Source organism: Gossypium arboreum, chromosome 11 (assembly GCF_025698485.1).
Source record: "Gossypium arboreum isolate Shixiya-1 chromosome 11, ASM2569848v2, whole genome shotgun sequence".
Lineage (NCBI taxonomy): Eukaryota > Viridiplantae > Streptophyta > Magnoliopsida > Malvales > Malvaceae > Gossypium > Gossypium arboreum.
The window spans coordinates 13678443-13738652 of NC_069080.1; the positions used below are offsets into that span (position 1 = coordinate 13678443).

The 60210-nt window shown below is 33.2% G+C and overlaps 3 protein-coding genes across 3 annotated transcripts; 1 reads left to right on the plus strand and 2 right to left on the minus strand.

The window, feature by feature from the left end:
• Positions 1-6882: 6882 nt before the first annotated feature.
• Positions 6883-12256, plus strand: LOC108473678 (transcription factor BHLH42-like). Its single transcript, XM_053021169.1, has 8 exons — positions 6883-7957; positions 8049-8303; positions 9389-9485; positions 9754-9768; positions 9879-9935; positions 10026-10512; positions 11067-11920; positions 12024-12256. The coding sequence occupies exons 1-8, from the start codon at positions 7854-7856 to the stop codon at positions 12102-12104; spliced, it is 1950 nt and encodes a 649-aa protein (XP_052877129.1). The 5' UTR covers positions 6883-7853; the 3' UTR covers positions 12105-12256.
• On the minus strand, positions 12179-18243 carry LOC108473677 (general transcription and DNA repair factor IIH helicase subunit XPD). The gene is made up of 12 exons (XM_017775377.2): positions 17101-18243; positions 16503-16783; positions 16146-16228; positions 15646-16049; positions 15008-15201; positions 14707-14887; positions 14362-14486; positions 14007-14096; positions 13768-13846; positions 13592-13668; positions 13029-13137; positions 12179-12677 (listed from the first exon to the last, which is right to left on the minus strand). Exons 1-12 carry the CDS (start codon positions 17632-17634, stop codon positions 12558-12560), a joined length of 2277 nt encoding a protein of 758 aa, XP_017630866.1. The 5' UTR covers positions 17635-18243; the 3' UTR covers positions 12179-12557.
• A 19914-nt stretch (positions 18244-38157) lies between these two features.
• Positions 38158-39539, minus strand: LOC108473087 (protein FANTASTIC FOUR 1-like). Its single transcript, XM_017774649.2, has one exon. The coding sequence runs from the start codon at positions 39267-39269 to the stop codon at positions 38394-38396; it is 876 nt and encodes a 291-aa protein (XP_017630138.1). The 5' UTR covers positions 39270-39539; the 3' UTR covers positions 38158-38393.
• Between the last annotated feature and the right edge of the window lie 20671 nt (positions 39540-60210).

Here is a 60210-nt window from a genome sequence, read left to right on the forward strand (position 1 = left end):
ATATGGTTGAATTTGAAAAGATTATCTGTATTCGACTTGCTCATTATTAGCCAAACAATCTCCATTTTTTTTTTTTTGTCATCCAACAAATCATCAAGTGGGGCAAAACCTTGGAAACAAAGAACACATTCAAACAATGTCCAATGGCAAGGAAAGCCTACCCATTTGTTGGGCCAATGCCACAACGACGAAACGAATCTAAGAGTTACTCATTTAATTGCTTAGTGGGGTGGCCTTCTATATTCTAGACATTACCTACGAACATATCCACCCTACTGACCCAGCCAGAAAGGCCGAAGCCATCATGAAGAAATTAAAAATCTTGGGCTGGCACTGGCGGCAACCAATTTATAAGAAGGTTAGGCGAAGATGGCAGATGCCCCAGCATCACCATCTAACATTCTTAATTTAAAATGCATGAAAATTGCTCATGGAGCTCTTTTTCAGTCACGTCCCATTTATAGTCGCATCGGCTGCGAAGAGATGCAAACTCCAAATGCACACAATGTTGGAGAAGGGTATCACTAATTCATGTCTTCCCAAATATATTTTTAGGCTGAGGCCTTGGCATCATGATTCATAATTTCTACAAATATCAAATGATCCCGCTCAGCCCCATTGCAACTTTTGTACCAACTATTGTTTTTAATTGCCGCTTAATTAGTTTTTACAGTGGTTACCTCTCATCTTCTGCTAATCCGCTGTCTTCGACCAAAAGGTAACTCATTTTGTCCTTGGTGACACATAATTTGGGATTAATTTTTATTGGATCAGAAGTGTTTAAAGTCAACACTCTTAATAAATGAGTTTTTCGAATTTCAAACTTGGGATTTTCATCTTTAGAAGATGAGAATATTATACCACCTTAACCAGTAGCTCGTTGACAAGAGACGATTGAAATTCTATTAGGAATATGGTTAAGCTCAAATCTAAAAAATAGAACCCATGATATATAGATCTAATACATCATCCAGATTCAGCTTGAACTAGATTCATGAACTCATATATGGAGTCTGAATCCATGAAGTGATGGAAGCTTTATTTATGGAGTTGATGAATGATCATTCCTCATCATAAATTCAAATGCGCAACTGATCTAAACTCGAAAGGTGAGAAGTGAATCAACAAATGCCTCTATATCTAATATAAAGTTTTGTAGAAAATTTTGGGGCAAAAATTGAAGCACAACTTGGCTTATGATAAGATGTTTTCGGCTGCGTTCCTTTGCCTGGGCACAGCCCTCTGTATCACTTTATGAATGCTATGGTTTGTTGAATCAGATCAGAGAAAAGCAAAATCTCATCAGCCTTCTTTTGAAGTTAATGCATGCTTGGTAGCGCAACAACAAAATATTTCACCAGGATTTGATGCGGCAGTCCAAAGGGCATTAAGCCCTTGCCCTTTCACAGTTTTGGGGCTCAATCTATGACCCCCATTCCCTTGATTCATTAGTTACACCTTGAACTCCCAAATCTATGAAGTATTTACTTATTATATCTCAACAACAATATATTGAATTATCAAATCAGCTCCAAATTATACACTGATGATTGAAACATACTACAAGACTAAGAATAAATAGCTAAAAGAAAGCTGAAATGAATAGCTCAAGATTGGGGCATCTCCTCTCTCTATTGATTATTATTTTTCGAAAACATGGTTTAAAAAGTCATTAGTGAAAAATAAAATAAAAACTAATTGAGTCTTTATAGTAAAAAAAATCAATTAAGTCATTCCATTAACGAAAACCGTTAGTTAATTAGTCTGACTCTTAACCGTGCCGACATGGTTGATGGAGTTGACACATGTCATGACATGTCAATAGATATTTAAAAAATAAAAAAAAATCTTAAAACATTTACTTTCGAAATGAATCTAGACAAACTGGTATCGACATTCATTTGAACATGGACAACCATTTGTCTCGGTTCATTTTGGATATAAATTCGGAATATCGTAAAAAGTTACAAATAAATGGTAAAAATATAAAACATCATTAAAATTTTCGAAAATTAAATTTTTTTTATAAAAAAAACCTCAATAGTTATATATATATTTACACCTCCACAATGAACCTAAACAAATGGTTGTCGGTTGAAATTATTCAAAAATTTTAGGGCCAAAATGACAAAATAAGTAAACACTAGAGGTTAAATTTATCATCATGTCATTAAAATTAAGAGAGTTAACTTTAATTAGGGATGTTAAAAGTTGAACTACCTGATAGATTTTGAAATAATCCGCTCCAAATAGAGTGATTTTTTTTTTGAAAAAGTGGATATGAGGCGAGGGTAAGGGCGAGTGCTTTTTTTTTTGGACTGTGATTATGAAGCGGTTATGGTAATTACTTATTTCACCTTGCCTTATTCCATTATTAGAAATTATAATTTTATAATTGTATTTATATAATCCTGAAAAGGATAAAAATGTAATAATGTGTCATAGAAAAATTCATACATTTTATGTTTGAATTTTTTGAAGAATTATGTTTAAATATTTACTTACATGGAAGAGATTAAAATATTTAAAATAAGTAGTGAAAATTAAATTGAAACAGAAGTAAAAATTAAATTGAAACGGAGTAGAGTGAAATAGAGTAGAGGAGAGTGAAGACGGATGCATACAATATCTATAGAAGTGATAGTAAATTTCAAAATTAAAAATTCATAGTGGAGCAGGTTGTGTAGTGAAGCAGGACGTGGCAACTACATAACAGTGGATAATACCACTTCTATCTCATCTCTGTACAGCTACTACATTGAAGTTGCTTTTGTTGTTGTAGGTATGCTTGTTGTTTCCACTGTTGGGACTCTAGTGATTTTCTAAGTTGTTCTTGTAGGTTTTTGAAAAGTTCTTATAGCTTTAAAAACTGCTAAGAGCTAGTATTCTAGTTCTGGGTGGTTTTACTAATTTGGATATGTTTCCTAATATCCTTGTTGGAACCTATGATGGGGGACAACCTTGCTGGTGATATTGTTGAGGTGGATAGTTTTGCTAGTGTTGTTGTTGTGAAGGGATAATAGTTGTAGGGATCATAATAGTATGCTCCAAAGTTTTGACTTGTTTGAGTTTGGATAAGATTTTAGGGTTAGTTTTAAACTTGGTCAGAGGGGATGTTTGTTTTTGGTTAGCTGTTAGAAAGAAAATTAAGTTGGGAGTGTTTCATGTTCACCGTATTAGTTGTTGATGCTAGAATTAGATAAAGTGGAGGCAATGAAAATATGAGATTGTTCACATTGTTTAGGGTAAGGCGAAGAGTCATAGTACATGGTGCTCTAATTATTTCGATTAGAGAGGTGGCTAGAGAAGAATGAAAAGAGAAAGGAGAGAGTGAAGAGAGAGAAAGGGATCCCTTTTTGGTGAGGGCTAAGGGTTTATATACCTTTAGCTATAATATTGAGGTGCCATGTCCTATATTTTCATAGGTTAGTTTAAAGTAAGTTAGGCTAGTCAAGTGGTAGTAGTTGTCAAAAGTAGTGATTAATATGAGAGATTTATATTGATATATTGCCAAGAAGTGGATGCAAAAAATACATTCAAATAATTATTCTTGAGAATTAAATTGTCTAAATTTAAAAAAATAATAATAATACCAATTCAATTTTAAGACAATGAAAGTATTTTGTGATTCAGTAATTTAGTTAGCAGAGAGAGTTCAACTCTAACGTGTAGATAAATATAATGGTGGAAAAGATGTAAAAATGTAATAATTGATAAATTAAACAACAAAGAAAATGGTGGTTCCAACTTTGAAATTGTAGTGAAAGGGGACAAAGACGTGGGCGGGTGGAAGAACAGGTGGGTAAACCAACTTACCATCTCTGATACATAAAGAAAATCTACGAGGTAACGTTTTAAACACCTAGCTCTTCTAACATTCAACCAATTAAGGTAGTCAATACGCCACGTGGGTTTTTTTCCGGTATTAGTCTTACTTACTACTGTTATATTTGGATATAACCTTTCAAGTTTCTTTTAAAAATACTTTTAATATCATATATACATTATAAATTTAAGTATAATAATTATTTTTAATTTAATTGTTAAAAATTTAAAAATTTAAAATTAAAATTTTATAATGATACAATTCAATATTAATAGAAATAAAGAAATTACATTAAAAGTTTAATTAAAATAATTGATTCTAGTTTTAAATAAAAACCATTTGTATGGATATAGCTGCTACTAAAATATCATGAAGCAAACCCTAGCTAAAAACTCCTTAGCAAATTGTATTTTGAATGAAAGGTGGATAAATGAATATTGCAATATAAGTATGATGGTAAAATATATTACATTTTAAAATAAAAATATAAATCTAAACTTTGAAATTTACATAAATATCTTAAAAAGAATTAATTTTTATAGAAAATTCGCTTATATTTTATTTATTCTTGAGAGGGACTGGCTTGAGGGCGGTGTTGGGAATTGAGAAACTGACCCTTTGCCTTTTGTGGCTGATATGTATATATTATATTGCAGCATTCTTTTCCTTTTCCTTGAGTATTCTTTGTAATTATTAGTACAATTTTGCTTTTGCACAAAAGGATGGAAAAGGGTGAGAAGCAAGAATACGAAAATATAGAGCAGACAAGGAACTACAAGTTCGCATGATGTATGGGACCAGACCAAGTGAAACACCATATTCATATTGTCATGTAGGGCCGGGATTGAGTATTGTTTTGTTTCGTACTTTTTCTGGGGGAATTGAAGATCGAAATTCTAGGGTTTCCGTAAGGAGAAATTGTTTTCCATTCACATCCCAATTTAATTTTGGATTCGGAAGAATATAAAAGAAGTAACAATGCATGAATGAATGAATGAGAAACGTAGAGGAGTTTAAGTAAGCCAAAGAAGGAGATTATGTACGTGCATCCATCAAATCCAAAAAATCAATGCTTGAGGGTATAATAGGAAAAAGAATTAAAGAAGTATAACAATTTGCGGGCGGGAAAAAGGGCGTGAAATGAAATGAGTGGGCGCATTTTCATCATCTTGATTTGATGGGGTTAGGTCGGTTCAGTTCCAAATTTTGCTTCTCCTTTCACATCCGCTGATTTCATCGATGAGAAGTGAGAAACCACAAACCAACCATCTGCCACAGTCTCGGGTACAGCAAAAGCTTTCTAGAGAAGCCTTTTAAATGCAATTAAAATATATTTATTCGATAAATTAAAATTTTAACTGTTAAATTTATATTAAATAATTTATTTGATGAATTAATAAATGTAAGTTCTCAATATAAATATTTACTTGATGAAAGTAAGTATTAATTTTTAAGAGATTATTTATCTTTTAATTTTAATCTTATTAATATAATATTTCATATTATTTTAAATGATTTTAGATCAAATCTAAATATAGTAATTTAAATATCTATATTTTTCTTTAAAATATAGTTTATTTTAATTTATAAATAAAATAAAATCAACTTAATATTTTCTACATTACGTGATAAGTGTATATTTGTTTACTTTATCCTATTCAACAATTTTTAAAGTAACAAATCAAACAATTTTATAATTTAAATTCAATATTTAAATTTTCCATACTTGACTTTTTCAATTTACCAAACTAACACCTAAGTAAAAAAAATTAAAATGATTGCTTAACCTATCTAAAATATTAAATGTCGAAAATCTTCATTAATTTATTAAACATACCCTTATAAAACAATTCAAATATTACGATAATAAAAATCAAATCATAATTAAAATACTTTTTTATCAAATTCAATATACACTATAAATTTGCTTTATGTAATTAATGTAAAGCAATATTATTTAAATTAATAACTAATTAAAATATATAAAATAATTTTAACAATTCAAATATAGTAGTTATTAATAAATCATTTATAAAAACTATAAAATTTACTATCTAAAACAAAATTAATGTAATGTTTTATTTTTGGTTAATTGAAACCAAAATAAAATAAAATTTGAAATTTTATTTAGTATTATATAAATTCATTTAGTAACTTTTTAAATAGAATTAGAATGCTTATTTATAAGCCTGGTATATTTTCTTATTAAGCAAAATTTTAAATTAATTATTTTAATGAAACTGAAACTCTAAATTATAAATGTGAAAAATATTAAATAAGAATATTTAAAATGACAAACTCAACACCATAACGGGCAATAAAATTATATTGGTCCGTCCAAAATTTTTCTAAACTTATATTTATAAATGATTGATTATTTATGTTTTTATTAATAAATTAAACTTCAAATAAAATAGTGAGAATAAAAACTATTTATTGTTTAGCTTGAACTAATATTTATCGTTTTAATAAATTAATGCTATATTTGAATTGAGTATTATTTTAATATATTTATTTTATTTGAAGTTTAAATTTTTAATGTTTGTTTTACTTATATAGAACACACCCATCCTATCTTCTTCTAGAATTTTCTTAACTTTTGAAATTATTGAATAAATAATTCCACAATAATTACTCAGCACTTTTCACATGTATATATTTTATTAAAAAATTAACTTTTACAAACTACAATTGCTAATGGAATTGAGGTAAAATAAGACTGGTTTCCTTAGTCAAAAGTAAAGTCAGAAATTCAATATTAGAAGTCAAAATGAAATTTTATTCTTGGGTTAATGCATTTTTTTCCTTGAATTAGGAATTAGGTTGATTTTTATTTTTATACTTTATTTTGGTTTATTTGAATTTTTTTTGTAATTTTAATTTTAAACTTAAATTCTATAAAATTGTGAAATTATATGACATAATTATCTTAAATTTTAAGAATTTTATTTCTGAATTAATTATATAGAATTTTAAGCTTGGAGTTAATTAAAAATTTATACCTTATTACTAAAATTGATTAGTTGTTATAAAGTAGTGATTGAATGGGAGGCTATGGAGTGGCCTACCCAAATCAGCGATGTTTGTAATCTTTGTTTTGGACATGATTCCAAGCGATGGTTTCCAGGGCTGTGAATAGCGAACAGGACTGTCTTGGTAAATCGGGTGTGGGTAGGATTCTTGAATCGGGGCATGACCGTACTCTAATGTAATACATCTGCTTTAATCAGCTATTTTGGACCTTTCATTTTCTTTATTTAAAAATATCAACGTAGGACGGGTGTTGGAAGGAAAAGAAAACTGAGATGAGAGCTTAACGCCGCCTCTGAGCTTAGTATTAATGATGAACAGTGATTTACAACGCCTAGTCAAGGCGCTCATATTTCCCGTTTTGGATCCACCAATAATGTAAATAGCCAAGAACACACGCACGTAGCCCACAACTAACAAAGCATCCCTTAATGTTGTCAGCTCACATCAAACTGGCTGGTACACCGACCAGTCAAATTTCCATATCCCCAATAATATCACTTTTCTCGCTCTTTACGAACCCTAACCACTACAATATTTTCTTCTCTTATAAAGTTTATATTACATCAATTTCTAAGCTAACGACCCTTCAAATTCCTTTTATATATACATTTTGTTATTTTTAAAATCTTTGTCTCGTTAGAAAGTATGGGGTATATGTGTTGGGCAACTAAAACAAATCTCTCCTCAAAGTCATCTAGTATCTTTTGAATTTGTCTGTGTCTGATCTTTCACCTGTTGCTCTTTTTTCTTCTGCTACCCTTCCTCCGGCTTCTCTTGTCTACCCCTTCTTTTCCTTTTTCTTGTTGCTCCTTTTTAAGGGGTTTTGGGGTTTGGGTAAAGGATTTTTTTGTGATTTTCAGCTGCAGATATCATGATATATAGGATGATTTTATGATTCTGCTGCTTTCTGTTTCTTCACTAGTATATAATATCCCTTTTTTTTTCTTCTCATTTTCTGACATTAATATCCAGCTCAAATTTGAAAGTGGAGTGAATGGCTGTGCCGCCTAGTAACAGGCTTCGGAATATGTTGCAGGCGGCGGTGCAATCAGTTCAATGGACCTACAGCCTTCTCTGGCAAATTTGTCCCCAACAAGGGTGAATTTTTTCTTCTTCTTGGACTAGTTCTGCAATACAATCGATTTAGTGTCATTGGTTATAATGATCGATTTGAGTGTGTTTTAATTAGGATCTTAGTATGGTCAGACGGATACTACAATGGAGCAATCAAGACACGGAAGACAGTGCAACCAATGGAGGTCAGTGCGGAAGAGGCGTCTTTGCAAAGGAGCCAACAACTTAGAGAGCTGTATGACTCATTATCCGCCGGCGAGTCGAACCAGACAGTCCGGCGACCATCTGCAGCGTTGTCACCGGAGGACTTAACCGAGTCCGAATGGTTCTATTTGATGTGCGTCTCCTTCTCTTTTCCTCCTGGAGTAGGGTAAGTTAAGTTCTTTCCTATATAGTAGCTTACTAACTTATAGTTGCCTCTTAGCACATTGACTTTTTGTGCTCAGTGCTCTCGTTTTCTTACCATCCGTTCCATTTTTTTCCCCTCAACGTGAGTTACTTATTTCTAGTGAACCCCAGTGCTGGAATCTGCCAATAAAAATGGGAAAAAAAAATTACGGGTGGGAAGGAGGATCTTTTTTGTTTTAAACTCTTTGTCATGATTCATAGTTTTTCATTCCAAGATATTAGGACCATTTATCATATAGAGAAAGAAAAGAAAACAATGAATAAAATTAATGGAGTAGCTCATGTTCCTCATTCAGCAATGGATAACTTCTCAGTGTAAGAAATGGGGCTTGGGACTGTAGTTACTAAAATGGTAAGTGAGGACCAATTGGGCCACAAACAATTAAGAAGAGTTAGTGAGACAGTTGGGGATTCGTTATTGCAACAGTGAGTTTAAAGTAATTTATTCAATCTAAATAGTGCATCACAGTATTTCATGTTTGATGATGCCCTTGACATGTGGTTAGGTGAGAACCTTTAATGTCGTCTTCTTCCTTTTTGGAGGACTAGTGAGACTCTTTTTCTTTTCTTTTTTTTAATGGTGAAAGAAAGATAACATGCTTCAGTTTGTCTTTTGACAAATTTGATTGAAGAAACTAGTCAAGAGGAATATATTCCACTAGATATTATTCCAGAAATTAACACTGAAATAGGTAAACTAGAAATTAGAATGTAATAAAAATAATAAACACTTGATTGAAAGTTGAAACCAACCTAAGCGACTACAGAAAGTAAACGTTGTTCTCATGGCAGACGAGAGTCGTCCTGTCTTTGTACTTAGAACAGGAAATTTGAGGTAACACTGTTGTAGCATGATGAAATTAATGACAGGGGTAGGTCGCAATCACGTTCTAAAACTCTTCAACTAGGTCTCTAATAATGTGTTTTGGTACCAAAAACAGATTAGTGTATCAATACCAGTACTGTGTTTTGATTAACCACTGATTTATTTCAAACACACACATATATATATTTACATGGCCAGGATGTGATAAATATTGTGTACAGGTTGCCTGGAAAGGCATATGCAAGGAGGCAGCATGTATGGCTTACAGGTGCAAGTGAGGTTGATAGTAAAATTTTCTCAAGAGCTATTCTTGCTAAGGTATTGTTGCGACATTGTCTTTTGCTTGTACTATTTTATAACTAATAAGGACATAATTTTCTTACTTAATTCAAGCGTCTCAACTAATTTTATAAATTACTTGAATTTGGACGGTTTTATAAATTACTCTGGCTTTTTTATCACTATTAATGAGCAGCAGTTCATCATGTGCTTATTCTTCATCTTGTACCTCAATTCAGTGCACTAACTACGTTGTATCTTCCTGTTTCTCAACATAAATAAAAATGGCGCCGTACGGTTGCAATAGAGTGCTCGTATACAGGTACCTATTGGACTCATGCAGATGCAGTTTAAAATTAAAATGCATCATTCTTTCATTTATTATTAATTTAATTATTGATTGACATTGGTTTATGTTGTATATTGTTGTAGACTGTGCTTTGCATTGCTGTCCACGATGGTGTTGTTGAACTTGGCACTACGGAAAAGGTAATAAAAGTTTCCTGTTTGTGTCACTAGAAAATTCTTCCGTCAATCGGCTGATATTGACAGTAGATAGTCCGCTTGATTCCATTTCAGCTCCAAGAGGATCTAGAGTTAGTCCAACATGTCAAAACCTTCTTCACAGATGATGTAATTCGTAACCCCAAACCGGCTCTCTCCGAACACTCCACTTCGAACCCCGCCGATTACACTCGCTTCCACTCTCCTGCACTTCCTCCTACGTACGCAGCTGCGAACCCTAACCTAGACGGCAATGATGATGAAGAAGAAGAAGAAGGACCTGAATCAGACTGTGCTGAAACGGATCGAAATAGCCGCCGAATGGTGAGAGTAGCAGCTGAGCCAAGCGAGTTAATGATGCAGTTGGAAATGTCGGAAGAGATGAGGCTAGGGTTACCAGACGACGCATCAAATAACTTAGACACAGATATTCAGATGGCAGGAGTAAGTCAAGCAGATAAGCAGCGGCGAGCCGAGTCGTTTAAAGCCGAGTTGTGTAGGAGGTGGGAAATGGTACAGGAGGAGGAGGCAGCGAACAGTGGGCTTGAGTCACGTTATTCAGGTAAAAGACTAGAATGGAAAGTTGGGAATGGGGGAAAATACTTTGTAGAATATTGTTGGCCAATAATTAGAAATACAGTACAAAATCTTAGTTGTAGAATTCAGGGTTATTAAATAGCTTTGCAAACAGTGGCCTTCACCCGTCACTTCTCACTCACACAAATCAAATGAGGGTCCTTTTCGTATAGTGGGCCCTGGCTTGGCTTACTGCATGGGGAGGCTTCCAAGTTTCTTCAGCATAAAAAAATGAGTGATGTATTATTGCTCCAACTCTGATCAAATTTCTTCTTCATAGTTATTTATTACAAGCTGCCAAATGACTACACAAATCGAAATTTCAACTACCCTTGTTTATTTCACCCGCCCCGTAGTGTTCAATGTTTATTATATTAATAATAATGTTTATTATATTAACTGTCAATGTTTTCGTCGGCATTTTTATGGGGAAAATTGAAAGGCTTCCCGGTTATCAGCCAAAAGATTTTGGAGTGCTTTTCGTTTTGTTTAATGTGATAAAAATTATCAGTTGAAACTTGTTTTTGAGTTATTTTGTAGGGCTACTGCCGATGGATGGACTAGCACAAGAAAACACCCACTATTCTCAGACCGTCTCCGCCATCCTCCAAGGCCAACCAACCCCTTGGGCCGACTCATTGCCAACCTACTCAACAGAATCAGCGTTTTCCAAGTGGACAATCCGTTCAGACCACCACCAGCTCCCAGTGGCCTTCGAAGGAGCGTCCTCCCAGTGGCTCCTCAAGTACATTCTATTTAGTGTTCCGTTCCTCCACAGCAAATACCGCGACGAGAACTCACCCAAGGCACGTGACGCCGATGCCGCCGCCAGGTTCCGAAAGGGAACCCCGCAGGAGGAGCTCAGCGCCAACCATGTACTAGCAGAGAGGAGGCGACGGGAAAAGCTCAACGAGCGGTTCATCATATTAAGATCCTTGGTTCCATTCGTTACCAAAATGGATAAAGCTTCCATACTCGGGGACACCATCGAGTACGTCAAACAGTTACGTAAAAAGATTCAAGAACTGGAAACACGAAACAAGGAAATAGAAGCCCATAACGAACGGCCAAGATCAGCAGATTCGTTGCAGAGAAGTGGAGTAACGGTGTTGGAGAGGGCACGATCATTGGGTCCAGAACCAGGGCGGGAGAAAAGGAAGATGAGGATAGTGACAGGGAGTGGAGGTGAAGCTAGGCCAAAGAAGACGCAGCCCGAAACGGTGGTGGAGGTGTCGATAATAGAAAGTGACGCGTTGTTGGAGTTGCAATGCGAGTATAAGGAAGGGTTGTTGGTTGATATAATGCGGATGCTGAGGGAACAGCTTCGAATTGAGATAATGACGGTTCAGTCTTCTTTGAATAATGGAACGTTTGCAGCTGAGTTGAGAGCTAAGGTAATTTAATTCTCCACCTAATTGTTATATCTTTTTCTTTAGGGAATAAGGCTGACAGTTTTGTGTACCATGTTTTCCTTGTGAATGGTACTTGCATTGGCAGGTGAAGGATAATGTAAACGGAAAGAAAGTAAGCATAACGGAGGTGAAGTGGGCCATAAATCAAATGATACCTTCATTCTAATCCACATACTTATCTCCATCTTAAAATTATTTACAAACAAAAGAGAACAAATTTTCCAAGGAATGGGAAGGATATTATGAGGTTGAACTGCAGTAATTCCTTATAACTGTAAATTTTAACAGAAAATGAAATGAAATGTTGACAGAAACAAACCTGTTCATGTACATCGTTTAAAATCTCCTCTCATCTTCAAGGGGGATGAGCTAATCTCATTCAAGTTCAGTGTGCATTGTACGGGGTTAATCCCAAAACACTAGAGGGATTACAAAAATTGTTGTGTGTATGTGCCATTGCCATAGGCTATATGTTTAGCATTCAATACTCGGCTTCTCGGTTTACAAAACTTGGTGATAACCTTGATACTTAAAATGGTTAATACATTGAGGTGGACTCAAAACTTGTTCATGGCGGAGACATCTCTTCCATTTCTGGTTTTAATGAGCAGAGAATTCCTTAATACAACATTTCATCCATGCCTCCATCGCCCATCTTCTCCAAATCTTCTTCTGATAGTAATGTCTTCCTACCACTGCCACCGATCTTCTCATAAGGTTGAGCCATTTTTCTTAGGAACTGCACCAACCGAGAATAAAATGAAAAGCAAATCTTAGGGCACCAAATATATATCTTAAACAACCAAGGGCTAATTCAGATACACAAATTTTAGCTTAAGCCATAACAAGATTTCAACCTTCTTTAGGAGTCTAGGTTCTATATATATGATTCCAATCCAAGCAGACAATTCATTATGTGCATTTTTCTTTTTAGTATTAAAAGCCACCTATTGAAGACACGATATGCCTCAAGTAAATGAACTACATCAGAGAAAATATCAGATAATATACCTAACCATATTATATCTAGAAGACATTTATCTTTCACCAAAGTGCTAACAAAATACTGAACAATGAACAAGGGGCATACCTCTTTTGCTATATGTAGAGCCATGTCGGTGCTCAAATTCAGGTTCACATCTCGTAAGTGAGACAGTATCCAACTTGGTAATTTTGAGCGCTTGTCATGTCGGCTATACCTGCATTCATCCACTAATTCAGAAGAGGAAAGTAGGAAATCTCCCATGACTTAATCAACCAAAAAGAAGAGTAAGGTATAAAAATCTCCATGTGTTGTCCAAAACGTCTCTACATTTATCATACAGAACCCTTGTAAAAAGGAGATAGGTTTCATGAAGAAATAACAAACTTTCAGGCTCCCCTTTAATAGCCCTGGCAAGTAATCTAACAGAAGAATAGCTTCAACTGTTTTAAAACATACTATGTTTATTCTGTTAACAGTTCAACATTGCTTTTACAGTTTCAAAGTTTGGACAGAGGGCATCTCAACCATAAAATTAATAAAGATGATAAGAAGTTAAAAACTATAAGTTGGAATGATTTGCCGCTAACCAGAAAAGGCAATACTTCTAGCTCAAAGACAAGAACTTTCAATTTCAATATACTAGAAAAGGAGCAAGGAGATACATATACCTCTTATCAGCAAATATCATCATCCCATAATCCGCCTTTGAACGGATAACTCGTCCCACACATTGAGCAGCTTGCCTCTGTTTCAAAAAGTCACGTAGTCAAGAAACCATTGTCACATTTTATAACTATATGTTTAAGAAATGCAAGTTTATTCAGGAAAATGATGGATGTAGTACCAAGGCATCAAAAGTAAGAAAATCTCCTTCCTTTATCTGGAATGTGTCTCGCAAGTACTCCAACCTTGCCAGCAATATTCTGAAAGGAAACCAAAGTTTATTGATGTGCAGGCAAAGAAAACATAACTTGTGATAAGTTCATTACTATAAAACCATTGTACCCATAGATTGCCTATGGCTACAACTGCAAAAGGCAAACAGAAACCAGAAAGGTGATTAAATTATTGGATGAAACTCACTTGCTTAATGTATACTGGAATGGAACACCAAACATTATTACTAGTCTGCCATAATGTCGATCAAAATCGATACCTTCAGCAACCTTTCCCCTGTAAGATACATAAGCATTCAAGGGATTTATCAAGATGTGATAAGTTACTTCACCTCTATTTCTACTAAATAAAATACAAGTACAAAGTTAAAATGACGAAGATAACTGGTTTTGGTTATTTGCATTGCACCAAAGATAAAAACCAAGAATGGCCATAAGAATGAATATAGCCTAGAACCAGTCTAACTGACACCAAAAACATAATAGAATTACCTGCTCTACTATCAAAGATTCAAAGTTATACATTTCATCGTCAATAGTACCTGGCAACAGAAAAAAACACTGCACCTCTTCCACAGTCACAAGCCCTGCGATAATTGTCTAGAGCCAATGTGGTTTCTACAACATCTTGTGTCTCAATGAAGACAAGCTTATGTTGCATTATTTCCTACAATAGATGGATTAAAAACGTTTTGGGAAAACCATAAACTTATGCTTCCAGTATAAAGAAAGGTTATTCTCAAGAACCAGCCTATATAAAGGAGACAGGAAAAGATATAAAATAAGGAAAGAAATAAAGGAAAAGCAACAAGGGCAGGAACCAGAATGGAGCGAAAGATGCTCAAGTTCTTTGCACAATTTAAGAAGAGAAGCCAAAAGACACTAACCTTCAGAATTCCACTATCATTCCAAGTGTTAATGATTCCATCCATGTATGAATAACTGACAAAGAAACAGACAATTCCATCAGGGACAACAGAGACCATCTCCAACAAGAGTTTCCCATAATTCCTCACAACACCAGGGTCACTTCTCATATCAAATTTGGTACTAACAGGAAGCTGATCACTGCAAGAATAAACCAAATGGAAATTGACACATAATAACTATATTCATAAGGCTTAATATCTTACAAGTTAAAAGCTTGAAAGTTGTCATAAGCAAAGGGAAAAGATTACAACTGCCCACCTTCCACGTGTGAGAACCATTGGACATATGCAATCTCTTGTCAACGACATTGTAAAGCTACGACTAACAACTGGATGAAAGTTAAGAAGGCGTGGGTACAGATCAATTGGGCTGAGTGTGCCAGATGTAATGACAACGGATTGGAATCGGTCAAACACAGGCTTTATGGCAAGCGAAGCATCATGACAGCTAAGCTGGAATGCCAAATCATGATTAGTATATTAACAGCTTCAATAATATCAAATACCATTGTGAATGAAAAAAAAGAAAAGAGTAGGAATCACAGGTATGCAAGAACTGGAAAAGCCATAATTTAGACCCCAGTGAGAATAAAGGCATACAATGAGAATTAAAGTCAACATGGAAGATAAATCATCTAGATGACCTCCTCAAACAGATAGATATCATGAAATTAAATATTCTGTAGAAACATATAAGGTAAAAGGAATAAAAATTTACCATTTTGACTTTCTTACACTGAACCTTCCAAACATACAGTCTCAATAACAACAGAGATTTGGGAAAAATATCATTAGCATGTAGGGACAAAACCCTTACGTTATTTCGAGATTTATGGAAGTTAGCCAAAATACTGAAACATTAGTAATTTAGAAAAGAGAAAAATAGCAAAAACCAACCTGCAAGATAGGATCTGGAATATGTGGCATTCTTTCATCAAAAGGTTCAATAATAATTGAAAATCCACGACCATAAGTGCCTACAAGAGTTGCAAAATCACATATTGTTTGGATGTGTAAGAACTCATCTGTGTCAGTAATTTCTAGAGTCAACATGAGTGAATGCAGACGATCATAACAGAACTTCAATGTTTTCTGGTCAATTCCAGCATGACTATTGATAGATGCAACAAAGCTAACTGGGCTTTCTTTCTCAACATTCTCCGTGTCTAGTCGGCCCCTTAGATACTGAACTAATCTACGTAGGACATGCAAAAAGTGCTCCGCTCGACGGATATTTCCAGGCACAGCTTCCTTTAGAATATCATCAGGCAGTGCAGGATTTGAAAGCCAGTTGTCAGTGACTGCATAAAGAAGAGAGAGAAATGATAATCTGGAACCATCATTAAATCAAGAGTCGTGCTAAAAACATCTACAAAAAAGGTTTCCATTCCACATACTAGGTAGGTTTCCTCTCAATGCCAAACCCTCTACAAGTCGGTTGTATTCAGCACGAAGTCGGCTTGCATCAGTGGCCTTGAACCTTCCTACCATGATATACAATTTAAATAAACATATATAGAATTTCATATTGAGAAGTTTAAGGGGATGATACACTCAAGAATTAATATAAAATTGCTCCTAGGAAACTACTTGACACATACAGAAATTTCGACAGTGAAAACAAACAAGTGCAGTAAGTCCCGATGCTTCATATGTTCTAGTGCCCTACCAATCCAATTAACCATCTAGTTTAAATCAAAATGGTAAATTTCACTGACGTAATAAGAAACTAACCGAAGAGAAAGAAAACATACCTATCAATCTCTTGACTTATCCTATTAAGATTCCTTGTAGCTCCTTCAAGTGTCTGTCTCCTAACACTAACACTAAGTGCTTCAATACACACATTGTCAATATTATGGGCCTCATCAAACACCACAACAGACTCCTTCTGCATTTCCTTTGATATGATCCCAGCCACCTTTGGATCAAGTAAATACTGATAACTATAAACGACCACATTAGCAAACTGTACCATATGTCTCGCCAAAAAATACGGACACCACCCTTTCTCCTTCCCAAACACCCTCAAGTCCTACAAAGACAATGCCAAATACAGAGAGCATAAAAATATAACATCGGTTAAAACATAATTAGACTACATAAATGCAAAATTGTTCCTTTTGTTATCTAAAAGAATTATTTGTTGTTTCACTTCTAAGAAGCAATTCTTCAAATAAATTGTTTGTTTTGTAATTGTCGCACATTTTGCTCTATACTTCCCTAAGCAAACAACGAAATGGTACTTTAAATATTCTTCAAGACTCAGTTTTCACAATTGAAACATATAATTCAAATAATGCATTTACCATTTATAATATAATTTATGAAAAAAATACAAAATTTGAATACCTGAAGGGTATAAACTCCAGGTGGCACCACGGCGGCAGAAGCAGCCCTCTCATAATTCTCAAAAAATTGGCATGTAGGCACATTGGGATTCTCCGCAGCCATAGCTCGAACCCAACTGGCCGTCAATTTCCTACACCCAGCATCCACCGAATCCCGGTTCTCGGCCGCTAAAACGGTAGGGTTGACGCACAAGTTCTTCCTCGAAGAAAGCCCAATGGCAAGAATCCTAGCTTGGGGACCCAAGTGTTTAATCTGATAATTGTGCAAAAGCTTCAATTCGGCAAGGGTTTTTTCCATCTCATGGACAGTGCGAGTACAGTAAATGAGCTTGATGGGGGTCTGGGGTTTGGAGAGGGAGTAGCTGGTGATGAGAGAGAGTAAGGCGATGGTTTTGCCGGTGCCGGTGGGCATTTCGAGAAGGCAATGGCCTTTGGCGTCTAAGGCTCGTTTTAGTTCGATCATGTAAGAGTATTGCTCGGGGTAGATGTAGTCATAGGGGAAGTAGACTGTAACGTCTTCGATTTGGAACTTCATGGTCCTTTTATTTTCTGGGATTTAATTTGTTTCAAGCGGGATTTATAAATGATGCAGAGAAAGTAGGGTTTAGAGATTGCAGAGAGAAGAGGGTGCTCGCTTGACTGTTGGTTGATTTTGCTAGAACTTGAACCGCCCTTCCGTATTTCACCTTTTTCTTGCTAAAACAGATAATAATAAACTGCGGTGGACCAATTGCTGGCCCGATCCCTCATATACTAGAAATGGTATCGACAAACTTCACTGCACTTGACTTCCAACCAAGTCATCTATATTTGATTTGACTCCAAGGTTTCAACAACCCCTCCGTATTTGAGTTCATCAATTGGGAAAATCCATTTTCTAATCCAATTTAATCTCTCTTTTCAAAACAACAAATGAGCTGGGCTGTGGAATTGGCTGCTTTGTTTGTCCACTCCACATCCTACAAAATGGATGGGAAATGGTGTCATTTTGAATTTTGCTTTTGAGGTTACTTAGCAGTTTCCCTAGCGATGATGTGTCTGTTTGTTTCATCAACACCCATTGCTTGTTTGCTGCATGGATTTTCGACCTCAAACCTGTCTATAAATTATTTCAGCATGGGGCTGTACCTAATCTTTCTACTAATAACTTACTTGCCTTTTATTTAAAGTTTTCTCTTCTTTTCCTGTTTCCATTCCAAAAGTGGGCCTTTGGTCGAGGCCTAGTTTGGGCTTTCCAGCCCAAAAATAGATTACAAAACTTGACCCCTTCATTTGCTCTCTAACTCATATAAGAACTAGATGGATGCTCTCTTTTTTTCCTTGTTTATATGGTTGAAGTGAAAATGAAAAACTCTTAAAATAAGAATCTATGTTGCCATTCACATCCACTATGCTTAATAAGAATGTTAAATTGGTAGCCCCATTGGCATTTCATTACCCACTTGAGCCACATGCACCATGGTTTGTCATTGCTACGGTTTTTATTCATTTACTAATATTCTTTCTCTTTTCTTTTCTTTTTTTTTCTCTGCATTATCAACTACATAACCTTTCTCTTTCATCACCTCAAAATGAAAACAACTATATATATCCACTAAATTAAGTAGTGGTATTAATTTCTTGTTGTCTATTATCCTATAAAAGTTTCACACAATCTTAATTATAAGCTTCACATAAATTAAAAGAAATAGCTATCACATCCATCAACAACATTCAACACACACACACACACTTCACTAACAATCACACACATATGTGTAAACATATCTTAATAGTTGGTATTATATCTATATCATTCAGTATTCATCAATATATATACTTTTCGATTCTAAACAATTATCAAATAATTTTTATTTTGGTTAAAATTTTATAGTGTTTTGGCGATATCAATTTATTAAATTAGTTCAAAATATGATATCTTTAATAAATTTTTTCCTTAATTTTTTTATCATTAGGACTAAAGTTAAAAATATAATTATCAAATTAAGTTAATTAAATATGTTTATATATATGTAACGAAAATATGTTAAAATTAAACCATAACTACGTATAAAAAGTAATTAAAATGACATTGAAATATATTTTAGAAAAATGATACGCTGAGTAATGCAATAGTACAACCTCGATACGTAAAAAGATATAGCACCCAAAAGCTTTTGGGTGGCCTTTTGTGAGCCACTATTTTATATATATATGGGGCCCTTTCAGGGGCTTATGGCTCTCATTTTCCTTCACTTCCCCTCTCTCTTTTTCTTAATTAAGCGTGTAATCCTATTCCAATCCAAATTGTCAACTTAAAAAGTTTGAATAGCATATGCTGCTTTTAATACTCAAGCGTGTGTGTTACAACTACAACAAAATTTGGTTTTAATCTCGTATAATCTTCGCAAATTTTAATTAATTTCTGAAAAGTTAAAGCATGGGACAACATTTTTGTACTACTTAGTAAGTGATGTAGAGGATAAATAAAGGAAAGTGTTAGAAGAGCATAAAGGGAAACAAAACTGGATTAGATTGGTGACATGGATTAGGGTAGCAATGAAATAGATGTGGAGAGCAATGAAGTAGAATAGGTGAGTTGAGGTGAGGTCACATGAGTGGAAGACCACAAAAAAATATTGGTGGGGGATGGATATCCAATTCTGCTTGGGCTTGGGGAGGATGAGGCCGACCAAATGGAAGGAAGACCTTTTCACCAAATTGGTGTGGGTGCGGTCCTCCCTCACATTGTCGAGTGTTTATGTGGTGCATCTTCAGGTATATATATTTGCCTTGTCATTCCCTACACAATCTTACCTATATTTCCAAACCCAAACAAACAAAAAAAATTAATATCGTGAGTTTATTCGTCGATGTTGTAAGTGGATATGTGGGTTTTTTTTTTTCCTTTGAAAAATTTTTTTTTTATCAAAATAGGTATGTGTCGTGGTCAATGCATGATTAAATCACTACACAATCTTTGCATTGACTACCAAGAAAAAAAGTATTATGAAATAAAATATAAAATATCTCGATACTCACAAGTGATAATTTTAAGTCAATCAACATCGATTAAGTATTTATTATCCATTTATCAAATCAATTTATTCAATAGTAAGAACTTGACACCCATGTGTTTCAATGTCATCTCTTATAAATATCTCACCAGTCTCTCTTCTATTTTCACTGTAAATCTTTTTAGAAAAATCTTTCAAACTTTCGGTTCTAACAAAAAAAAAAACCTAACTTTTCTACTTATTTTCCCCAAAAATAATTGATTTAAGGTTTCAAGAAAAATCCATAACTTATCACGCCATTGATATGGTAAATTTACTTTTTCTTTATTTTGTTATTATGGAACTTATTTTAAGAGTTACAAAAATAAATATTATTTTTTGTAATATTTTGAACAACAAAGAAATTGAGTTGTTCATTAAACTTCTCATAGCAGAATAGACGTATTTTAGACCACTTAAAAAATAAAAATGATACGTGAAAACAAAATATATAAATATTCTATTTTTCATGCAAAGAAGTGATTATAACATAGGAAAATGCCACTTTAATAATCGACCTTCCAATCAAACTGATAAACAATAATTGAAGTCAATTGCATCAAGGCAGAGCTAGAGTGTTAACGATTGTTGGTTGTTATGCCATCTAAGTCATGGTTTTAAAAATCAGACCTGTAGTTAAACCGATTAGACCACTAGTTATTGATTTGGTTAATTCGATCAATGATCCAGTTTCAAATTTAAAAATTATTTTTTTTTAAATACACTAAAAATTATTTTAAAAATCAATCCAACCACTGGTTCAACTGATCCCTTTGTCTAGACTGGTACACTAATTGGTTCCTTGTCCAACCGGCTGATCCTCTCTCCAACAACCATGGTCTAAGGAAGAGAAGAATTGGATGAAAATTAAGTGAAATGCACATGGTTGAAAATATTTGTTAAATTAAGTCCTTCACATAACACAATTGTGGAGAAAAATAAATCAATATGCCAAAGCTTGGATGCTTCGGATGGTAAGAGGAATGATACTTCCAAAAAAGTTGGCAACAATGTACAAACCATGTATCTTCCTCTACAAGAACATTTTTATACAACCAAAACATTCAATTGGGTCAACAACATATTTGTACAAGGTGCTTTTATAGGGTGACTTGATATTAAATTGATAAAATAAATTATTTTTATCTACTTTTGCAAACTTGAGCATGGATAAGAATGTCATGGTTAACGACCTTCTACTCCTATCAATAGGTATTCTCTCTTATTAAAAGGTAAAAATATAATCGTATTGTGTAACAGTCTAATTTTCAGTGGTGTCGGAACAGTGATTCGAGATCACTAAATCCGAAAAATGAGTAGGAAATATTATTAATTTAGTGAGTATAAGTTAAATGTGAAGTTAGGAAAAATTTTGAAATAGTGAAATGTACAAAAAAATATATATATATATTAAAATAATTAGAATTAAAAACGAGGTATCGAAACCTTGCGAATTTTAAATCGAGCCATAAATATTTTTATAAATATTTATGGAGTGTTAATAAGTTAGTATTAAAGTTTCGTCAAGAAATTTTAAAGTACTGATAGCTAATTGAACAAAAAGGACTAAATTGTATCAAATGCAAAATTGTAGGAAATGATTAAATAGATTAAATGATAAAAGAAAGAGGGTTTAAAAGGAAAATAGACCCAAGGTCTATTTGGGCTGGACGGAAAGAGCATGAAATCACCAAGAAAATAAGGGCAAAATTAGAAAATTGCAAAATTTACTTAATAAAGCTAGGACTAAAGTGGAATTATCTAGATTTCTCTTTATTTTTCTGCATTCTCATCATCAAAAACACCATGGAAGAGTTCCCTTAAGCTGGTTTTTCATATTTTTACTGCAAGTAAGTTCAATTCTTGATTATTTCTTGAAATTTTTGTGTTTTTGTGACTTTTACAACTAGGTCCATTTGTTGAATTCATCAGTTCTTGATTCTATGAAAGAAATTGAAAGTTTCTATGAATATGTGCTGGAAGTATATGATGATTTGATATAGAATTAGAGCTTTAAATTGTTTATATGCTGATTTTATTGAAAGAATTGAATAGAAAGTGAATGTTTGGGACCTAAATTGTAAAAGAGTTTGAAGTTAGAGTTTTATGTGGAAATTCTGAATTTCAATAGTTATGAAATAACTTATAATGTCTAGGAAAGGAAAAGTATTAATTGAGAAAATTAGTTTAATTGAGGGGTTAATTAAGTAAGTACTGAATTATATGAACTGTGAAATTTGGGGCAAAATGAAAATCAACATTTTGCATTAAAACAGTTTTGGACCGCAGCAATAGTCTAACTTTGAAAAATCTCCAAAAATTTTAGAAATCTAATTAGAGGATGAATAAAATATGAAATTAAAGCTTATTGAGTCTAGTTTCTTATAGAAGAAACGGTGTAAGCAATGGAATTGTAAATCATGAGATATAATAAGTTTTGTGAGACAATGTCAGAATGATTTCGGGTTCCCCTATTCTGACTTTGGAAAATCATAAAAAATTGGAGAAAAATAATTAAGGGATTAAATTTATATGTTTAAAATCCTTAAATAGTCTATTTTCAATATAAATAAGCGGGAACATCATCCGAATCTTGTACGATGAGATAATTAATTCTTAGTGAAGAAGGGTCAGAACTGTCAGATAGCAGAACAGGGACAACTTTAAAGAATAAACTGTACTTATTGGCTAAACCAAAAATTCTGAAAATTTTATTGTAATAAGATAAGTAAGTCTATTTTTAGGGAAAATTAGCGGATCTTAATTTCAAGTTCTGTAGCTTAAGATATAAATAATTTAGTGACTATGACGCAAATGGACAATTTTGAATATACATAAGTAAATAGTGAAATTATTGGTAATGTTACTTGTTGCATGTTATATAAATTAAGGATGTGAAATGGAGAGGAGGAGGAGGAAAATCTGTATGAATATTCAGTTAGCATGGCTAATTTGTATGTTTTAAGCTCATGGACTAAATTGAACAAAAGTAAAATTTTATGGGCAATTTTGTAAAAAAAAAGTTAGAAATGACCAATTTGCATGAAATGGATTATTTTATTATTTAAATTACAAAATTGAATGAAATTATTAATTTAGCTCAAGATCAGGGAAAAATGTTTTAAGGATTAAATTGAAAAGTGTTGAAATTATGGAAAATTCTGACATTTTATAGAATTCATAGGTTGTTATCAATTTGTGTGAGAATAACGGCTGGAAATAAGGATTAAATTGTAATAATTTTATTTTATTTTAACCTAAGGATGAAATCGTCATTAATTAAAAGTTTAGGGGTAAAATGATAATTTTGTTTAGAGCATTAGTTGAATGTATTATAACATGAAATAAATGAAAACGACGATCAAATTTCTTTATAAAGATCCGGATGACTTGAATACAAGACTTGAACGTGGAAAAGAAAAGATATCGGATTAATGAAATATCTGATAACTGAATCGGTAACTCCGATAATGCTCCGTAACTCTATTCCGGTGACGGATTCGGGTTAGGGGCGTTACATATTGAATATCTCAAAATATACGTTTTAGATTATAAATATTCATAAGTTCCAATTGTATTTAATATTTCATCAAATTTAGGGGTCGCTTGGATAATAATGATTATAGAAATGACCTTACTTGGATGCATCGATCAACTAGCCAATCAAGAGGTACATTGATATTACATTCACATTCAATGTACTTAGTTATTACTTAAAATGAACATAATTTAACTTATAGGAAATGTTTGCAATTTTTATGAAGGTCGTACTTGGGAAACTCAATCATTGCCGTTCTACTAAAGACAATGTATGAACACCTTAAGTTGTGAAGGTTGCGAATGTCCATCATTTGTTTCCATATTGTGGAGTGGCACCATCTAATCCGAGTAAAACAACCATATTAGTTTGTGCAAGATTTTTCGAGTGACCCAAAGAACCTTGATCAGTTTCATAAGATAGATTTGAGAGGGTAGGATAAGAATGCACGATATGTTATGCCTTGGAACCAACGAGCTTAGTATTCCATTTATGGGAATATTTTCCAAGGATGTAATTTTTGTTCTTCTGAAGCATATATCCAATGGTTTATGCAGATTGATGCAAGATATAGTGGTTAGGGAATGGTGCGTACTATCAAGCAATAAACAAGCATATCAGCAAATTTGTGGTCGTGCAGCCCCCAACAATTCAATCAGATACATTTATACAAATATTTGACCCACAACCACATTTTGAAGCCAACTAGGTCATATTGGCTCTGCTTACAAGTAACAATTCAATTTTTAATAGTACCGAAAAGAACAGTTTTGGAACCCCATTTTGTAAAAGAAATTTGTAAATATTAAATATTAATATTTACGTGTATAATATAAAAATATATCAAATATTGGTCAAGAAATTTTATCGAATTAATAGTTAATTAAGGCCTAGGAACTAAATTGTAAAAGTTTAAGCTATAGAGTTTTAATTGTCAAAAGTTTTGAGGACTCAAATAACAATCAACCAAAGGTTTAAAATGGTAAATAAACCATTTTATATCATAGGATAATGGATGATGATGATGTTTTCCACTAATAAGATTAATTGTCACAGCCCAAAAATTAGGTTAACAAATCGAGGATTTGAAATGAATATTGAAATTAGGGTCGTAAATAATTAATTAAAGTATTAAAATAATAAAATTAAGTTTTAATTTATTAATTAATCTAAAAAGAAACTTAATTACGAGATTTAATTTGAAAATAGTGTGTTTTAATTAAGTTAGGACCTAATTGGAAAATGGAAGAAATGGAGAGTAACCAAAAGGGCAAATTGCTCAAATTTTGGATAATTAGTCTTTTTCTAGGAATTGTCATCGTCTTCTTCTTCCTTCTCTTAACCTAAACCATTCAAAAAAATTCTAAACCTAAAATCAAAGAGTTCCTTCAAAATTAACTCATTTTTTTTATATTTATTAATCTCCCAAACACTAAAAGTAATTCATCATATGATATCCTTGATTCCTTTGAGTTAAATTCATTCACTCAATACAATCCTATTTTATTTCATTGTCACCATTTTGTCTTCTTAATGATCAATATGATCATTGTCAACTAATGACTATTATAAATTATCGTTCAAGAACTCGTAGTCACGTTCCATATTTATCAATCCACACAATATCAATGAGAGGATATCGTTAACTTTTTAATCGAGCTATGAATTCCATTATTGCTAGTAAATCTATTTTAATTACTTGTGTACGACATGACTTTACTAACAACAATAGAATTCATAGCTTGATTAAAGAGTTAACGATATCCTCTCAATGACATTGTGTGGATTAATAAATATGGAACGTGGCCATGAGTTGCTTGTTCTCCAACGAGCCATTTATCACAATAATTAGTTGACAATGATCATATTAATCATTAAGAAGAAAAAATGGTGACAATGAGATAAAATAAGATTGTATTGAGTGAACAGATTTAACTCAAAGGAATTAAGGATATCATATGAGGGTAACACACACATGGCGAGGTCATTGGACAAAGTAATTGGATGAATTGCTTTCGTAAAGAGTATATAATAATGAATTCTCAATCATGGTACTTATTGTGGACTTACTCCATGATTAAGTAAATTGCAAATTATCGGAATGATACTTCTGAACATAATTGCAATTAACTCGAGTCTAATTGTATATGTCTGATTGGTCCATTCTTTAACTCAACAAAAGCTCGATCGAACTGCATTTGAATTAGAAGAAAATTCTACGACTTTGGAAATAATTTAATTGAGTTAGTTTATTCGATATGGAATTAAATTAGGTGGTCGTGAGAATTATTCAACTAGAGAATTTGATTAAAAAATTTTCTTCAAAAATTAATCTGGAAAACCTCAATGATTTTTGGAAAAAAAAATTTGATCAAGTAAAATTAAGCTAATTAAATTAATTAAAATCTATATGATATTTTTTGAAAATAAATTTTTAAGTTAAACAATTAGCCCAACCCGAGACCGAAGATTAGACTCGAGAACCAAAAGCTAAGATCGAAACCCAAAACTGGTTTAATCAGGTCAAATGTATGAAACTGGGCCGACAGTCCAACTGGTGGTTAGATTGGACCAGCTAGGCCGTCACTGGCCCAGACTAAACTGGCAGCAGCCAAATCGGCTGTTGCACTATCGGCTAGATATTAGCTTGCTTGACTGGTGCAACATTGTTCGAATAACTAGCACTCGCTCCAGCGACGACATTGGCGGCCTCACGAGGAGATGTTGAGCCGACTAGACCAATTTGGGCAAAGTGATGATAATTCAAGGTGTCAGAGGATTCAAATTGGTGGTGGCACCACCAAGCACAACAATTGTGACAACAACGATCTAGCGGTCGGTGGATCGTCGGTGACAACGATTCTTCGGTGGTAGAGCCGTGCAAAAATTAGACTCAATGCAACTTGATTTCAAATTAATTTTACCAAATATAATATTATTTTAATGAATGTAATATTTATCTAGATATTAATGAGATATTAAATTAAATTTAATATTTATCTAGATAATATTTTATGTATTTAATATTAATGTGATTAATTCTAATACTAGTTGAACTCTCTCTAAACTCTTCCTATATAAAGAGAGAATGGATCATTATTCATATACACCTGAATTCAAAAAAAGTTGCGGAGAGAAATTTTTTTGAATAAATTATTTTATAAATTTTTTAAAGATATTCTTATTATTTACGATTTGATCCCAAAAGTTTATAAAAATTATGAAATTGCCCCATTGGTAATTTTGTGAAAAATTTTATGATTTGAAGCGAGCCCATACTCAAAAGACGTGAGTTTGAGGATAGTGAAGAAGACTACTCGGTTTGATTAAGTGTTCGTCTTATACAAATCATAAAGGTACGATTTTGATTAAGTGTTTATTACTTTAGATAACACAACCAAGTTCTTGTTTTTGGAAAAATTTTAAAACTCTGGTTTTTCCTTAAACTTATTTTCCGCTGCATTTTTCAAACCCAATTTCTCAACACTCTAATGTTACCAAAATCTTGATGTAGACTTCGATTTGAATTAAAATAGACAATGTCCATGGCACACATAATTCCATGTGGAATATTCACTAAGTGCACATGGCTTGCATCATCCCTTGCAACATATTCTATAAGTGATGGTAACATCTATCTTTTTTAGCTAATTAAAATACTAATTTGACATCAATAAACAAAAGGATCTATCAAGTGGAGAGATGTTAAATTTATAACTCCAAAAAGGAATTGTAGTGTATAAAAAAACTCAATTTCGTAAAATCTTATAAAACTTGAACATATCTCCTAAAACCCTATAAAAAAAACTTATGGTTTTCAATACTAGAAATGTATGTGCCTTATCAATTCGCTCCAAACCCTCGTCTATTGCTAATATCTCTAAACTTATGACCTTTTAAACGTATAGGAGATGAAATTGTGGGTCTCAAATTCTATCTTTCAATTAGAGGGAATATTAATTATAGTACAAAAGTAAAATTTTGAATTTGACTAAATAAAAACCAACATATCTTAATTTGACACCAAACCATTGGAGAATACTTTTGAGCAACATGTCATTCTTCCAATTTCAATAAAGGGAAGACATTATAGACTTAGAAAATCTTTGGTATGTAGGATAGTATAAAATGTAGAGGAGGAATTTGAGTTTTTTGTATGAAAAATGAACAAGTAGGATAAACTATTTATATGTTTTAGGGTTAGGATTTTCCATAAGAACACTTTTGAGTGTTGAGATCATATTAAATTTCTAAGATCTTGTTTTCAAAGCACCCGTTATAAATTATGATCTAACATATTCAAAAATTATACAAATACCTCGATAGGATATTTATAGATTTTAGTGTTAGGCTTTGGTTAGGGTTTTTAATAAAAACAACTATAGATGTTGAAGTATAACACCCCTAACTCGTATCCATTGCCGGAACAATGTTACGGAGTATTACCGGAGTTTACAGAACAAATAGACAGAAATTTCAACACTTCACATCATATAATATTCATATCATAAACTAATCGTAATCAAACATATTGTCCCTCATATGAGCCCTCAAGGCCCAAAATATGCATTAGAAACAAGTCAGGACTAAATTGGACGCTCAAAGAATTTTTCGAAAAGCACTAAAATTTTTCAAGTTGCAGGGGTCACACGGTCAGGAGACACGCCCATGTCTTAGGCCGTGTGGACATTTGAAATAGGGACACACTGTTGTGTCCCAGCTCGTGTCCGTGCCCGTGTAACTCTCTGACTTAGGTCACACGGCCAAGCCAAACGCCCGTATGTTAGGTCGTGTGAGCATACTAACTTGTGCAATTAAAAAGATACAGGGGACACACGGCCGTGTCAGCTGACTGTGGGTCATACACAGCTAAGATGCACGCCCATGTCTCTGCCCATGTGGACGAAAATAGGTCATTTGTTAAGTCACATTTCTCACCCAATTTGATACCAACCTAAACTCAACAATTTGCATATCAATAAGCCATAACAAGGCATTCAAAACAAACAAAAATTAAGTCTAAAACATGAAACCTCACCACATACAACCAATATTCCCTTAGGCACCTCAATTAACAACTTAAAGACATGTCAATAAGTATCTCAATTTACCTAAATGACCAAATTCATGTATGTATATTCAAACCACATTTTACTTTCTTTCATTCTACCATATCAAACACATAACAAATATGATAAGGCCACTTATATACACATCAAAATATACCAAACACAAGTCATTCAAATGGCTAGTCTCAACAAAACATTTATATACCAACATTGGCCAAAATAATCTATACATGCCATTATAACCGGAATTAATTTACTGAAAGTACCAAAAGGACCATTGGATAGTGTGAAATAGCTCCGACAAGCTTCCAACCAGTACGAGCTTCTGAATTACTATAAAACATAGAAAATAACATAGAATAAGCATTTAAGCTTTTTAAGTTCGTATAACACATAATTTAAGTTACCATGTATCCATAAAATAGGTAAGTAAACAAAGCATATCTCAACCAATTTGGCCAAAAGCCTAAACACATGATCACCAACATATTAGCTATTAAATCACATATAATATCCAACATATATGGTTGAATTATCAAATAATCTTATTTCCTATATTTCATATAAATACCAGTAATAGTTCATATCGAACTCATATAATCTCGTAACAGAACTGTGCCCGTTGAACCATTTAGAATACCGTTGGATACACGGGTAGTTCATACGAAGTGTACAGAACTATAATCCGTCAATTCATGTACATATATACTCATACGAGATGTAAACAGTAAGCTCCTCCAAGTTGAATAACGGGAAGCTCATCCGAGTTGTGGTGTGTCCACAACACATGCAGGACCCAAACCAAATCGGTAACCCTAATGACATGTCATTTGTATCCTACGAATTTCTAAGGTTCAAAAGGGACTTAGTAATCGTCAGATATGCGATCGATATTTATACATGGCAATTATACAATTCACATACATGTGATTCAATTAATACATGTAAATACTCAATTTAATTACACAAACTTACCTTGTCAAGTTTACGTATATACGAAGACGACTAATCCAATATTTTTCCTTTTTCTCGATCTAACTTCGTACTAGGTCTAACCAGATCTATACGATTGAATTTAAATCAATTCAATATAATTCATATTCAATTTAGTCCAACACACATTTTTTGGTAAAATTACTATTTTACCCCTATACTTTTTAATTCATTACAATTTAATCCCTAGGCTCGAAAAATGAAATTCATACAATTTAATCCTTACTCAAGCCTAGTCAATTTTTATACATATTAATAGCAACCCACATAATTCACAATTTTACAATTTTTACCATAAATTTATCATCTTTTCAATTTAATCCCTAATTGATAATTTCATCAAAATTCTCTTTGTAAAAGTTGTTTATCTAACATCAACCTTTCATTTTCTATTATAAAACTTCAAAATTCAAGCATATTAATCAATGGAAAAACCCTAATACTTTAACAATTTTGCAAATTAATTCCCGAGCTAGCTAGATTAAGCTACTATGATCTCGAAAAGATAGAAATCATTAAAAACGGGAAAAAAAGACATACCTAATTGAGCAAAACAAGCTTGCTAACATTTCAAGCTTCCATGGCTAGGTTTCTTTCTTCTTCTTTTTCTTTTTTCTTTTGGTGGATGATGATGTGAATAGATTATTTTATTTTATTTATTTTAACTTAAACCTCTAATTTCCAAAATTACCCTTAATAATTCATTAAATTTCCAATGACGACTATTCATACTTATCCACTAATCATTTTAATGGTCTATTTACAATATAAGGACCTCCAATTTAAAATTCTATAACTATTTAACACTTTTAGCTATTAGAACTCAACTTTTGCACTTAATGCAATTTAGTCATTTTTATCAAATTAGGGATGTAAATGGTAAAATTTCTTAACGAAATTTTTATACTATATTTCTATCATACAGTAGAACATAAAATAATAATAAGAATATAAATTTTCTGACTTTACATTTGTGGTCCCAAAACCACTATTCTGATTTAACTGGAAACGAGCTATTACATGAAGTCTGTTTAAATATTATTCGCAACCAATATATAAACAACTATAATTTAAATTTAAAATTTTTACATAGATATATGTTTCAGTAAGGCTAAAAAAACTTAGCAATGCAATACTATAACGTCCTAAACGCAACTTAATTCACCGGGTCGAGATTTCGAGTGTTACTTTACAAAGCTAAAGCATTAACAAAAATAGTTTACAATTTATGGTTTCTTTAAGCATGTTATTTTACATTTTAATTAGAAACTTATTGTATGAAAACAATAGAAGTGACTTAAATTAACTTATTACATCAGACTCGATAAAAATCCTTACAAAATGGAAGTCTATTTAATATAGACTCAAAAGGTGTATTCTTAGATTGTACCACAAATCCACTGTATGTATAATAGCCCACTCCACCACCAATTTAGCGTACTCCTGACATTGTCCCTCCATGCAAAAACTCTTCTCAAACTCCTGAAAAGCAATAACAAATTTTGTAAGTACGTGAGTACTTAGTGAGCTCATTATAACAATACCTTGATGAATACTTTGCAGTCTTGCAAGAACTACGGTGAGCCAACCATCATTCTGCATCATTTATTTCAGTTGATACTACTACAGTTCTACCATTTTCTTATATGCCAATTATCATACTCTTGTCATATTAAATCTTTCTTATCTAAGTAACTAAGGAATCCTTCTAGACATCTTATAAATCTCTTAACATATAATCATTTCTTAACAAATCACTCCCTTAAAATCCATCTCCAACCATCTATGCCTCAATCCATACTCTTATTTCAAACAATTGTTCGCTGACCTCTATCACGGGCGGATACATAAAAGTTTGGCAAATACTTACGTAGAATTTAATACCATCAATTCATACTTAAACATACCCTGATTTAGTACCATACATATCTATACTGATAAATCACTACATTGACCATTCTGACGAAATCTATATCACAATCCCATAACTCAAGATAACACTAATTCAGATTCCAAATAATTCTAGAAGAAAATTCAATACCCTTCACTTTCCACATTTACAGATCATCATAATAGGTACCTTTTTTAACATACAGATATGATTATCTTTTTCATGAAAAACCTTAAGACTTATTCATTATTAACCCAAAACATACCGATTATAGAACTAAAAGGATTTTCTCATACCTTACAAAAGAGACAAACATTCAGATTCATATCTGACCAGACATTCCTGACAGTTCATGCCACATAAGCCTAATAGAACACGTCATACAAGCAATCATATAGAGTACGCCACCAAGTCGATCCATTCAAAGTATGCCACAAAGGCAATCCATTCAAAATGTACCATAAAGGCTAGCCAGTTAAAGTACGCCACAAAGGCGATCCAATTAGAGTACGCCACAAAGGCGATAGAGTTTGCTATGGCCATGGACTTTTCCTTTAGAATTTCATATCGAAGTTTATGTTTACTATCCTGATGGACTTCATCAATTACTACCGCAGTGACCAAACTCACAATACAAACTCTTCATGCACAGACACAATTCAGACCTGACATTTCAAATCACTTAGTATACATCCAAATGAACTCACATAATTAGATTTCAGATTCCATATCATATATACATACTAATCTCAACAATTAACCACACACAAAATCTCTATTACTGGAACTTAAATCATAAAGAACTTATCTAGAAATATGTAGAAGTCTATATTGGAAACTCACTTGACTCATTCATACCTTTCTATATTGGACTTTACCTACGTACTCATCATTCAACTTTTTATTCCTGTAATTCTTTGTACATATTATATTTACACTTACAACATCTTTCTTATGTTTTACTCATTCACTAATTACTCAAAATTTATCATTATTTAAATTACTTACTTGTACTGTTCACATGTAGGAGTCAGAGTAGAGACTCACCTGATCCTCACCTACTGTAGTTCAAAGCTTCAGATCCAAATATCCATCTCGAACTAGCAACAACCACTACTTAGAAACATAATTTCACTAATACAACTCTTGTACATACAAGTTACTTATCATTTCAATCACTGACAATCCCATGCAGAAACCTTATACTTATAGTCTCACTTTCAATTTTCAAATATAGATTTACTCATTCAAAGCTGAAATACTTACCTTGATGTAAAATAACCACTAATCATAAAAGAACCGTAACTTCTAAATCCTCGGTGTAAAATACATTCAGATTTAAGGAAAGTATCAGTAAATACCACTTAAGGATGAGGAAAAAAACCCTTTTAGAACTCATCTCTCACATATAAATATGACTCAACTTGCTTAATGGAATTTAACAAGTTTCATAAGTTTCAAAACTTGCCTTCTTAATGACTTACAGTTACCAAGAGAAATATTAATAAATATCTTGCAATCACAATTATCTTACTAGGCTAAACAGTTGGTTTCTAACCAAATCAGTTAATGTTTAACTAGCACAGTATTCTATATAAACTAGACGTACTATACTTTTGGCAAGTACTCTTTTCATAATTACTCTTAATCTATTAACACAGACTTCTCCTTAATACACGGTAGAATATTAGAAAATCAAATTCTTACTTACTTTTGTGGCGGTTACTAAACGCCCACATGTATACGCCAAAACAGTCATTTGGGTGAACAATAATATGCCAAACAGACTATTTACTGCTATATACCGAAACTTTGGACTCGCCAAATCTAGGGTGTTACAAATATCATGATTCAAATCATTCCATATCTACAATCTAATCATTCAATAACCATTGTCTTAATTCAAATAGAGTTTGGAAAATTAGGTTGTGCAATACATATATTGAAACTTTTAAATGCCAAGATTCTCTTCGAAAAAAATATATTCTAAAAATTTAACTCCTAACATTTTGATACATAAATAATTATTTTGTTATATTGAAATTAAAAACCATATATATTCATTCTTCTTCTTTTGCTACCCAAGGATGATCGGAAGGATCTTAGATACAGCGGGAAGGTTGACACACGAATGTCTTGCCTTTGTTTAAGGTTAGGGTCAGGAGAGGCAAAAGCTAAATCATTTACTCGTCCGAGTAATGCTAAAGTTATTTTGTTTGATTTTAGATTGCTTCATTATCTATAAATGCATGGTATAACCTGATGAAATTACGTTATTGGTCCTTTTAGTATATTTAAATTTGGCATTTAATTAACATCATTAAATATTGGTATAAAGACAAATTTAGCATTTACATTTACTCATTTTGTCACTTTGGCCTTATTTCTTTTCTGTTATCACTTTGGCCCTCAATTTTCAAAATTTAATCAAATTACTTTGTTTTGGATGAAAAGCTTACTAATTAGTTAAAATTGTAATGACATTAATGTGGCAGTCCGCGTGACAATTTACATGTATTTCACCACTAACATGAACAATGTTTCTAAATTTTTTATAACTTTTTATTAATTTTTTTGAATTTGTATGAAGATGTGTGAACTGTCACTTGAGTTACAACGCCAATATCGTTAAAATTTTAACTATCTAGACAATTTGACTAAATTATAAAGGTTGAAGGCCAAAGTGATCCCCCATAAAAGAATTAAGGCCAAAGTGATAAAAATGATAAATGTTAGGAGTTAAATTTATTATTATGCCTTAAATGTTCCAGTTAAAATGTTAATATAGATTTTTTTTCTTAAAACACCTCTTCTACTCATTATGTAGAAGTAATATTTTAAAAAATGTATTTTAGCATTATAGTGGGAACTACTTAACCCAACTGATACCATTACAAAAAATAAAATGATCAAAACATATCAACATATCAAATTGAATTAAAATCCCAAATTTAAATAGAAGAACAAATTCAAATTTTGAGCACAACACATAAATAATGGGTAAATTACACCCAATGTCACTAAACTAGTACTAAGTTTATGTTTTGGTTACTTGACTTTTAAAAGTTACTAAATGATCATAGAACTATATAAAAGTTTTCATTTAAGTCATTAGATTGTTAAACTCGTTGTTTTATGGCCTTCTTGGTTTACATTGTTTGTACAAATTGAAAGCTCTCCTTGCTTCACTTCTACTGTTGAGGTTTATTTTCTTCTATAAAATAGTTTTGAATGTCACAAATCTGCGAATCAAAATCTAAACAACGTTCTTCTCTGATACACTGATTGTCAGGTCATCTTGGATTTAAGGAATGTTCTTCTACTTGTATATGGGTGTTGATCTATCGGACCGATTGTCAAATTATTGTTTAGAGCTTACTAGCTAAACTTTTTAAAAAAAATTAACAACCCAGTTACCTAAATGAAAGCTTTCGAATAGTTCAATGACTTAATGGAAGCTTCCGAATAGTTCAACAATCATTTTACAACTTTTTGAAATTAAGTGATTAAAACATAAACTTATTAATAAATTAGTGATCTTATGTGTAATTTACCCAAAAATAATTAATAACAATTTTATGAATATGAATTCATACAATCCTTTCAACATCTCTCATCTCTATTTCTATTTCTTTTCAATTTAATTTGTTTTATTTCCATACGTGCATTGCATTATCCATGGTTATCATCATATATTCATATTGATTAGAATGTGAGTCTTATTCTTGCCTAGTGTTGGAGCTTCATCTTCCAAAACTTTTGGGCTGATCAGATCAGAGTGCTTGCCTCAACCCTAGGCCAAATTTGTCTCTTTTCCAAGTGGAATCAGTATGAAACAAGTGCATTTGTTAATTGAAGACATATTTCATAATTTATTTTGATATAATTAATATATTTTCATGATTTATAAATTTTATTTTCAGGATTCGTAAACCAAAACTACCTCTCTCAATAATACTCCAATTTAATTTAAAAAAAGAAAAAAGAAAAAGAAGCTTTTGGTAGGTTAGGTTGAATAAACCAACCAAAAAAGAGCTCATCACTTGAAAAATAAATAAACAAAGGCCACCAACACCAAATTTGTGATGCTGACATATCCGTACAGTTCTATTGAAGCAGGTAAAGTTTGTGACTTCTTCTACCACAAAATAGAATCTATATTGCATTCAACAATATTTATGCTTTCAATGGCTTCTCTCAGCCTTCCCCAGAAAAAAAAGGTACATAAAATTTTATTTCTCCAAATGCTGTTGAGTAATCTCCGCAAGCTGCACCCCTCCATGCTATGTCGTTGAAAGTGATGGATAAATTTTTCTCAATCCCTGCCCTAGCTAAATGGAACCGTCTTTATTGTCATTTGATTAAGCATCTTTATTTAGCAGAACATGAATAATTTTTATTTTATGTTTTTTTTCCATGTGACAGTAAATGAAATGTGTGGAGACATGCTGATTGCCTCAAGATTTCACTTGCTTGTGGGTGTGATATGGTGAGAGAAGAATATATGTGCTTAAAGGAAAGGAAAGGAGGGTCTCTAATGTTCTCAAAGCACATGATCCTTATTAAAAGACACAATGATGCATTTGCACTATACTTTGACAATTTCAGCACCCCCAGTCTTACCCCCAAACACCACTTACCTTAAACCAAATTGCACGGTGGGCCCTCCTCTTTTAAGGGATGTTATCCTACCACTCACACCCTCTTTCCATCTTTCTCTGGACCCAAACCAACCAATCAATTTCCCGTATCCCAGTTACCTTTTCTATAACGCCCTCACAGGGTCTGGTAGCCACAAGGGTTTTCATTTAGTTCGGACTTTATTTCTTTTAGTATTTTTTCTCGTTTAATGACAAATTTCACTATTAATGTTTACATATTTTGTATTTAATTGTATTTTTAAGTTTTTTGTCATCAATTTTATTTTTTCAATTGATAAAAGTATCATTAAAAAGTTAACAGGATAATGTGTAATTTTATACTTGTAATATTTTTAATGAGATGTAATTTATTACTTATATAATTCGATAAATAATTATGTGTGTAAAATAATAAAATAAATAAATAATTCATAAAGTTAAAAAATAACTCTTGGTTTAAAGAAAGTAAACATAATTATCTAAAAAGTTTCAAAATGAATGCACACATTCAATATTTTCAGTTTGATTTATTAATTATCTTTTGAAATTTCTCAATAAAAAATGTATGCATTCACTTTAAAACTTTTTTTAGATAATTACGTCTTTAAATTAAGAGTTATTTTTAATTTTATGTATGATTTATTTATTTTATTATCTTTCACATGTAATTATCTAATTGGATTATCTAAGTAATAAATTATATTTATTAAAATATTCCACCTCATCCAAATTAATTTTTTATCGGTGTTTTCATCAATTCGCTTTTCAAAAAAAAAACAAAGGTTGATGGCAAAAAAAAAGAAGCTTTAAAATACAATTATGACCATTTTAACAAAATATATAAGCATTTTATAATTAAGCGAAAAAAAATTCTATGAAGTTGAGAGAAATCTACTTGTTGCATCGATTCAAGTATTGATATAACTCCTTTTTTTTGTTTTTAATGTTGTAGTACATTTTCAATATCTATAGTTGATTCTTTTCATGAATTTTCATTTTCAGTACACTCATACACAACAAAACCAGTTCTCTAACATATATAGAACATTTTATCTTTCTTAATTCACAAAGAAACAAATATTATTGGAGACAAGGAAATTTACGTAGTGGAGGAATTTTAGATGTAAGAATCGAGGTGTTTCACATGACATGACAATGAAGAAGGCAGACCTCATGAAACAGATCATCGTCAATGGCGTTAGAAAGAAGTTTAAACTGAGTTAAACAGGGGAAGCAGCAGCTACCCAAACCACATGGATGATCATGTGTGATGAGGTCAGTTGCATGTTGTATTGGTGGGCCCAGAACTTCTAGGCTTTCTTGGCATTCTATTTGTTTTAATAATACGATAAATGCAAAATAATAAATCAGTTTATCTCTTACATTGGCTTAACCAGAAAGATACCGAAACTAATCACATTCAATGTCATGTTTTCTCTCCCACCCATACTATAGCTCTTTTTTAATAATAAATCAACTTTGGCAGTTTTAACTATTAAAATATCTCTTAAAACCATTTGGAAATAATTTTATAGTTTCGCATTGCATTGCAAGTACACGTTTTTTGTACCATATATTTGAAAGCTGGTAGTAGTAATTTTTCCTGTTTCCTTTTTCTTTTATTTATTTATTTATTGGTGATGGTCCAACAAAACGTGCCTTATGAAAGCGATGAGCACAAAAATTAGAGGTACCCCATTAACCGATCGTGCTTGGTTGGGACCAGACAATTCACTGCACTTGGTGGTTGAACAAAATTATGGCAGCCCTTGATTGATGTCGACTGGTATGTTTAATTGGGAGAGATGTCATTTCCTTGAGTAAATCCTTGCTTAAAGCAAGTGTGAGTTGATCATGCTATGCAAGTAACTCAAGTAGATGTACAGCAAAGATTAAACGAAATGGAAAAAGGAACATAAAGTTAAAAATAAAAAAGGGAACTGTAACATGGGATGGACAAAAGCGTTGATCCTATAACGACAATAACTACCATAAGCATATTTTAGGAAATCCATGGTACGTAATCTTAAACTTGTAATAACTGGTTACTTCTAAGGGAGAAAACTAGGAAATCAGGGATCACTTGAGGGGATGATCAAATTCTCCCAATTTTTAGCTTTTTATTTTTTCAAGTAGCCACCAAGAATGGCTTCCAATGAAGCAAGCCTTTGTGGCCACACCCATGTTCTTTGCAGCTGCTTGGAATAGGCAACTTCCCTGTCCCAATTTCACCCCCGACATTCCCACTGTTTGCTTCCTTAATATCAGTTTCCCCGTAAAACTCTTCTTCCTCTACCACAGTTTCTTCTTCTTCTTCTTCTTGGTCTTCCTCTTGACCGTCCTCGTCCTGGTCCTGGTCCTGGTCCTGGAACACTGGGGAAGCATCCTTGTAAAGGGAAAGCCTAAGCCTCCCATCGGTACGCTCTGCATGGAAGTAAGTATAAGAGGGAGGGAAACTAACGGCTTGAAGAACCAAGCGGCCGCCTTCTCGATGAGACTTGACTTGAACACAATTTGAACCGCTAATGGATGTCAAAGGAGGCGGAAAGCTGCTGCTACGACTCATTTTTCGTATCGCCCTTGGTTTGGGTGGAATATTGCAAGCCACAGTTTGAGACCGAGTGTCCATTGAAAACAAGGAAATGTCATCGCTGCAATCGCTAACTTCGCTTCCAGTCTCACTCCCTAGCCTTTCGGTGCACATCTCAAGACTTTTTTCACTTAGCCTAGAAGCTGAACGCTTCACAAGAGGGTGGACGTAAACTTTGTCATTCTCGGTGGAAGCTTTGGCGTTGGAGAGGGACTGGATGCAACTCCAGCCGCCCATGTCATTGGTGTTGGTGATGGTGCTGTTTTTTTCTTCATTATACACCGTAGGTTTGGGGTTAGTAGTAACAATGGAGGCAGGGAAATTTGATTTTGGTGGAGCTAGTTTCAGCCTCAAAACCCGTGATTCAACCACCTCCAGACATGATTGCAACCCTTGATACATACTTGACGACATTTTCTTATCCAAAAAAAAAATGTTGCAAGGGATAAAAAAAACAACAACAAAGGAAACAGAGGAGAAACAAGGGAGCTTATATGAAAAAAAAAATTTAAAAAAATTCCCTCTCACCTCGATTTTTTTCTTTTTTAGAGTTTAGTGAGGAGGTGAGGATGCAAATGACAGAGAAACCTTCGATTTAGAAACAAAAATGACACATATATTTGGTGTTTGGATGTAAATGAAGATGGGTGTTTTGGGGACGGGGAAAGACCAAAGCAGTGAACTTGAAGGGAAGGTGAAAGTGGTGGGGACTATTTATACTAGAACTGAGGATAAAAGAAAAAAAAGAAAAGAAAAAGGAAATGGGGGATTATTTAAACCCACTAAAACACTACTTCGAACTTTTTAGTCTGCCACACATTCCACAGAAAAAAAATAGATAAAACCAAATAAAACAATGCAGTAAATTTAATTGAAATATGATAAAAAGTGTGATATTATTTTTCACAAAATGATTTTAATTTAAATTTTAAACGAGAATTAATCATAAATTAAAAAGGATTAATCTTAATTAAATTTTATCGCACTGGTAAATGACTATTAGTGGAATGATAAGTGCTTTTTATTTGAAGATTAATAAAAGTATTGAAAAGATAAAAAAAAAACTTATAATAACATTAATTAGATAAAAAATATTTTAATAATTTTACAGTTAAATTTATGTTACTTAATTAAGTTGATTCGTAATATTAATTCAATTAGTATTTTTATATATATAACTTGGGTTTTAAGTATGGAAAGAAAGTGATATACATTTTTGTTTTAAGATACAAAGCGCTTAATATCCTGTTTTTTTTTAAAATAATATGTTAAATTGAATTTGAAGGTTGTTTTATAATTAATATTTTAATATTATGCTACTTTGTATTTACCACTAATCATATATCCTTTTTCAATCATAGTAAAATTGCAACCAATAAATCTGACACTTCAATCCATAAAAATAAAAATAAAAAATCTAATTTTTGTTATTCTAGTTTGTCTTAATTTAAGCATTTACATAGATGATGATAATAAATAATACCTTTTTTGTTGTTGTTAAAATATGTAGGTGCAAATTAATCATTAAGAAGAGGAAGTCAAAATTAGAGGCATGTCTGTCTGCTTGTCTGGCGGAGTACCCACTTAGAAACTGGATGCTAAATTAAACATTGGCAAAGGCAAAGCAGGAATTGTAGAGAGAGTTGTGATCATCAAAATTTTAAATCGCAGCAGACATGCTATTTTGTCCTTACCAAACAAACATAATCTTTTACCAAAAAGCCTATTTATATATAAATGCAGTACACTGCCTTATTACCCCCACATCCATCTACATGCACGCATTTAGGATATAAACAAAATATCTCAACTTTGGATTTGGTGGTCGAAACTTTTCATCTTTAGCATATTTACTCAATATTTGAGAGTACCCCCTTTTCATCTGTACAAAGATTTTGTCCAAAATTCTCCACCTCAATTCCAACAGACGCAGGAAATGGAAATGATCGATAGGTTAGGATTGTAGAATCACTTGCATTCGAGCGACGGTAACATTGGAATCAAAATCGAGTCATGTGTAATATTTTTTTTATTTTAAATTAAATAATTATTTAAATTTAAACATTAATCCGATTATTGAATAAATGTGATACTTGAGATTGAATATGGTCGGGAGGGTGACAAAGAATATGTACCAATTGCACAGAGTCTTTGCCCTAACCATCGAAATTGCTTTGAAGAAAATCTTCCCTTTTTATCATTAATGTTTTTCTCTTTTTAGGTTAGCCAACCAAGCAGTGGAAAAAGAAAAATTTTCTTAAATAGTAAGGGGAAAGGAGTCATGCTACCATTGGCTATTTGTCACATTTGAAATAAAATCCCAGATTTAGGTCTGTTTCTCTTTCCTCGTCGCAGTTATGTGTCTATATAAATTATTTACATTTAACTAAATGCTAGATAGATGTACATGAATAAATTAAATTTAACGTATTAAAAATTTTAAAAAATATATATTTTTATTATATATTCATATTCAAATTGTTATTGCACATATTTTAACGCGTGTTATAAACTTTGAAAGATATTAATACTTTTAAATATAAATATTTAAATATAATATTTTAAAATTTGAGATAATTAAAGAATATATAAACACAAGTTTTTAATATAAAGTAATTAATAAAATAAGAATATAACAAATGTTAATCGGAACGATGGAATCCAAATTCATAGTTTATCATTATGCCAACCCAACCCTAGACCAAAAGCCGCACTCCTGTAGTAACTTTTGACTGTTTTCTTTTCTTTTTTTCTTTTTTCTTTTTTATAAATAGAACCAACAATTTCCTTAAACATAAGCAAAATAATTAAATTAAAGCAGAAAGCAATTCATCATTTTACCAAATATTAAATAAAAGGGTTGACTTTTGTCCACAAATGCTTAGATATAATATATTATAAGTGTTTCTAAGATGTTTTTAAAATTAAAAAAATCAAATTATTTTATTTTTCGACTCACAAATTATAATTCAATAATTAACAATATTAGTGTTTTTCATTCAATTTGAAATATTGTTTTTATTAATCAAGATTTTTATTTTTTTAATCGTAAAACGGTAAAAGTATTAGGTTTTAAATAAAATTTACCCAAAATTGATCTACGTCTTAACCTTTTGTGAAGTTATTGTATTAGGTGAACTACATTTTTAGTGCAATAAAATAAACTTTTAATATGAAAGTATTGTTGTATTAAATTATATATAATAATTTAATGAAGTACAATATTTTTTTTTTGAAATCATATTTGTCGAAACCATTCTTTTGAAAACGGGGATCGACTTTGTTTGAAAGTGAAAATTTAAACGGGAACCGCCACCAATCTTTTATTAGGCGTGATCGGATCACTTTTGTTTTAATAAATCAATTTTAGTTTACTAAAACAGGGCCTTTGGTCTACGAAACTTGAGAGAATGAGTTCGGGAGTCGGTTACGTGCCAGGAAGGATTAGCACCCTTGACACGCCCAAAAAATTGGTACCGAATTGATTAGTTATTGTCTTAATGTCGAAAATTAAAAATCGGAAGGACTTAAAATACGATCTTTTCTATTAATACTGATTTTAAAATTCTTGAATTAGCTTAAATCGATTTGTTTAATGATTTCCTTATCTCGAGATGTCGGAGTATCACATCCCGTAAGTTAGGACACAATACCATGAATTCCCGAGCACAAGGTCGTCTTTTAATTTAAATTGAAAATCCGTGTATTTCAAAACTCAAAAGGATATTTAGCTATTTAAAACCAACGAGAGAACCGAAACCCCGTAAGTTAGGGCACAATTCTTCGATGTTCCAAAATGCGAAACATTGCCTTATTTATTGAAATTAATTAAAACATGAGAAAAATATTCCTAAAGTGAGAAATTAAAATAGATAAATGACGCAAAAAATGATATCATTAATGAAAAATATTAACATGGAATACTAGAATATTAGAATAACAATAACAATGATATTTACAAAAAAAAAAAAGAAAATAAAACAAATCATGTACTAATAATAAAATAGGAAAAATGATATATTTGGTAATAATAATATAAAATAATAATATGTACATAAAATACATATATATATATGTGCATATAACAAAAGTATGTAATAATAATAATAATAATATCTACAATAAAAGAAATTATTAGGAAACGTACATAAAAATATATACATAAAAAATTTTACAACAATAATATAAAATAATGATATGTACAAAAATATATATATATATGTACATAAAATATACACTAATGTAATAATAATTATAATAATACTAGCAATAGTAATAATTAGTAATAATAATATATACACAATATGGTATTTTAAAATATATATATATATATATTTATATATAATAATATTTAAGAATATATACATAAGATGATATAAAATACATACATGGAATAGTATAAGAAATATATAACTAATTGCATTAAAAATATATATATACATAATATATATAAAATACATATAATATATATATACGTATTAGAAATGATAAAATTATTAACACACTACATAAGTAAATAAAATATAATAATAATACTAAAATAATTAATTTAAATAGTAAAATAACTAAAAATGATTAAATTGAACTAAAAACAAAATATTTGGGGCAAAATTGAAATAAAAATAAAAGGAAAGGACTATATTAAACACGCGCGGAAACAGTGGGGGGCCAAAACAGAAAATATTCCTTCCCTCAAAACATAACATAGCAAGAGGATTAAATCGCAAAGCGCTACATACTTTAAGGCCAATTTTGACAAAAAAATCATTTTGAAGAGAGAAAAAAAAAAAGGAAGGAGAAAGAAGAGAGAAGGGAGGGGAAGGAAATCCGCCCAGGGGGCGGTCACCGATCGATCTTGGTACACGCCCATCGCCAGCCATCACCGACCACCGCCTACGGTGGCGAAAAAGGTAAATAAATTTTTTAACAATATATGTATATATAAAGAAAAAAAAAAAAAAAAAGAAAGAAAAAGATTCGAAAGAAGAGGAAAAAAGAAAAAAAATGCAACCTTTTTATTGATGTTTCTTTTGTGTTCAAAATTTGAAGGGATTTTTTTGTTTGTCTCCTTCTTCAATCTTTGTAAAATCTCCCTCCCCTTTTACATGATTTTTGAATGGCTTTTTATAGCCATCTTTTACATGATTTTCTATTATTTCTTTTTCTATTTTGTAGGTGGTGGTGGTAGACAATGGATATCAAAAATGGGAGGAAAAATGGGGCAAGTGGAAAAGTGGCTAGGTGGCTAGGGTTTCTTAGTTTTTTTTGGGTTAGGTTTTTCTTTTTTCTTCTTTTTTTTTTTTGGTTAGGTTTTTTTTGGGGGGGCTTAATGGGCTTTTGAATTGGGTTTAATATTTGAGTTTTGTAATGGGTTTGGGTAGATGTAAATGGGTCATGAGTTAAGGGTTTTAGTGGGTTTAGTTGGGTTTTGATGAAATCGGGCCCGGGCAATTTGGGCTTCTACAGCTGCCCCTCTTTGCTCATTGTCGTGCAACAGGAATAGAGCAAAGACTTTCAAGAAAGACCAAATTTGCCCGGTCTTGCTAGGTCTTGACTTGCTTTAGAACTCTTCTTGTTTAGTTAGTCCCTTTTCAGTCCACCGTATCTTGTAGCTTTGGTTCACTCCACTGCATCTTATGATATACGCCTTGTAGCTTCAATCTATTCTAATGTAACTTCAAGGATATGAAATTTATGGCTTCGATCTACTTCACTATAACTTCAGAAGTGTGAGATCTACAACTTCAATCTTCTCTTCTATCGCTTCAGTGAGATAAGGTTTGTGGTCTTTTCTTCTGCGACTTCAGAAAGGCAAGATCTGATGCCCTCGATCAACTCTACTGCAACTTTAAAGAGACAGAATCTGACGTCTTCAATCAGCTTCAATCTTTATTCTCTACTCGGCATGTGATCCTCTCGCAATATGAGTTGATTTTTGAAACTTATCTTGAAAAGCAGATTTTGAAAATACCTCGACATGTGACTCGAGGCTCAACTCACCTCTCGCAGAAATTAAAAAGCTCAACTTACCTTTCGCAATATAAATTGAAAAAAATACCACAGTGTGTGATCTGAAGCTCAACTCACCTCTCGCAATACGAGTTGATTTTTTTTTTAACGACAGAAATTGAAAATACCTCAGCATGTGAACCGAGGCTCAACTCACCTCTCGCAATATAAGTTGATTTTTTTTTTTGAAAACAGAAATTGAAAATACCTCAACGTGTCTTGAGGCTCAACTCATTTCTCGCAATATAAGTTGAATTTTGAAAACAGAAATTGAAATTACCTCAGCGTGTCCCGAGGCTCAACTCAGCTCTCGCAATATGAGTTGATTTTTTTGAAAGACAAAAATTGAAAATACCTCAGCATGTCTTGAGGCTCAACTCATTTCTCGCAATATGAGTTGATTTTTTTTTTTGACAACAGAAATTGAAATTACCTCAGCATGTCCTGAGGCTCCACTCACCTCTCGCAATATGAGTTGATTTTTTTGAAAGGCAGAAATTGAAAAACGGAAATTAAAAATACCTCGGCGTGTGACCTAAGGCTCAACTTGCCTCTCGCAATACGAGTTGATTTTTTTGACAACAGAAATTGAAATTACCTCAGCGTGTCCTGAGGCTCAACTCACCTCTCGCAATATGAGTTGATTTTTTTAAAAATACCTCAGCGCGTCCTGAGGCTCAGCTCACCTCTCGCAATATGAGTTGAACATACAGAAAATTGACAATATCTCAGCGTGTCCCGAGGCTCAACTCACCTCTCGCAATATGAATTGAATTTTGAAATAAAACATCAGAATACCAGAACATGTCATCTGGTGGAACTCATGTGTCTTTTCAGCTATCATCACATCTTCTTGCTCTACTGGAGTACCTGTATATGTCATGCATGATGTTATCATGATATGCACATGTTTTTCGTAAATGATTTTATGCATACATGATTATGCTATGTGTCTTAGGCATATTTGTCATATGCCCTTTTTCATCACAATTTTCGTGATGATCTGTATTCATTACTTCGGCTCCTGACTTTCTCTTTAGGCCCTGTACCCGTCCTCAAGTTTCACGAGTCTTTTGCCCTTGGTTGAGCTTTGTCCTTGCGTTGAGGCTCTTGTACTTATCAAATTCTTACCCGGGTAATGCTTAACATTTCTTTTGTTTAGAGTATGTCATTTCACTATTTATCATGTAAATGAATCACATAATGAAAAGCGTGAAAATGGTCAGGTAGGGACAAAATAATACCTCACATTTATTCATTTCAGATGTAGCAAACAAAGAAAGTTAACCAATGATAGTAAAAGAGTGTCATAAAGAGAAAAGGGATTGCATTCAATGAATACAAATGCTCTAGATATTCAATGCATGAACTTTTCCACATTCCTCAATCAAGAATCTTTTCGAGCATGGCTTCTTGCGTAAAAGATTTCGAGCTTTCAGAAATGCTTCAAATACGGTAGTCTCACTATTTGACCCATCGTTCAAAATGCCTTGTTCTTTAAGCCCGGGTTTGCTTCATTAGAATGCCCTTTCGGGTTTTCATCCTAATCTTTTGTGTTTAATCAAGACGCCCTTTTCGGGTTTTCACCTTGATCACCCTTTTTTCTTTCTTTTTTTTTTATATATGCTCTTTTTGGGTTTTCATCTTGGTTTCCTTTTTCAAGCATAATATTTCTTTACAGCATTTGAATTCACTGGACTCGGTAACTCTTTCCCATCCATCTCGGTGAGGATCAAAGCTCCGCCCAAAAATACCTTCTTTACGACGTATGGACCTTCCCAATTTGGCGCCTATTTTCCTCGAAAATCTTTTTGTATTGGGAGAATCTTCCTCAGCACGAGTTCTCCTTCGTGGAATTCTCTTGTTCGTACCTTCTTGTCATGGGCTGCGATCATTCTCTTCTGGTACATCTGTCCATGGCAGACTGCCTGCAGACGTTTTTCTTCAATAAGGTTTAACTGGTCATATCTAGCTCGAACCCATTCTGCTTCTTCTAGTTTTGATTCCATTAAGACTTGTAGAGAGGGGATCTCAACTTCGATTGGTAGCACAGCTTCCATTCCATAGACTAGAGAGAAATGAGTTGCTCCTGTAGATGTCCGCACAGATGTACGATATGCATACAAAGCAAATGGTAGCTTCTCGTGCCAGTCTTTATATGTCTTGGTCATTTTCCCAATAATCTTTTTAAATTCTTATTGGCTGCTTCAACAGCTCCGTTCATCTTTGGGCGATAGGGTGAGGAGTTATGATGTTTTATTTGGAATTGCTCACACACTTCTTTCATCATCTTGTTGTTCAGATTCAATGCGTTATCTGAAATGATTCTCTCAGGCAAACCATATCGACAAATGATTTCTTTTTTCAAAAATCTGCAAACTGCAGTCTTTGTCACATTGGCAAACGAAGTAGCTTCTATCCATTTTGTGAAGTAATCAATAACCACAAAAATGAACCGGTGTCCATTAGAAGCTTTTGGGGAAATGGGCCCTATAACATCCATGCCCCACATAGAAAAAGGCCACGGAGAAGTCATGACGTGAAGAAGCAAAGGGGCTACATGAATTTTATCACCATAAATTTGACATTTGTGGCATTTTCGTGTGAAATTAATACAGTCGCTTTCCATCGTCAGCCAGTAATATTCGAGTCTCATAATCTTCCTGGCCATAGTGAAACCATTGGCATGTGTCCCGCAAATTCCCTCATGGACGTCTTCAAGTATTTTTCTAGCCTCAACAGCATCTACGCATCTCAAGAGCACCTGATCTTTTCCTCTTTTGTACAGGATGTCCCCATCAAGAACAAATCCCGCTGCCATTCTTCTGATTGTTCTTTTGTCGTTCTCGTTTGCTTGTTCAGGATACTTTTGATTCTTGATATATTCTAAGATATCATGGAACCATGGCCGTCCGTCTGGCTCCTTTTCAATGCTGAAACAATGGGCAGGGACTTCGTATATGCTCATTTGAAGAGGCATTATTTCAGTTTCTCTGCTCGCTTTGAACATTGAAGCCAACGTGGCCAGGGCATCAGCTAACTGGTTTTCTTCTCGTGGGAAGTAATTAAAAGTTATTTCTTCGAATTCTTTAATCAATTACGCCACTAGGTCATCTGTATTTAACCGGGTTGAGTCTCTCACTTCCCAATCTCCACGGATTTGGTAAATCACCAAGGCTGAGTCTCCGTATACTTCTAAAGTTTTGACGTTTCGTTCAATAGTTGCACGAAGTCCCATGATACATGCCTCATATTTCGCTATGTTATTAGTACAGAAGAAGTTCAACCTGGTAGTGAGTGGGTAATGGTTCTCTTCTGGTGATACTAAGACTACTCCAACCCCGTGCCCCAATGCGTTTGATGCACCATCAATGCTCATCTTCCATGACTTCTCTTTTGGTGACTCCCATTCTTTTTCTGTAATGCACATCAAATCTTCATCCGGGAATTCAAATCTCAATGGCTCATATTCATCTATTGTTCGGGTCGCTAAAAAGTCAGCTGTTGCGCTTCCTTTTATTGACTTTTGACTCACATAGACGATGTCGTACTCTGATAGTAAGATCTGCCACCGTGCCATTCTTCCTGAGAGTGCAGGTGATTCCATCATGTACTTTATTGGATCTAGCTTTGAAATTAACCATGTCATATGATACAACATGTATTGCCTAAGTCTCCGAGCTACCCAAACCAGAGCGCAACAATATTTTTCAATGGATGAATACTTTGCCTCATATTCAGTGAACTTTTTACTGAGGTAGTAGATCGCCTTTTCTTTCTTTCCTGACTCGTCATGTTGCCCTAGTACGCAACCCATTGAATTTTCGAACACTGTCAGATACAAAATTAATGGTCTTCCAGGAGTTGGCGGTACTAGTACTGGAGGACTAGACAAATACTATTTTATCTTGTTAAAAGCCATTTGGCACTCCTCGTTCCATTCTCCGGGATTATGTTTTCAAAGGAGTCGAAAGATTGGGTCGCATTGGTCGGTAAGTTGAGCGATAAATCGGGCGATGTAGTTTAATCTCCCTAAAAATCCTCTGACTTCCTTTTGCGTGCACGGAGGTGGTAACTCTTGAATGGCTTTTATTTTATCTGGATCAACTTCAATACCTCTCTCGCTGACAATGAAACCAAGCAATTTTCCTGAGGTAGCTCCAAACGTACATTTGGCCGTATTGAGCTTTAGCTGGAACTTTCTCAGTCTGTCGAACAACTTCTTCAGGTTCACTACATGCTCTTCTTCCCCTCGGGATTTAGCAATCATATCGTCGACATAGACCTCTATTTCTTTATGCATCATATCATGGAATAACATCACCATAGCCCTCTGATATGTTGCCCCTGCATTCTTTAACCCAAAAGGCATCACCTTATAGCAGAATGTTCCCCACATCGTTATGAAGGTAGTTTTCTCCATATCTTCCGGGCCATTTTGATCGATTGTACCCGAGAATCCATCCATGAAGGAAAACAATGAATGTTTTGCCGTGTTATCCACCAACGTATCAATGTGTGGTAAGGGAAAATTATCTTTAGGACTTGCTCGATTCAGGTCACGATAATCTACGCAAATTCGTACTTTGCCGTCTTTCTTTGGTACCGGGACTATGTTAGCCATCCATTCTGGATATTTAGAGGCTTGTAGGAAGCCAGCATCAAATTGCTTATTGACTTCCTCTTTTATCTTCAACAACATCTCAGGCCTCATCCGTCTTAGCTTTTGTTGAATAGGCTTGCATTCTGGCTTTAATGAGAGCTTATGGACCGCTACATCTTCATCCAATCCTGGCATGTCCTGATATGACCATGCGAATACATCTTTGTATTCGCGGAGCAAAGCAATCAAATTATGCCTGGTGCCCCCTGAAATAGAAGTCCCAATCTTCACTTCTTGCCTCCTTTCTTCAGTTCCCAGATTTATTGTTTCAACAGATTCTTGATGAGGCAAAATATGTTTATCCTCTTGTTCCACCATTCTTAGCAAATCAGGAGACGAGACATAGTCTTCAGCGTTTTCTTCGGCTTCGAATTCTCCTAAACAAATAGCCTTCTCAAAATCGATTTCAGGACTCGTAACGGGTTTGTTCATGCTGTTGACATCTGAGCACCTGAAAGTTGAATGGAAAAGGAAACTATAGAGGGGCATCCAAGTATTGAAACCAACAAACGAAATGTTATGGCATGGGATGAGGCAAATGTAATGATTGGCTATGACATGAGAAAATGATTATGAAATTAGTGATAATGTGAAAGATTATGACGAAATGCATCTTCATTGATATTCATTTGAATGATAAAGAGTGAATGCAGGCTCTTACAAAAGAATTCTATTATATCTAAGGACATAACAGAATGTTAACGTTTGAGCATTACTCTGAAGACTTATAAACTACAAGAAGATCCTCGGCAGTCCAATTGTTCAACTTGAAACCCAGGGGATAAGGGCGTATCCTTGAGACGTCTTTACTTGCGTTAGCTTCTTTGTCAATGACATTTATACTAACATTCTGAAGACCCCTTTCAATTAATAACAGCGTGCTTTGTATATTATCCTGTCTGGGGTATATCATTCCTACAGATGTAAATGTTTTTGACAAAGGAGGGTACGTTATGGGCTCCCATTCTATTTGTCGGCCCAAAGTTTTCGCGATCATTCTCTCCTGATCCTTCTTCCACTGTTTTCTTCTTTGACGCATTTCCGGCTGGAACCCCAAACCGTATCAGGCCTTGTGGTGCACTGACTTTAGGGCCCTGACTATTCCTTGCATGTACCTTCCCAAACCTTTCCTTACTCGGGCTCCCTTTCCTACAGTCAACTTGACACCCATCTTGGTATTTTTCGACAGTTTTGGCTCTGGAATTCTGTTTCTCTCAGCGACAAATGTGGCATTGACAAATTCAAGAGATCGGAAGAAACATTCTATAGCATTTTTACTCACTTCAATATATGGTGCGTCGGCAGAAATAGATGCTACAATGTCTTCTTCTCCCTCGACAGTGACCAAACAGCCATCCATGATGAATTTCACCTTTTGATGAAGGGATAATGGGACCGCTCCAGCAGAATGAATCCAAGGTCTTCCCAAGAGACAATTGTATGATGGTGTAATGTCCATGACTTGAAACTCAACATCGTATATGTAGGGACCCACTTCTAAAGGGATCTCAATTTTTCCCATAACTTATCGTCTTATTCCATCGAATGCCCTTACTGTAGAATGGCAGGGCCTTAGATAGGACAAATCCATCGGAATCTTGGAAAATGTGGCTAAAGGTATGACATTGAGTGCCGATCCATTATCGATGAGCACATTCGGTATTATATAGCCCTTACAACGGGTTGTGATATGTAATGCTTTTACTGAGCCTCTACCATTGGGCAGTATTTCATCATCATTAAAAGAAATGAAATTATCCGCATTCAAGTTGTTCACCCACCTATCCAGTTTTTCAACGGATACGTTGTTTGCCATGTAAGCTTGATTCAACACCTTCAGCAAAGCGTTCTGGTGTGGCTCTGAATTTAACAGCAGAGATAAAATCGAGATTCGTGCTGGTTACTTATTCAATTGTTCCACCATATTATATTCACTGTGTTTGATAAATTTCAAGAACTCCTGTGCTTCCTCCTCATCCACAGGCTTTTTAGTTTCTTACACCGGTGGAATTTCTTGCTCGACTTCAGCCTCATGCATCACTGCTTTCCCTATTTGCTTCCAGTCACTGTTCTTTTTCACCGGTTCGACCTCTTTCGAATAACATCTTCCATTACGAGTGAAATGACCTACCTCTCCAATACTTTCAGTCATGGCTTTGGGTTTTTCATCTTCAGGTGTGACGATATTGACGTTGTATTTCCATGGTACGGCTTTGTCGTTCTTGTACGGGAAAGGAGACGGTACTTTGATTATCATTTTTGGTTTCACCGGCTCTTTCGTCGTGTCATAATAAATTACCAACGGTCGATCTGCGCTATAAGGGGGACCTGATGACTGGCTATCAGAGGCGCATATTTCTCTTTCGTTGGCTTCTTCTCTTTTATTAAGGACCTTAATCTCCTTATTATCCATCCGGTCTTGAAGTAACCTTTTAAATTCCTCACACGATTGAATGTCGTGTCCTACAATTCCATGAAAATCACAAAAACCTGACCTTCTTCTCTGAGATTATCGTCGGGGCGACAGAGCAATCCATTCTTAACCAGTGCTTCCCAGATTTTCTGCAGAGGCGTCCTTATTTCCGAAACACATCTTCTGACTTGCCATTCCCCTTCTTTCCCTGCTGCGCCCACATTTCCTTCGGTGTGGTTAGGGAACGGGTTCCCAGTTGCGTTACTGGCACTATCGAATCGTAAGATACCCGCATCAATGAGTCCTTGAACTCTCCTCTTAAAGGCTAGGCAGTTTTCCGTGGAATATCTCTGGTTTCCCGCATGGTATGCACAACCAGCGTTTGGATCGTACCATTTCAGGTACGGAGGTTTCAGGGGTTTCATGTAAAAAGGGGATACGACATGTGCGTCGAACAAAATATGGTACAACTCCCTATATGTGATTGGGGTGGACGCGAACTAGGGTTTTCTCGAGTTCAGTCTCGGATTGGGTCATTGTCTTTGGAAAACTTGATAGCTGGTAGTTGCCTTCGAACGACCCTTGTTATACCTACTCGCATCATTCGATTCATTTTCTTCTTCTCCGGGGCCTTTAAAGTCCACTCTCCATTTTCTTTCATATTTGCCAAAACAACTAGTTTGGCTCGATCATTTTCTGGGTTAAAACCTAAACCTATCGGGAAGTTCGACAGTACCGAGGAATCAGTCTGATATTGGGGTCCGATAATGACGGGTGCCCCTTGCATGTTTGGTTTGATCAGGACGCTTACTGGGGCTAGACTTGGGGAATAAACGATGTCTTCATCATCCTCACTATTAACCACTAGGCTACTCTTTTTTTCAAATTCTTTGGCCAGTAAATGGGTTAACTGGCCCATCATATTTTTTGGAGTTCCAGCATTTGTTCTCGCATATCTTGTTAAATTTGGATCAATTGCTCTTGCATCCGTATTTGCCTTTGCTCTATTCTTTCCAACCTTTGGTCTATATCCTTTGTCGGTTCTGAAATAATTTTACCTAATTAGGGTCTTTTAATGAAAGTTTAATGCCAATGATGCAATGCAATACAATGCAAATGTATGGAATGAATGCAAAAGAAAGGAAGGCGTTGATTCTGAATTCAATTCCATTAGAACAACTTTTCTAGAAAACAAATTCTCTTACATGAAAATAGATTACATATGCGGTCTTGCCCTTAATAGTCCAAGTAAACGCTGATCTTTTCTTTATGGTCGAATCTTGTAAATTCTCCAAAATATGCCTTTGCTAGCTCATTGCTGCTTAATCTGAGCCTCGATCTCTTGCTCACTTATCTCCATGATACTCATCAAAAAGTACCAGCTCTCGGATAATCTTCGTCGGTAATTAAATCTAGTAATGTATTCCTTCGTGGACTTCTATCTTTCTCTCGTCATGCACTTGGATAACCTTTGTTGGCTTGAATCTCCGGCAATTACATCATGTATTCCTACGTGAACATCAGCTTTCTCTCATCGTGTTTATTTGGACTATATTTAGACGACCGCACTATAATTCACTTTATCAAAAAATTCGTTTCGTTATGACAAACTATTCTATTTAGGAATCGAATTTCGAATCAACACATTCTTTTCTTTGATGTAATGTAATGCAAATGCATGAATGCAAAAAAAAAAAAAAAAGGAAGGCATTGATTCTAAATTTAATTTCATTAGAACAACTTTTCTAGAAAGCAAATTCCTTTACGTAAAACAGACTACATATACGGCTTTTCTCTCATATTCCAAGTGAAGACACCTATCTTCCTCTTCATATCCGGATCTTATGGTCGAGTCTGACGAATTCTCCAAGAGATGTCTATATTAACTCCTTTTTTTGCTCGATCCAGGCTGCGACTCGTTGCTCACTTATTACTGTGATACTTGTCAGCTCCTTTAAGAAGGTCAAGACGTGACGGCTCTCGAATAGTCTTTGTCAGTTTCTATCTTCAGGCAATGAAGCAAAGTCTTGTATTTCTTCACGGGCTATCAGTCTTCTTTCATGTGTTCACTTGGACCATATTTAGACAACCGTATTATAATCTACTTTATCAAGAAATTCGTTTTCTTATGACAAACTGCTCTATTTAGCAATCAAATATGAATCAATACCTCTTTTCTATAATGATGTAATGCAATGCATTTATATAAAAAAATAAAAACAAAACACGTTAGCACAGGAGAAATAAATCAAATAAAGCACCTAGTCGGGTGGCTGCTAGGAGTTCGAGTGGCTTTACCTAGGGTGAGCTCCTAGGTCTCTATATCTTGCTTAGTTCTAAAGTAGGGTACCCAAACCGCAGATTCCTCGATCCTCACCCATTATAGGTTCATACAGATCGAGTTCGATTCGTGGAATACATTTCCCTACGGCTATCGGAGGTGAAAACCTCACGAAGACGCAGAATACGGATGTATCCCAAAGCGATCCACTATCCTATACGGAGGTGAAGACCTCACGAAGGAGTAGTTTTTCACTTTCACTTAAGAGGGTGAAATTGACCAATAATGCGATGCGATATGTAAAGATACCTCAAAGAATTAAACCACTTAAAGCAAGCATATTATGAAGAGAGTTGTGAAAATAACAGACAACGTGCAATGCAGTAAATTTAAAATTGATTTTCGATTTTTGACAAAAGACAAAAAATAATCAATTTAAGGCTCGACTCTAGAGGTCCCCAGCGGAGTCGCCAAGCTGTCGAAACTATTCTTTTGAAAACGGGGATCGACTTTGTTTGAAAGTGAAAATTTAAACGGGAGTCGCCACCAATCTTTTATCAGGTGTGATCGGATCACCTTTGTTTTAATAAATCAATTTTAGTTTACTAAAACAGGGCCTTTGGTCTACGAAACTTGAGAGAATGAGTTCGGGAATCGGTTACGTGCCAGGAAGGATTAGCACCCTCGACACACCCAAAAAATTGGTACCGAATTGATTAGTTATTGTCTTAATGTCGAAAATTAAAAAATCGGGAAGGCACTTGAAATACGATCTTTTTTATTAATACTGATTTTAAAATTCTTGAATTAGCTTAAATCGATTTGTTTAATGATTTCCTTATCTCGAGATGTCGGAGTATCACATCCCGTAAGTTAGGACACAATACCATGAATTCCTGAGCACAAGGTCGTCTTTTAATTTAAATTGGAAATCCGTGTATTTCAAAACTCAAAAGGATATTTAGCTATTTAAAACCAACGAGAGAACCGAAACCCCGTAAGTTAGGGCACAATTCTTCGATGTTCCAAAATGTGAAACATTGCCTTATTTATTGAAATTAATTAAAACATGAGAAAAATATTCCTAAAGTGAGAAATTAAAATAGATAAATGACGCAAAAAATGATATCATTAATGAAAAATATTAACATGGAATACTAGAATATTAGAATAACAATAACAATGATATTTACAAAAAAAAAGAAAATAAAACAAATCATGTACTAATAATAAAATAGGAAAAATGATATATTTGGTAATAATAATATAAAATAATAATATGTACATAAAAATACATATATATATATGTGCATATAATAAAAGTATGTAATAATAATAATAATAATAATATCTACAATAAAAGAAATTATTAGGAAACATACATAAAAATATATACATAAAAAAAATTACAACAATAATATAAAATAATGATATGTACAAAAATATATATATATATATATATGTACATAAAATATACACTAATGTAATAAAAATTATAATAATACTAGCAATAGTAATAATTAGTAATAATAATATATACACAATATGGTATTTTAAAATATATATATATTTATATATAATAATATTTAAGAATATATACATAAGATGATATAAAATACATGCATGGAATAGTATAAGAAATATATAACTAATTGCATTAAAAAATATATATACATAATATATATAAAATACATATAATATATATATACGTATTAGAAATGATAAAATTATTAACACACTACATAAGTAAATAAAATATAATAATAATACTAAAATAATTACTTTAAATAGTAAAATAACTAAAAATAATTAAATTGAACTAAAAACAAAATATTTGGGGCAAAATTGAAATAAAAATAAAAGGAAAGGACTATATTGAACACGCGCGGAAACAAGTGGGGGCCAAAACAGAAAATATTCCTTCCTCAAAACATAACATAGCAAGAGGGACTAAATGCAAAGCGCTACATACTTTAAGGCCAATTTTGACAAAAAATCATTTTGAAGAGAGAAGAAAAAAAAAGGAAGGAGAAAGAAGAGAGAAGGAGGGGGAAAAGGAAATCCGGCCAAGGGGGGGCCGGTCACCGGCCGATCGTCGGCCGCCGCCCATCGCCGCCATCGCCACCACCATACGGTGGTAGGAAAAGGTAAATAATTTTTTAACAATATATTTATATATAAAGAAAGAAAAAAAACAACACAAAAAAGAAAGAAAAAGATTCAAAGAAGAGGAAAAAGAAAAAATGCAACCTTTTTATTGATGTTTCTTTTGTGTTCAAAATTTGAAGGGATTTTTTTGTTTGTCTCCTTCTTCAATCTTTGTAAAATCCCCCTCCCCTTTTACATGATTTTTGAATGGCTTTTTATAGGCATTTTTTACATGATTTTCTATTATTTCTTTTTTTATTTTGTAGGTGGTGGTGGTAGACAATGGATATAAAAAATGGGAGGAAAAATGGGGCAAGTGGGAAAGTGGCTAGGTGGCTAGGGTTTCTTAGTTTTTTTTGGGTTAGGTTTTTCTTTTTTTTTTGGTTAGGTTTTTTTTTGGGAGGCTTAATGGGCTTTTGAATTGGATTTAATATTTGGGTTTTGTAATGGGTTTGGGTAGATGTAAATGGGTCATGGGTTAAGGGTTTTAGTGGATTTAGAGGTTTGGTTGGGTTTTGATGAAATCGGGTCCGGACAATTTGGGCTTCGATAATATTTATTAATTTAATAAAGTCATTACTAGTTAAGGGATTATTATAATGATAAAACTTGTTTTAATCAGTAGCTTTATTTGATACTTGTTTTAATAATTAACATTTTTCTTCTTTAAAAATCAAACTTTATGCGATTACTAGTTGAAATCCAGACTTGCCTTTTTATGGTAAACTCGTTTAAGATTTCAACAATGGACGTGAAATGCCAATAAGGTCTAGAGGTTTTGGGTTCCCAATATTCAAATTTAACATGTATTATTTGTAAGTTCATCATGACTTGTTATTATTTTTATTTACAATTTTGTGCGGTTCTATATTAAGTAATTATTTATAATTTTTTATTTGAATATTTTAAAATTTTAAAAAAAATATACGCTCAAATTATAATATTAAATACTAACGGATCAACTTTTATAATTATTTGATTCACTGTTGATGAAATTATAAATTATAAAAGAAAAGAAAAGGAAAAGGAATAGTCCTTAATTAAATTGTAATTGAAAACTTAATGAAATAATTCTTTACTTAATACCACTCATCCCATCTAAAAATGTAAAAGCAGCATAAGATGCTTTACTCTCTGCTTTATATCTTAGTTGCATACAACTCCTAAAGTACCTAAAACCTGCCGGCAAGTTGAGGATAAAATTTAGCAGAAGAAAAATACTAGTAATGCAACGTTAAAAGAGCAGACATTAGTATGGTGACCGTCGTCCAAAAAGGAAGAATTAGGAGAACTACGGTTCCTTTACGACATGACACCATGCAATAACACTTCCAAGTTCCAATATTTATACTATGGTCTCTCAAATGCAATGCATTCAGACGTCATATAGAGACCACTTCCTTGTTATGATAACTTCCTTTTGCACAAGTTTTATTGTTATTCTAAGGAATTCTTAACTCAAATTTGGAAGCAGCATTGGGACTGATGTGATCTCCATCAATCTCAAGCTGAGTACTATTGGTACAACTATCTCACCACCTCATCTGAGTTAGGCTATCCTTTTTGAAAAGATTCCTTATTTATGAGAACCAAGTGAAATGGGATGTATCGACAGACAGTGGAATAGAAGATTAGAACATAACCTATAATACCAAACATAGCTGCAGCCTGCAGGTGATGATTTCTAAAGCGGAAAAAATGTCAACAAGAATGGAAGTACACAAACTTGGTTTTCCTTGTTAAGAATAATTCTCACCTTCAGGGTTTTAAAGTGTCATGTTTGGTGGAAGAAACAAATAATGAATATAAAGGGTTTCAAAACTAATTAAATTGCTGCATTTTAGAGTATAGTTGTAGGCCTGTCAATCCGTTTTGGGTTAAAATTGGAGCCCATCCAACTACACAAATTTTATCAATTCAACTTCATTCCCTTTATATTATGCCCCCAAATCTGGTTAGATGTCAAATTGGGTAAACTTGAAGTTCACCAATGTGGAATGAATGTCCACTACACCGTTTCTTCTTCCAAACCAAACATTTTGTTTTCTGTTCAACATTTGGTAAGATATATAACAGAAAGGTTAGATTCTGTAAATCATGTTTACTTGCTTATGGGTCGGAAGCTTGTGTAAAAAATGAGAGAGTTTGGACAAAAATATAATAATCGAAAAATGGACTTAGGTAAAATTTAAAGCTCATTTTCTATATGGGTCAAGCATTGGAAGGGTTTTCTGCCCGAGCCCGGCCCAAATATATTATGTTATGAAAAATATTATATTAATTAGATATATTTATATTATATTAAATTACTATCCTAATACCAATTAAACCCATTACCAAACCTTGAAAAAACTTACCAACTAAAAACTCAATCCAAAATATAAAATTTTAAAATTATATTTAATACAATAAAATATTTATTATATTTATTTATGTTTTTTAATACAATAAAACATTTATTATATTTATGGTAGTGTTTTTAATGAGTTAGAAAAATTTTATTTTAACGTTTTTTAGTGTATCATATTATTTAAAGAATTTATTGTTAAACAAAAACTAATCTAAAAAAATCAAATATAGATGGATTGGGTCAAGTTTGGGTTTACATTTCTTGGGTCAGACTTGGGTAAAAAAGTAAACCCATTTTTGAGTCAGGCTTAGAAATTTGATCTAAATATCTTGCATAGGCCCAACTCAAACCTCCTAACCATTGAACTTACAAATTAAGTCTTTTACTCTTTTTATTTAAAAATTCAATTTAGTCATTGAAATTGTAAGTATTTTCTGTCAAAATTTGTCAATTTAATTAGATTATTTTCATATAATAAGTAATATAATTTATAAAAATAAATATATTAAATTAACAAAAATTTGAAAGAAATTACCAACAATATTAAAAATTTAAACTGAAAAAGTATAAAGGAGAATCCTCAAATTCCATAGGAATAATTATACATTGAAAGTAGAATAGGTTGGTGATGTAACCAGTACACGTGGAATTGATAATTTCCACTTATAAATTGATAAGATAAAATTTAAACCCTAAAATTCAAATAAAAAGGGAAATTGAAGCGATAAATGCTAAGAAATCTCATAAAAGCGGAATACCCCCCTCTTAAAAAATATTTATTAGATATATGGCATAAGGTAGGGAAACTACTATGCTTCTTCTCTTATGATTCGGCGCATCAAACTCTTGAGTTGCAAGAAATCGAGCATCCTTTTTCAATTTGCTTCAATTATGGCAAAATTGGGATTCAACTGCAAAGACCACTAAGAAGAATCCAACAAATCTTTGTTGAGATTCACTTCCTAATTGAATGGCGCTCCTTTTTTCAATATATTCCACATTTAAATCATCTGTAGTCTATCTTTTCCACTCCATATTTTTAACGTTAATCTCTCAAATTGAAATCAAAAGATGTTGAAAAATTTTTCAATGCCTTCAAATGTCAAATGAACCCAGATAAAAAGAAAGAACGGAGAAGATGAATTGAAATAGGAATTAAGAGTGACTTGACAAACATTATTCCTCTATAATTAAGAAAGAAGTAAGAAGAGTCTACTTAATATTTTTGAAAAAAGGAGACCCAACTTTTATCTGTACTCAAGAATTGATTTTTTTTCTTATCTTTTATACAGTGATTAATTCCTGGGTACCTTTATTGATTGATTAAAAACAATATTGCAGTCCTTTCTTAAGTTGATGATATGTATTTTCCTTTTAAGGTTTAACAGAAGCTGTAACTGTTAAGAATGAAAAGTTGAATGTTTTTTGGAAGAACTTAAATCCAGACAACTGGAAATTGTTAATGCAGGAGATTTCCTTTTATAAAAGCTA

Excerpts from the sequence above, each read along its gene's own strand:
- LOC108473678 (XM_053021169.1), top strand. The coding sequence starts at position 7,854 with ATGGCTGTGCCGCCTAGTAACAGGCTTCGGAATATGTTGCAGGCGGCG. Across the intron at positions 10,513-11,066 it reads GCTTGAGTCACGTTATTCAG|GGCTACTGCCGATGGATGGA; the intron begins GTAAAAGACTAG and ends GTTATTTTGTAG. Across the intron at positions 11,921-12,023 it reads CAGCTGAGTTGAGAGCTAAG|GTGAAGGATAATGTAAACGG; the intron begins GTAATTTAATTC and ends TTGCATTGGCAG.
- LOC108473677 (XM_017775377.2), bottom strand. The coding sequence starts at position 17,634 with ATGAAGTTCCAAATCGAAGACGTTACAGTCTACTTCCCCTATGACTAC. Across the intron at positions 14,487-14,706 it reads ATGATAGTGGAATTCTGAAG|GAAATAATGCAACATAAGCT; the intron begins GTTAGTGTCTTT and ends CATCTATTGTAG. Across the intron at positions 13,847-14,006 it reads TTCCAGTATACATTAAGCAA|AATATTGCTGGCAAGGTTGG; the intron begins GTGAGTTTCATC and ends GTTTCCTTTCAG.
- LOC108473087 (XM_017774649.2), bottom strand. The coding sequence starts at position 39,269 with ATGTCGTCAAGTATGTATCAAGGGTTGCAATCATGTCTGGAGGTGGTT.